The sequence below is a fragment of the Gavia stellata genome, chromosome 4, assembly GCF_030936135.1.
Source record: "Gavia stellata isolate bGavSte3 chromosome 4, bGavSte3.hap2, whole genome shotgun sequence".
Lineage (NCBI taxonomy): Eukaryota > Metazoa > Chordata > Aves > Gaviiformes > Gaviidae > Gavia > Gavia stellata.
This window is the reverse complement of record NC_082597.1, coordinates 47,437,915-47,510,003: the sequence shown is the minus strand read 5'-3', so window position 1 is coordinate 47,510,003 and position 72,089 is coordinate 47,437,915.

The following is a 72,089-nucleotide window of genomic DNA, read 5'->3' as shown; positions in this document are numbered from 1 at the left end:
AAACTCCTAATGAAGGTTGCATATTTTGGCTTCCAGTTATAAGTTTTCACTTTCCCACTTATGGCTCCCTTTTTGTAATTATGCTTATAAAAATATGGGATTTTTTAAATCATAATTGCAGAAACTGCAACCCTGTGGAACTATACACACTTATTCCATTTTGTTTTCTCCAAAATTAAAATTTCTTAAAAAAAAGAGAAGTTAAACTAGAAAATACTTTAAAAATATCTTCTGGAAAAGTTCATTATTTGCTATTTACTTTCTCACACCAAAGCAAGCTGCAGCTTTCATACTTGGCCTTTGGAATTTTCCATTCTTTTATTCCTCAAATCCTCTTTGCTTTTTTGACCTGATTCCATAAGCAGGTCTGTACAGTGAGCATACTTGTGAATTTATCATAGAAAGGATCCTGTCAGAGAAGACTCATTCCATCATTGACACTCTTCCACCTCTTCCACTTCCTTCCCTGTGTTTGAGTAGTATCATAGTAAAATGGAGATGATGGTCCTCTCTAAAAGGCCCCATGTTTTACAGCTCGAAACAATAATATGAAGTACTATTAAAAATATTATTCACCTCAGTGGTCCTATACAGAGACAGAATTTTTACCTCAAGTGTTTGATTAGCAAAACTGATGTATCTTCTACAACCGTAGGTATGTTGTACATTTGTGTCTTACTGTCTAAAGGTATTTGTTAAAAAAAAAAATTCACTTGCCTACTGGGGCATGCCATGACGGACTCTCCAGTTCAGACTTTGTTCTGAATGGTAGTTGTTTTCTTTTGGATTAAATAATAGTGGAGGTGGACTGATATATGTTTTTGGAAGCAGTTAATCCGTTTCTGAGGGAACAATTATTAGTGATAATATAAGGATCGTTGTGCTCTCAACAGCACTGTGCTAACTCAGGGCTATAAGTTTTCCACTGGTGGTGTACCTATTGTTAAAAACGAGGTAGGTGTTCTGACATTATCTGTCTCGAAGCTGAAGTCTTTTTGTTAATCTGCTTCATTGTTCTCTCTGGATTAACCAAACTCCCTATCTATTCTCTTCCATTACCCAACAGGGTAGCAAAAGAAGGAAGATAGGTCATGGCAAATCTGTCAGCGAGGTGGCTTTTGAAATTTTCAGTCCATGGGATGCTGATATAGATAATTAATGTAATCATTAGATTATTACTCTTTGCCTTTTCATTATTCGTACTAGCTTCTTGCATTATGTCTCATCTATTAGCTCATAAACATGACACTAATTGTCTTAATTACTTGTGTATGAGGTAAAATGTTCAATGTATTCATCAGCTAACTAAAGACTCAGTCTTGATGAGGTCAGTTCTAAAGAACATTCCTCTGAGTAACTCCAGCTTACTCAACAAATTTCAAAGCTTTCTAAGACTGGAGTACATTTTAGGGGGAAATATTTTTGAGATTGATAATTTTGAGATTACTATTTTCAGATTAGATTTCTCAAATATTATATTCCATTTTTTTCTTTGTGTTTCACATAAAAGCAAGCTAATATTTTAAAATCTTTTATTGAGTATACTCTAGAATAACTAAATGTTGCCTTTTTAGTCTAGGTAGATAGCAGGGCTACTGTATAGAAATAAGGATTCAAGTGTCTTCTCTGATGCTGTAATAAGAAGGAAACACAAACACTGTCCTGGGTCTGAAAAGCCCTAAGTCTGTTCACACTTTTAAAAAAATCTACTTCTGTGAATTGGGTTTAAAGGAAGTAAATTCATTTTCAACTAGTCTGAGCAGCCATTTTTACAGCTGTAGATTTGCGTTAGCTACAAGAAGGGAAGTCATTTATTTACTTGTGCAATACCACAGGTCTGATCCAGTCTTCAGAGACCTGAAACTAAACATCCATGAAAATACTCACAGCTCCTTTTGGACTGATATTAATAAAAATAAATAAATAAAAGCTGTAATGCAAATAACTTGCTTATAATTGAATACATTATTTTGACTGTGAGATCATTCTAAATAGTTTATCTGTTAGTAGGGTATATGATGAAATAGACAACCTGCTAAATAAATCTACTAGCCATGCCTTAGCTTGATTTTTTTTTTTTATTTTGCTTTCTAGCAAATTTAGTGGGACAGTTAATTAATATCCTTATCAATGATCTGGATGAGGGGATCGAGTGCACCCTCAGTAAGTTTGCAGGTGACACCAAGTTGGCCAGGTGTGTTAATCTGCTTAAGGGTAGGAAGGCTCTGCAGAGGGATCTGGACAGGCTGGATCATTGGGCCAAGGCCAGTTGCATGAGGTTCAACAAGGCCAAGTGCCGGGTCCTGCACTTTGGTCACAACAACCCCATGCAGCGCTACAGGCTTGGGGATGAGTGGCTGGAAAGCTGCCCCACAGAAAAGGACCTGGGGGTGTTGATCGACAGCCAGCTGAAGATGAGCCAGCAGTGTGCCCAGGTGGCCAAGAAGGCCAATGGCATCCTGGCCTGTATCAGAAATAGTGTGGCCAGCAGCAGTAGGGAGGTGATTGTCCCCCTGTGCTTGGTGCTGGTGAGGCCGCACCTCGAATACTGTGTGCTTTCGGCCCTGATCCGTTAACACTTTCCCAACTGAACAAACTGGGAGTTAGGACAAGTTAGTAATGTTTTGCAGGGTGAATGAATTGAAAAGTATGAGTGTGGGTCAAAGTATTCAAGGTGACCTCAGTGTCAGAGAACAATCCCAAAGGTATTTATTGTACTGAAAGACATGTAACCTGTACAGGGAACCATTCTTATTTTAACGACTGCATGAAGTATAAAAATATTTTGATGTCTAGTCCCAGCTTCAATGTTTCCAACATTATTGCATTTTGAGCTCAGATTCTGCACTCTATACTATGCTGTATACTTTTCTATTTAAAAGATGGCCTTGGGTGTAACATGCAATGTTTTACAAATGTATCAAAAAAAATCTTGGCAGTAACCAAGTTATTCTTAATTTTCCTCAAATGTTGACAAACTGCTACCTACATTTTGTTTTCATAGCTTCTACAGGCACTACAGAGCTGACTCAAGCAATCATTTTATGTAGGAAATCATTGTATAAATGGAATGCATAAATTTATTAAGCACTCTTTTAACTCACTCCCATAATTTGAAAGAACTACTCTAATACCCCCTCTTTTCCTCACCTCACACCACCCTACCAACACATGGAAGATGGGAGACTGTGATGATTTTCTTCTACAATAGCTACTAGGTCCAATCATACCTGGCAACTGGGCATTTCAGTAAGGTTTCACCTTACTAAAATTTGTAACGGCTTTGGCACACCAGTGTGGTCTTGGTGAAGCATGCATGACTCCTTCATTAGCTCCAGCATGTGGTATTTAGCTATTTAGCTATTTAGCATTAATCTGATAATATGACTGGTAGTGAATCTCTTTGAGGTTAACTTTTATCTGATCATCTAAACCATTTATTAATGATGACTTTTCCAGCTGATGTTAACTTCAGGTTTTGGTTGCCATGATAACAGTGAACGTACTTACTAAAATTTTATTCGAAAGGCCCAATTTTTATTATTAGTACTGATTCCTCCTCTCCCCTTCCAATCTGAAAAGTCTTTTCAGCGTATTTCCAAGTCAACTGAATATTATGCTAACAACATTTGTCTACACTTTTTTTCTAGCATGTCAACATGTCAGGGAATATAAGAAAAAGAAATATTAGATAGAAGGGACTAGTCAGCATAGATTTAGCTGGGAAAAATAAGTTGAAAGAGAAGGTGAAGCTTCATAAACATTGAGAGAAAAAAAAGTGTTAGTGTTTTTGAAAGTATTGTTCAAAAACATCTTATTTGAATGAAAATACCATCACTGTTACTCTGCCAGAAGCTTTTACCCTGAGTAAGTGTATATCACTTAGTCTAATACTGCAGGATTCTGTGGGGTGAGAGAGCTTCCATCTGTGAATTTATTGTTTTATCCAAATTTTAAAAACAGCGTAAAGGCAACAGCTACTATTCACCCATTTGAATCTTTGGTGTCTTTATTTTTAGTGTCCCTGTGGTCAAGAAGCCATATATTCCATTATGCCTATTTGAAGTTTCACCACATGTGATGTTCAAATATTTCATAAGGAAAACTGTTGATCTAAGTCAGAGACCATCAATACAGTTAAATGATGAGATACGGACTTTTTAAAGACATTTACTATAGAAAGATTTCTACAATTTGCTTTTACTTGAGCAAATATCTGGTTATTATAGACTTAAGTTAGGTTAATCTCACACTGAGAAAATAAGTGCCTTTAAAAAAAATTATTTCCTGATCAAAATTACAATGGTTTCTTTAGACAAGAAACGTATTACACTATTAAATAAAAAAGACAGTAATTCTTATCCAGAATAATTATTGAAATATGCAATATAACATAGTCTAATTGTAAGAGGTACTCAAGATCATATAATGCCGAGCCATTTTCCTTAAAAATATTCCTTCACAGACAACTAACATCCAGGAAACACTGACACATTGTATTGAATATATATACACCAGTGTTATAAACCAAACATTTTACATGTATCTTAGTTTTCTTGACATACCTTTAAAAGATTGACTTTGTTTCTGTGATTATCACCTTGCCACCTAATGAAGATTGGTTTCATTCAAGACTTTTGAGGCTGCTCTTATAACACTTCACAGAATTAAGATGTGTTAATCTAAAATAGATTATTATTATATGGAAGTTATTAAAGTTATTATATATAATAACTTGTAACTCTCTTACCTCATGAAACACTAAGCACACATTGAATCAGCAATCCCAAAACAAAGACCTTGTTTCAAATAAAACAAAGCACAATAAGTATAACTGACTTTTTTTTAATACAGAAGATAGTTTTGATTTAGACACAAGTTTTGTAACATGTTTTAATGTTAAAATTCTTAGACTATCAAAATAATAGAAATTAATATCTTATTAGAACATTACTATTCAACTAGGATCTAAACCTGTTTTATTTAAATTAATAGTAAGCTCTAGTTTACTTTAGTAAAAGCAAGATAAAGAACTTACTTACATCATGAGGTCAATGCTGATTTTACAAATAGTATGTCTTATGTGTGAGTGTGTGTTCTCGTCACATATGATCTAAAAGAAACTTAAGAAACCCACAGAAACTATTTCATATCTTGTTCCTTTTTAAGATGACTGTTTTGCCATAAAGTGGGAAAAAAATTAAAAAATTGCACATTGCAAATTTTTTGTTTTCAAACAAGTTACATAGGATTTAAAATATTGTGAAGTTTTATTAATGAAATACTTGTAGGGCAATTAAAGCTGTCTCATTCATTAGGAGTATTTAACATAACACTGAACATTAAGCTCATCTGTGTGGCAGGTGACTTGATGCTGGGAGCAGTTATATGTTTACCTCATGTACACAAGCTTATAGTAAGCCTCAGTCAACCAAAAGTTTCTCTTCTGAGAAGCAGGATAATGATCTCCAAATTTATTACATGCTGTCAGCTTTTCTGGACTGCTTCAGACAAGCAGCTATGAGAACTTTTTGAAGATAGGCACATGAGTGCATCCTTTCCTTTTTGTACCCGGTAATATGTATTAGATCTTTCCTCATGTCTCGTTCTCTGAGGTCATTGGTGATGCATATATTTTGGGGAACATGTTTTGACTCCAGCAAGTGCTTTAGCAATATTCTGCAGGCATGAAACGGCAGGTTTCCCTGGTCAATCTCTAAGTGTAATGAATGACGATGAGATACTGTTTGTCATCAGAGGCTTTATGGGTCTGTTTGTGGAGTACATTTTTAAAATTAGATTATGTTTTGTATTTTTAAGCTCTCTTTGGAACAGACAAAGGAGGAGAAAAGAGTTGTCAACAAACGTGAGGTTGAAATAGGCAAACAGAAACAGCAGATTCCTGGAAATAGGAAGCTTGCTTCATTTATAAGGTTGAATGAGGTAAATACTGGAGTTTCCTCAATAGATTCTTTTATATAGCTTTGGATCACATGGCTTTCATGCAAACAAGGAAAGAATGTGGAGCAGTACTGAGGTGAACTGGTATGGAGGTAAACCAGACTGAGCCACTTGGCCTTTAGGCTAAGGAACATTCTTCTTTTCTTTTTTAAAAACACTTTATTTAATATATAGACTTAGGAAATAGATAAGTCAGGCTTCTCTTTGACTGAAACTAGTTGCAGAGTGAGACTAGCAGGTGAAAAGCTATTTGGATGTTAATTTTATCATATTGACGAGATGCTGTAAGAATAGCCTTTGTCAGAAACATTATTAATGTGAAGACAGCTATCAGAAGTATCTACTGGAGATACTTGAAACCTGCTTGATACCTACCCGCACTTTTCCAGGGTCCAGTTCTTCACATGTAGAAAATCAGAAATCATAGAGGCAATGCACAGGGTAGTTTTGTGGCATTAGGAACATGGCTACCAGCAGAAGTAACTCTTGAGCAAATGTCTGACAAGCCTAAATATTCAGCAGAATATTTGAAAAACATGGGACAAAAATATTCCAAGACACACACAAGGATTATCTCAATCATTGATGGTCTTAGTGAATATTAATTGGGCAAGTAAAATAACAGAGAACCTTGAAGGAAAATGTCAGTAGTTATTTACTACCAGATTATTATTGTTGGCATTATATTGTCACACATATTCTGCATACTTTACAAAAATCATAAAGGTAAATGAGTGAATATTTCCCATTGAGAAATGATTCATTATCAAGTCAAAGAATTTAATGTTATCTGTAGTAACAGTAAAGATATGCAGAAAACCTAAAAAAAAATATAAATCTATTCCCCTACCTATTTTCAGACACTGACGGCAAAATCTGAATCAAACTGAATTCTTTGTGGTACATGGAAGCTAGGGGCTGAAATATGTCACTATTTCATGAATATAATGCTTTTCTGAAGTTGAAAATCTGGGGTTTTTTTGAAAGTCCGATTTTTTTTACACAATGTTTATTAACACACTGGAGCAGTAATTTTTCTATGACAGCTTCCAAATTCAGATGAAAATCTGTCTTCTCAACTTGATATAAAAATATCAAAAAGAACCCTGTTTCAAATAGAACCTGCACAAAAAGAATTTTCCTGCTTTCCATTTAATGAAGATATTTGTTCAGTATTGGGGAAAAAATATTAAGAATGCTCCTGAGAAACCTTGAGCTGTCAGATATGTGTTTATCTACTTTCTTTGGACTAAACAATATATAAGCAACTATTTTTGTCAACCTAGGAGTACTTTGAATATTTTATCTGAATGTTCATTTGGCTTTAAAAAAAACTCATGAGTTTTGAGCTCTTCTTTGCTACTTACTAATGGGCTAGATAATCTTTCCTCTTGATGGTAGCATGAAGTTGCGTATGCATTTCAGATTTAGTGTTTGTGAAACTTGGATTTGGAATGTGATTTACCTGTGGGCAGTGGTTGAACTACACTGCAATCTGACTGATCTTTGTTGGCATAGTTCAGTTTAAACCTTTGCTATTAGTATAGGCCAGTTGGGATTACAGCAATTTTGGAACCCTTATTGATGACTCCTCTCCATTACCTGGAAAGCTCCATCCCATTGCAGAAGAAACTGACTGTTTCCACAATCCCTAGTGGAGAAGATGATGCATGCTCTGTGCTACTCCTTTCCTTACCTCTTTCCTGTAGATTCAGTTCTTCTGAGCTATCTTGGGTAAAAGTTAAATGAGAAGTGTTGAATTCATGCTAGTGGAATGCTTCACGGTCACCCATTTACCATGAGTGCTAGACAGACGATGTGTTTCTCTGCATAACCGTGTTTGTTTGGAGAGGAGTGAGATTTTTGAAGGGAATGTCAGAGTTGTCCCCACTCACTGATGTGATTTGCATCGTGGAGCATTCCCAGATTAACCTGACTTGATTGCTTGTGCATGAAACTCAACAGAAAAATGCACTCCAGCCCTTCACAGACATTCAGTACCTATAACGAGATTAAACTCCCAGATAACACTATGGCATCAGGTCCTCAGCAACAAATGTTATGCTTCACAAATCACTCATATGATAACTGTACCACATGCTAATGCAAATACAGTCAATGACAGTTCAGAGTGCAAAATAGCAACACTTTGTATGATTGGCTCAAAAAATTCTGATTATAAAGAATTAATTATATTAATTAAAAGCTCAGAGTTCCATTTAAATCTGAGAGTAACATCTGTTTATTCCTTTATTCTCATATTTTAAAAGCTACATGTCACGGACATGTATTTACAGATGCACACACACTTTACTAAATATGAATGTTGTGTTTTTTCAGCTGACACAGCTAATGCTTGATGAAACATTTAGGGGACAAAGTTAAGCAACATATTCAAAAAAACCCAACCCTTTGTGAATTACAGAAGTGATTGCTTTCATCAGATATACAGTAACCATTTCTTATCAATGATTTGTGACTGACACCAAAGCTGTTAAATTAGATGGGAAACTTTTCCAGTGGTTAGCTTGCAATCAGACTTGATCTACAAGTCAGGCCATAATGGTAATTGTATCTTGTTTGTAATTGTATCTGAACTCCAAACTCTCTTAGCGATAACATGCCTATCCCTTATTTACCTCAGCAGGCACAGAGGAAACCAGAAAAGGGGGGTTGTATAAGTATTCTGAAAATTTTGTTGCCAGATCTCATGATGAGTTTGACAACAATGCAGGTTTCAAAAGTGATTAATTGACTCTTTTGTCCTAATTTGCGGTGATTGGTGGCAGGGATCCTTAAACCAATATAAAGCCATCCAGGAACGAAAATACCTCTGGGACAGGGAACTGGCAATCAATATATCACAAATTCTTATTATATACAAGTCCACATCATGGAGCAAGTGACAAAAACAAGGGAGGATATGATCTGATTTGCTGGTTTGCGCTGGGCTTTTGCTTTGAAAGATTTGCAATAATCACATAATCCATACAACCTAGATCTTATTTTGGTTTTGGCTTTAGGTGCTTTGGATATTAAAGTATACTTTTGGCCCTGCAAACAATCATTTTCTAATGTGATTGTTGTTAAGTAGCTTTAAAATCTTATTGAAATCACTCAGTGGTATATCTCAATGAACCATATAATCATCTTTCTTCCCATAATAATTCTAAATAACATCGAGTATGATTACAGTGTCTTTTACTAAACTAAAAGCCAATATCATTCTGAACTTCTCATGGCAAACTGTTTTACTCAATTACAAGGCTCTGAGTTTTTATAGCTTTTCCAAGGTGTTTCATTTTATCGCCTTCACTCTTTTCTAAACTGCAGATAGATAGGAATGGTTCGTGCTAAGTTTACTTTCAGTTATCATTGTAGTTACAAAACCAAAATTTTTAGACTATGTCTATATTCACTTTGCTATAAAGTATAGATAAAACAAACAAAATCAGCTGTAGTCGCTCTTCAGTGACTGTCTTGGGCAGAACCAAAGGTAAGCAGATCATGATGATACATTTACTTATAAACACAGTATTGGGAAAATAAACTCAATGTGAGCTTTAAGAGAAAAAGAAAGGTCATCTGATTTGAAGCAGTGTAAAAGGGAGAGCCAAGTGAGTAAGATAATGTTTGCATGATGTACTAGAGGCACATCTGTAACATTCTTGGAGGTTGAACAAAAGGTTGGATTAGATATGAGGTTCCCTTAAATTAATAAATTCTTCTGTAAAGAAACTCTCTGCTGAAATGGGTATTGGATTGGGGATTAAGCAAGTTGCTACTTGACCTAAGGTGAGCTATATCATTTGTAAAAGACTTGACTAAAACCACATAGTTTCTAGGGTTATTTTTAAGTCATATTTCATCTTACTTGAGAATTATTAGTCTTATAAGAAGTGAATACTGTCAATGAAAGTTGAAAAGTCTAAGTATGTAGGAATGAAACTGTTTTTTATTTGGAGATGAAGTTTCAAACCAAGGGCACATTTAGAAAAACAAAAAGCCATTAGAGGGGTCACAACTGACAAAGGTGGAGCCAGTAGATGGTTTTTGAAAATGATGAGATTATAGCCTCTTTCTATCTCTTCATTCTGACTGAGACAATCAAATCAGAAAATTTTTATTTCACTGATGGTGCATTTGACTTAAATTGTGTTTTCTTATGGGTAATTGAGTATATTTTTGAATCACTGTAGCACCTTTAAAGTCCAGTCAGAAAATTGCCTTCTTCCCTTCTCTGAGTGTTCTAATTCACTTGTTCTAATTCAGCTTCAGATATTTATTACACTTTTGCACGTATACTGCCTGCAAGAATTTGTACCCAGGAAAGTTCTGTATGGCAAATTATGTACAATTATAAGATACAAACTTAATTTAGGGATAAATGTCTAAAAGGATTAAGGAACATTATCTGGATGTTATAAATAAAAGGTTATTTCAATATGCTCTTCCACTGTTGATCTTGCCCATCTGCTTCATTTCAGAAAGGTAACAGATTAAAGTTTTAAACCTTGTTGTTTGCTTTATATCCTCAAGGCGTTTCTGTTTTAAAGTGTTTTCTTCATAAAAAGACAAACACATGCAAAGTTAACAATGACACCTTTGTGCCTGGCATTGCATTTTCCTAAGAAAAATTTACTGCTTCAAAAATAACACCCTGCTCTTCTTCTTATTTTGCTTCAAAATATTATGCCATTGAAAACCATAACTGTAAAACAGAAAAAAAAATCACCTTTTGGAATCATGGAACCTTTTAAGTGTTTACCACATAATTTATTCTGAACTGTTGCGATTTTAAGTGACAGAGTAGCTAAAATAAACCAAGTAAAATAGCATACATGTTCTTAAATTCATATGAAATTAGTGTTAGGTTCATAATATAAGTTTTGTTTGTTTTCTTGTTTGCTTGTTTGTTTAAATCAATGACCGCTTAACAAGCATTTCAGATGAGGAACAGTGAAATTTAGCGAAATGGACCATTCTGTGTGGTCACTGAACAGTAAATCCATATTCATTTAAGTTTGGTAATTAGCTAATAATAGAAATATATTCTCTACATTTAAACACTACTCAATGTTTTCTTGATATTCACTTTTCAATTTTAAATTCTGTTAAATTCTGTTCCTTCCAAAGTTAGACATGTCTTTGATCCAGTACTGAAATACTTGCTATCTGCAGTACCCAACAATGAAACCAGTCATGTGCCAGTAGGACCTGTAATCAAATCTGCTTGAAGATAAGATGCTTTTTTATGGCTAATCAGTATTTTCAGCTACACTTCCATGTGGAAATTTTGCTTGACTGCATGAAGTTTATAAGATGCCAGGGAATTTAAAATGGGAAATCTTGATATCAAGATGACTTCAGATGCTTGTTTTCACAGCAAGAAGATACACAGAGATTACTGAAATTCTTGAAAATAAAAAAGTCCAACTTACTACTAGAAAACAAGATTTTTCCCTGCCTATTGTGTCCCTGTGGATGGATTTATGTTTCTTGAAAGCTATATCCTGTGTGGATAAAAAATTGCTAGCCTGCTTCTGAAATGTAAATGCTTTAGGGATACTGTGAACCAACTCCCAGATTTTACTGTTGTCATTGAACTAAATTTATGTTCAGAAAAAAATGTTTGGAGCAATATAACTTATATCTGAGATGTTGCGATAAAGATTTCTGTTGAGAGAGAACTGTTTCTGATTATTTTAGTGACCACAAATAAGTGTAAACTTTTTTTTCTAAAATGGCTCCATCGTTACCATTCTCTGTAGCTCCATAGTAGGATGCTGGTTCCAAAGTACTCTAGGGTGAACAGCACGTCATTCCAGACTAAAACAAATGCCCCAGTTTTCAGGGGCTATATGTACAGTCAAAAAACCTGTTAAAGTAAGAATTGCATACATAGCAAGTGAACAGTACTTACTCAAGTCTAGAGATAGGACAAGTAATATAGGCACTGAGAAATAAAGGGTGGAATTAAGGTCATCTGGTTTACCTATTCAAAAGTTAAATGTCTCTGTGTAGTCTGCCTTATGGTCAAAGGGAAAAAGAGGCTGCAATCTGATTCAGATACACTCTAGAAGTGCTCATTTTTGTCACTTAACAAGAAAGGGAGCATGGTATTACATGTTTACACATAGGTCTCTGACTGTTCCTGATACTTAAACTGTATTTCTGTTTAGATATTTGAATGAATCCCATTCAGGAAGACTACATTAGCAGCCATATGCCAGGAAAAGTGGCAGAGCTGAAGCTAGGACCCAGGTCTCACAATTGCCGACTCAGTGCACTGTTCACTAGCCCATGCTTATACTCTTCTTGGGTTGCTACTGGCTTTGATTAAAGAATAAAAACCATCTTCATATACATGTCTTCTGCTCTACCATATACACTGCTGGAGTTTATCATGAATAAGACTGACACCTATTGAAAGATCAACGTCATGGTCATTCTTCTTGACTACAACCTGCCAAGACAGGATGGAAAACTAGCTTATCTGATGAGAACAGGAGGCATGATGGCCAAAAAGGACTTTGCCATTTTTAACGTTAAAAATAAAGTATTTTGCATTTTTTAGTGAACAAGAACATTATGTTCTTTTTAAATGTACTTCAGATTTGCTTCCTGTCCTCAGGAGGACATTTCAATTGGACAAGAAATGTGAAGTAGGGGCAGCTGGAGTTATATGACTGGATTTGTTGTGGAAGGATTTTATTTGCTTAAATATGGGTTGACTGATGGCTTGTTAACATATTGCATGAATACATTTCAGCTGAATTTTGATTTAAACCCAGAAGTACAGAAAGTCTGAGAATCTGTTGGGAGTTTTTAATAGTAGCAGGCTATAAAATACTCCTAAAGGATATTTAGTGCATTTAATGTTCTTTTATTTGTACTTTTGCTGATGAAAGGCTTCTTCATGGAAGGCTGCAAAAATAATTTAAACAGTCATTGTAGTACAAACAGAAGCAGACCTAGAAAGAAAAACCCAAGCAAGGTGCATGAAATTTATTACATATTCTCCAAAACAGTATGGAATGAAAAAGCAGTTTTGCTTTGTCCTTTCAAATTAAGTTTCTGTTCTGTACTAACTTATGAAACCTAAGAAGATGATCAGAAAGGTAGCATTAGGTAACCAAAAGGTATCAGCAAGGTAACAATAGTAACATACTGGTTATCTATTAATAACAAGTGCCTTGACAGTTAACATTAAGCGGGAAAAACTTTTTTTTGCCTGTATTTAACAGCTAGGAAATAACATGTTGACAAGTCAGTAGTCTCATTCTTAAAACTCAATAACCCTGGCACAAGCTCGTGGATGACTGTTTTCTTCCAGGTGCAATTTTTCTTTTTCTTTCTCTTCTGCAGAGAAGTTACTTTTTATCTTTCCTCGTGTGTTCCTCTAATGGAAATAATTGCAGGCCTACAGAATTCATGAAATGGAATGTAGCCAAAGAGGGAGACTAACGTGCACAAGCCTGTAAGCCTTGTGCGCAGTCACTTCATGCCTTAGAAAACCCCAGGACACAGATGTTAGGAAATAAAAAGTCATGACTTCAGGTTGCATTACTCAAACAAAGCTCATGAGCTTCATCTATAATCTGACAAAATAGTTGTCTATAATGAAAGGCTACATAATATTAGAGCTTGCAGCCCTGTCACACTTCAACGCTTGGTGTGCTTCTGGTGCTTACAGCTTTTTCTGTCATCTAAAGCAGATTTTAAATAATTTTACAAATATCAGATTAAAAAAAAAAAAAAAATCATGCTCCTGGCAACCATTTCCTATCCCCACTCAGTTTTAAAGGGGCCTCAGTAACATGCAGGTCGTTCTTGGTGTGGCTGAGATAAGGCCCTTTGATTTCTTAGAGCAACTAATTCTTCTAGTGTCATTTCCCAAAGTAGTGGCATGTCCCACTGGTAAGGACAAATCATAGTGTCTAAAGAGAAATGCTGATATAACAAAGTCACAGTTTTAAAATAAACACATTTTTTTAGCTTGCTATGAAGTGATACATACGTTTCGTACTCTGTGTCTGAGAAAAGGAAAATCAGTCGATTTTCATATCAATAACTCAAAGTTAAGATACTTACTTTCTAGCACAGCATCTTTCTCAGAAGTTTGCCTTATAACAAACAGCTGTGTGAGTTATTTGCAGCTTTGCACATCTTTTTAGGTACCAAGCATCCATGTTTTTCAGCAGCTTGCTAGTTAGAAGAGATCATTTGATTAAAGTGTATCTTTATGCTTTTGAATGATGACAGTGACTTACATTTTTGCATGAAACTAGTTACATTCTTTCAGAAGTGCATTATAATTACTCCTCACTACAAATGTAATTCTTCCTTTTTCTGAGGTATTTATTGAGTAATCACCACCAGTCTTTGGATGTGGAGCTGGTACCCAAAAATCTGTCACTGGGTTACTTGCACATTATTACATTTGAGTACTTCCCAAAGATTTAGGGAATAAGATGAGAAATGAGATGATGATACCAGTATAATCGGAGTTCATGGAATCTTTTCTTAAGATTGTCCAAAAGTTGAGCTCCAAAAGAAGTATCTCATATAGGGAAGGGTGCAGTGTAGCACAGGAGAGGATAGAAAAAAACACAATTGTGGGTTATTTGGGGAATGAAAGTGAGTTGTTTTGTTTAATAAAGGCATTAATTTGCCTTTGTATATGAATTCTGTTATCTGCTGAGATCATTATTTCCTCTTACCTAATGTTTCTGTGAAATTTCAGTTCTATAGTAAGGGTGTGAAATAAGAGCTTGCTGTGCCTGCACAGCTCCAATGTTTTCTGGAAGAAGAAAAAGATGGGAAATCTAACAGCTTAAGAAAAGATTGTAAACTGGAAGCTATACATGGTGTATGTTCACTGATTTTTAAATATGATAGACATGATGATTTCCAAAGCTTTAAATTTAAGGAGGTTATAGTATGCATGGCATTCCTCTGATTTTTCTCCTTCTATTTTTAATCAGCTGATAGCATTTATCATCTATTTAAAAGTCACTCCTGATTAAATTTGATAAACCTAATGAGATATATGACCTTTCCCAAAGGTCTGTTACTAGAGATCTCAAAGGACTGAAAAAGGGAGAGGCGTTTCCTAACAGGTGCTTCCTTTCTGAGAACATGCAGTACCCTTTACTAGAGGCAGAAAGGTGGGATGTGACCACTTGAACTTGCAGTGGACAGGGCTGGCAATTTCACTGACATGTTCGTTCAAATGCAAATAGTGACACACTAAATTGTGACACTCACTGCAGACTATTTGTTTTCATAGTGGTGAAAGAAATTATAAGCCCCCATTGTGGATGATTTGAAATGATAATATTAAGAGAACTCATTTAAAACACAGGAAAAAATAAATTAAGATAGTACTATGTGCAGGTAAAAGGATGCTTGCCATTCTGAGAAGTGTCATCTTTGCCTAAAGAAGTTGTGGAGACTGCAGATATGTTGCAATACACTTGAAGAAGTGAACACTGAGGATGCTCAGTTCCAGATCACTGTAATCCCTCAGTGGAAATAATCAATCCTTGACTAAGCCCCCTTAGAATGACCAGCAGAAAGTTCAGAAAATGCCTACATATTCCTGCAGTCAGTAAGATGAACTTGCTTCAGTCCTTCAGTACTGGGATGCTATTAGATTAGTCATGTGTCCATAGTGTCATGGAGTCAAGTTAGTACACGCTATTGGGTAATACCAGAGAACTTTCAGCAATAGAATTTTTGAAGACAGCATTTGTTGTCCTTCTAATGAAAGACAGAATAAAAAAGTAGCAAGATTTAACAATACAATCTTGCCAGACTATGCCAGGTCTGTGAAGAGTATGTGTATGGATAAGTCTGAGCTGCAAAATACACCTTTTTGTCATTTTATGGGTTCAGGAAGGCCAAATGGTTAACTGGAAACTTCGTGAAGTTAATGGGCTCAGGTTGTGAGGATAGTTTCTAGGTTGGACAGGCCAGACAATAGAAGAGTTTTATGCCTGAAATTTGTGAAAGCCAGCCTGACCAACCTACTCTGGTGCTATAGTTTTACAGGAAAACACAAGGAAAAGGAAGTTCACCTACTTCCTATAGCAAGTGCAGGAGGCTGGAGGCATGAACAGCTGACCCCACAAAGGATAACTGCACGAGCTAATGAAGCACTTGGCACACAGTGCATGTTGACATTAATGTACTTGGAGTTTTATGCTTGTGAGGAAATGGGAAAATGTAGGTTTCTATAGTCCAGACTTGCACCGTTTCAAAAGTCTGAAAAAGTAAACTTTTACCATCTTTACTTTCCCTCAAAAATTGAGGGAAATTCCAATGAAAATTATTACAAGCTGGTAAGATGATCATCTGAAATTTATGGCTGTGTTCCTCCCTTTTTTCTCTTCCAATGTAAAGTACTTATAATTCACCACAGACAGTAGAAATTGTGGTATATCAAAGCTAATTAAAGAATTAATAATTATCTGTCAGGACTACTCACATGCTTAAGGTTTAAGTACATGCTTAACTTGACTAACCTGGACTTATAATATAGCATCATCTTTTCTGTACTGACATCTTTTTAAAAAATCACATGTTTAAGGAAGTTCAGACTGTCCAAAATTAGGCTTTCAGAAATTCTGTCTGTAAAAAATATTTAAAAATTCCTTGCTAAAACCTCAAGGTTAATCCAAACATTTTTGGTTGTCTAAAAAATCAATTAAGTAATTCTTGGTTTAGCTACAGCCAGAGTTAGATTGTACAGTGGAATGACTGTAGTAGTTTTTATGGTTATAATCACAACCTTCAGCAACTGAAAATACCAGTTTTGTAATGTAGAATTTCATTTTTATTTAATACTGAGGCAACTGAGACAGTTATGTGGGCTTGTAATCAGATATCACTGGGCCATCTTAGTTATTATAATAATCAATTGGTTTATTTCCACATCTTTTTTTGATTAGCTTCTGCAACTCACTTTTAAACAAGATTAATAAACATTTATTTTCTAAGATCCAAATGCTAGTATTTAAAAGCTCCATATGAAATGTATGTGCTTATATAATGATGAAAGAGATTTCCACAAATGAAATACTGGAAAGAGAAGCTATAATTTTTAAGCTGTAAATTCATCTTATGAAAATGCACAGGAATTTAATTTGTGTAAACCATTGCTCATAACTTCACTTACAATAAGAGAAGTTATGAGCAAGAGATGGTATTAATTAGGCTTTCATCTCTCTTTAATATTTGATTTATGAGTCTGTCTCTAAGTTCATATTAAATTACAGTTTTTAGTACTGAACAAAACGTGTATAATGTATTAGAATTATCTTAAAATCCAGATAAGACCATGATGTTTATTAAAAATGCTCTAGAATAATAGGGGTCAGCCACTATCTTCCCAGAACTTGAAAGCTTATTTTCTAATTTGTATAAGTGTAAATTGAAGATAAGCCCCAAGTATGAGATGTATAGCCTTTTTACAAAAAACCACTCCTCAAATTTATCCATCCTGATTTTTGTGGCTGTATTTTTCAAAAATTCTGCTTGAGAGAAAAATATCATATCAATTTAAATTTAGACAAATTACAGTATGTTTCACAACACAGAAGAAATCCTTATTAAAAATTCTACTCAAAGGCTTATGACCCTCCCCATATCTTTCATCCTTAACTGATTTCTCAAGTCTTGTTTTCACTTGTGTTTTGGCAGCTCTTTCTGCCTCTTTCTTGATAAACTAATCTGCTAGTTTCACTTTGTCCTCTACGTCTCTGACTGTATGTGTTTGTTGGTGCTTTCTCCTGAACTTCTTATATCCCAAGTCTTTCAGAGTTTCTAGCTACTGAACTACCTTTTTAATTCAATAAATGTCAAAAAAAATCCAGTGTGTGTGTGTCTGTGTCTGTGTGTGTGTGCTGAAGCATCTGCAGTTTGGAAAAGCATTCCTTCAGCTCCCCAACTTAAAAGTTGGGTCCAGGGCTTCTGTAAATCTATGCAAAGGCTCGCTAGCTTCAGTGTGAGATAAACTAGATTCCACCTCCTCTTTCTGCTTCCTAAGTCCAACCTTTTGGCTACAAATCTCTATTTTTTCATAAAATAAGTTGACTCCATAAAGAGGTTTTGCAGTTCTAGAAGGAAACTATGAACAAGAGCAGAAAATTTTTCCAAAAAAAAGCTCAGCAGGCTATACAAAAAATAAAAATCATACTGTAATTTATGGCTTGTACATACCATCTCCAAGAAGCTAAACATTCACACAAAGGGATTTTGTTAGGAGCTGCCAAGAACATTTATGTAAGAGCCTAGCAGTCATGTTCACAGTTTGGAAGTCAATCTGATAACGCAGAAAAGAATTTAAAATTTTAAAGCATCAGCAAACAACTCATGGAAAAGTGGATAAAGTTAGGGGATACTCAATGTATACATTGAGACCAATCTCACGCTGTATGAACACACCTCAGGCTCAATAGTGTAGCATGTCATTACATGGATGACTGAAATCATAGTAATAATAATAATACCACTTATATTTAAACTAAATTTAGAAAGTCTACCCCTATCACCATAAAACTCTGCAGAACTAATTAACTCTACCTGTGGCAGTGTAAAATATGTGCAGATTGCCTCTCTGTAGACCCTGAGCATCTCACTGAAAAGACTGCATTCATTCTCTGTCTGAAAACCAGTCAGTACACTGTGGAAGTAACAAGTTTAATATTGTTGATAACTAGTAGTTCAGGTAATCATACATTCAAGATAGATTTAATAATATGGAAAGCACTAAATTAGTGTGGAAGATCATGATAACCAAAGTAAATCATCAGGAAATGTGAAAGCCCCCATAATTTTCCCTTTCCTGAATTTTGTCTCATACTTGTCCTTGAACCTAATTTGAAATAGTTATTTTAGGTACTGAAACATTGAAGATAAAAATTACTATTATCTAGAACTCTATTATGGTATCAGTGAGGAACTTTTCACTGACCTAAGTAGTGCCATCTTTTTGATCCTTCAATCCATTAATTGCTGTTTGTCTGCGTCTTCTGACATAGTGGCTATAGACTTATTCAAATACCTGTGGTTTTATAGGGAGACCTGAAGACTAACAGGAAGTTATAAGCTTATTGCAGAAACAGCAGCAAAAAGCTACTTGAAGTCTAAAGGACTCCCAGAAGTAAGTCATCTAATGCAACTGAATGGATAAACCACATCAAAAAAACTGTAATATGAGAGCTGGACAGTAGAACAGAGTTGAGTGGCTACATTTTTTATCTTCTTGTAATATTTAAAGATCAAGGGCAACAGAGTGTGCTATGATAAAGAAAGCCACTTCTCTTCAGATGGAAGGAACAGGAACTCATAGGTTAGTCAGTTATGTCAGATACACCTTTTGAAAAAGGTCTTGAGAGTGGCAGTCTTTTGGGAGTATCTCTGGAATAGTTTTTGTAGTTGGCTTTTCACTCTTCCTGTATGTGTGAGCAATTAGAATGTTACACATCATTAACAATGATGAGAGGATATGAGAAGTCTGATAAATGTGAATAGTCTAATATGCTTGTTCTCTAATGGTGTAGTTAGATTTAAATTGTTCATTGTAAGTTTGTTTATTTAAGAATTACATTGTCCAGATGAAGGAGTGGAGTTTGAAACATCACAGAACTTCTACAAACCTGCAACAAATGTAATGCAGAACACAAATGAGAACTGTGAGCAGGACATTTGTTGTGAGTGATAGTCTTCCTGTCCAAGAAATTATCAAATCAGATTATTCTACTTCTCCAGAGCCCTCTCAAATGGGTTTGTTACCTGAGGTTAATAAATCTTGATTAGTTTTTCTACCACATAAAATAGCTTCATCACTTCCAATTAACTCAATGATCAACCAGTGCCTGTTCGGGATGCCCCTTAAATCTATTTTATCTCCAATTTGAACATTGTGGAAATCATCTCTGCAAGATGGTGAAGTTAAATCTTTCTCTCACTCTATTGCACATCACCTTGCAAGAGTCTGAGACATGACTTGAAATAGAACACTATTACATGTACTGTACGGTTTTAGATAGTCTGCCTGGATGCTTTGCTGATTTGAATGCTCACCTAATCAAGCTTCAGTGCTGATCAATGAGCCTTTGTACACTCTTAAGTATTCTCCAAATTTGAGGATTAAGCCAATCATTTTGTCTTATGATTAAAAGCAGATTAATATTAATTTATATTAATTTTGTTCATTATTTTACTTCAGCTAGCCACAGCTGGTAAGAATTTGAAGAGGGAAAAGTTGATAATTTAAATGGGGGAAACCTTAAATCTAAATTTTTAAATGTTTTGATTCAGCTATAGGAGGTTTAATTTCAACATGTTTATTGGAAAAAAACTGTTGCCATTGTATACTATTATAGAAAGCTTGTTAAATCATTCCAGCTTAGTATCCTTGGCTATGTAATCGGATTGGAAGAGTTTCAGGAACAGATCCCTCCAACTCTCTATTCCTAATTTATTGAAGTCCCATGGAATGACCTGATTCTTCTCCTCTCATTACAAGACAAGACAGTTGAGGAACTGCAATCTAAAGTCTTCTTTGTGGGCAAAAGGCAGCTGTTTAGCTACTTGTAGAGACACATTTTCTCAATGTACCTCAACTCCTAAGAAGAGCTGGTTAAACTGAAGGTACGTGAGATGTATACTCAGATTACCTCCTGAGGTGCAAATGAGTTTTGTATTTCTACCTGATATGGAAACCACATATTGATCTCTCAAGGATTTCATTTCAGCTTTTAAGAGGAAAACAAGAGGCACAGTAAGGTCTCTCAAATTTGATATTTAACAAATAATCCCGATGTGAATCAGTTTGCAATGAAGACATACGAATGTAAATGTTCGCATGTATATTGACACACCTAAGCTTCTATTAAAGGAAATCTACCGAACGAAACTTACAGAACAATTTAATTCCCCTTCAAGTGAATATGCAGGGATTAGTTAGCTAAACAGTTTTGAGACTATACTGGCTATATTGTTTAGGATGTTGACTGTGTAGCCTGCACACAGGATTCCATAGCACCATCTCACATGCCCTAGGATGTGAGTTGTCTTGATGAGGCCAGCATCGGCAAGTCACAGGACCTAAAGGGTGATGTCCTTCAGGTGGCAGTTGGGACTGCAAACTCTAGTGCACCTGAGACGGCATTGAATGCCTATGCCTAGGCAACTGCATCAAGCCCTAATGGTCTATTAGCTTTAAGGGAAATTAGGCACCTAATTTTAGGTAACTTAAGCTGTAACAGAATTCCCAGCCATGTCTTTCACATGAAGCATTTGCCTGATAGACTCTGATCCAATGCAAATGAAAAACTTTTAACAATCTATGGAGAAGTGTCTAAAGCAATACTTTAAAAGCTGAAATGGTCACACTAACCATGAATTTTCTAGAACAGTATGTTATTTCCTCCTGAATGTAAAGGAATATGTGAGGCAAGGGTATGTATGAGAAGCAGAAAGTAAATGTAAAAAAAGAAAGTAAATTTATTGCTCATAAACTACATGTATATTATTTTTAAGCTTAGTTTTACTTTTTTCAAGCCTCAAGTAAGACAGAAAGGAAGGGACAAGAGTCATGTGAGGCAAATAAAAGCAAAAATAACACTGAAGGCATTTGATTTTTTTACCCCAACAAAAATTTTCTGAAAAGATAATGTAAAAAAAGAAAAGGAAGTAAGATTAAACGATTAAATGATTGACATATAACCTCTGAAATCATACTGCAATATTGTTTCATGAGAACATTCTCATTCTGAGGCTTAAAATGTATATGTGCCACTTGCCCATCTACTCTCTCTCCAGCATCTGTAAGCAGGTGTAATGACCAAGACAAGAACATGAATTTTGATTCTGATATAAATGGGAAACCATTAATTCCATGATGGACCTGGATCTTCAAGCCAATTGCCCACTTATGTTATTGGAGCGGTTAAGCACAGAAGAGATTTTCTTGATAATATTTTCTTTATATTACTTCTGAAGCCTGTATATCTGGAAAATCTCAAGAGTTTCCTGTAATGATCCGTTCTGGACTTAGCAGGAAATAAGCTTTCTCTTAGCATCTTTAGCTTCAGGGTGCTGTTTACATTGCAAAACTGAGTTGACAAGAAAGGTTGGAAAATGTACAAGAAGAAATGTCTGGACAAGTTAAAATCTCAAGCAAGTTTCCTTGGGATACCAGCTCTAAATCTGAATGAAGATTTGTGAAAAATCAACAAATAGTTTTACAGTTGTAATTTACACATCTTTAAAAGTGGCAGTTTTGAGAAGACATAATAAGCCTCAGACAAATCTGATTTTTACCTAATGGGAAAGTCAAAACGAAGAATGTCAAATGAAAACCACCATAACTGCACAAGAACTTGCATACTTCTATTTCAATCTATCTGATTCTGCTAAATTGCAAAAATTGCCTCACAAAACTCTTATTATAATTCCCCATTTGTTTCTGAAAAGGGGTCTTTCAGTTAAATCCCAATCTTTGCATGTTTTTTTAGAAGAATTTTGTGGTGTATTTCTTCAAGCAATTGACAGCTCAATTAAGCAGAATGATTATAAATACTCAGGAATGAAGCACGTCACTCAGTCTGTCTATAAAGTATAAGTGAACCTGCAACAAACCCCAAAAGCAGTGAGTAAATAATTCACCTTAATTATTTTAACACATAATTTAATGAGTAATTACTTGCACGCATGGCTTAGAAAAAGATATTTCATCGATTCCAATTTGCAGAAATAATTTTCTGCCTCTCCTGTTCCATAGAAACCAACTGCTTGGGAAACAAATTCATATTATCTAGCCAGAAAATTATAACAAATATCCCTCAGATCACTATGACTCTGTTTTCACTCCACTGTTGTAATCTATACCAAATGGTACATAGGAAAATATAGCATTAAATGCGCGAGCAGTGTAATTCTTTTTTACCTAAGCAGTCCTCAAAACCAGACACATTTGATGCAGGCAGTAAGATAGTCTCTTTCAAGTCATTATTGATGGGGCTTGTATTTCGTTTGATCAGAACACTTTTTGTATCCACTAAAATGTTTTTCCTCTCATTGTGTCAGCTTCCTTATTAATCAGACCTCAACATATTTTGCCACAGACACAACTTATGCAATAGCTCCTTTTACAAAGAGATGTGAATATGAAGGATTTTTTTTCCCCTTTGCATTAGTTACCCTTCTGTTGAAAGTGATACCCTTCAGCTTGCCAGGAAACGTGCATTTTGATTTCTCGCTATTGTGTAATAAGCTCGTCAATACAAGGAGCAGCCTGTGCAGCTGTGTTCAGGTGCCACTGCAGAGTGACCTGTACTTCCCTTGCCAATCAGAACAATGAGGAGAGAAAACAGATAACAGGCAGAATGCTGCAGATAACTGAGGTAAAGAAATGCAGAGGGAATTGTTTTTGGCAAAGATAATCTTTTCCCTTGATTTAACAGCCAAAATATGGCTAAAATTTTCCATCACCTTGTCACAAGTTCCATGGAAAGTGACGTCTGAACTCTTGGTACAGAGCATAGTGTGAGCCTTTCCAGATTTCTCTGAAACTAACAGAGGGTGTTTCACTTACACGTATATTGCAGTCATCTCAGTGAAACACTATTTATAGAATAAAGTTAAACAATGTTCAAAACTACTGTATGAACTCGCTACCAAAAAAAGAAAAAAAAATAGTTGCAACTTCTTCAAAGCATTTTGTGAAGTGAAACCATTCTTTACAATCGAATAGATATGTTTTCAAAAACACTCATGTCTTTCTATTGCTCAGCATCAGTATCTAAGACATAGGGTAATGATATATGATAGTAAATTTGAGTAGGTAATGCTTATAGTGGACATGGAATTTCCTCATATTTGCAATATAAACTGGCTCCATAGAAAGAAGAATACCAGAAGTAAGTTTGAAGACACGCTTCAGAAAAGCAAGTATAATCCTGCACTAATACACATCACCATAAGCTCAATTTTAAGACTCGTAACATATATTGCTTGTTTGACGAAACATTCATCATATGCAAGAAGTTGCTTGTGTAAGATGTCTGAGAAAGGGCTAATCCTGTATTACTTGTCTGCTGGCTAAAGACTTGTGGACACACAAAGTAGATCATAGACATGGAGGCAAAAAAATATGTTAAGAAGTTTTCACTGGTGATAGTTCTTCATAAATTATGAGATCACAGAAAATATTTAATCTCATGGGGAAAGCAAAGCAAAAATGGACAAGATCAATTAAGGTAAACATGGGTTTTATTCAGTTAGTTATAAAATTTCAATTTGTAGAAATCAAACTGAGAAAAGCATAACTAGTTGAACCTCAACATGTCAGTGCCTCTAAAAGAATGAATTAAGACTTGTAGGGTGTACTTGTGTTTAGAAAAACTATTATGTTGCTATGTGCTACAGGGACAACCCTGATTAGCCTTGATTAACATCAATGTAGAAAAGTCAAGGTGGGGTTTAGTTCACTGTTTCTGGCATAAGATTTTCCATAATTATGGGAGTGAGAAAAAACTCTTATAGAAGTAATGAGAGACAAAGAAAGCTACCATTCCGCAACATTTTTTTTATGGAATTGTAAAGGAGAACTAATGTCCTCTAAACGAAATGTTCATTTACTTTTTTTTTTTTTCAAATTTTATTCGATATAAGAAGTTTGAGAAGTCCATAAGCATGCTGTTTGGTTGGGTACTGATTGCTCAAGTAAAATCCTATATGAAGCTTTAGTAGATTCAGCTTATATATTGTTGCATATTTTAGTGGTGCCCTAGTTATATACCTATGATGAAATTGGGATGTGATGAATACAATTGTGTTTAGCTGAATTCCTGTACAGAAATGATTTCTAAATTAATACTTAAAGATTCAGTTATTAGCAAGAAAGCATATGATGCAGGAGAAATGTACAATGTCTGGTCCTACATCTAGAGTATGGAATGCCAGCATAGTAAAAAAAAAGGAGAGATTTTACTAACATAGTAGGTGAAAGAAGATAATAAAATACATGGACCTGTGTTGAATAATGGAATGAAAACGATATTTCTCTTCAAGACTTGCACTGGGATACTACTGTGATGTGTTCCCATGTGAAGTCTGAATTCTCATTTAATTCCCCTTAGGGCTTCATTCATTTTTTTCAAATTCAAGTGGCATCTCCAGGACAGATACTGAAGTTCATCTGGTTTTTTGAACAGTCCTTTTTATTTTCAGTCTTTTCTGGTTTTGTGCTGCTGAATCATACCATATTCTACCTGAGAAGAGCTGTGACCTCTTCACTTCATCTTCCTCAGCCAAATATTGCACATGGTTTATTCATAAAACACATTATACTTTTTCTGCCAAAGAAACAAAAAACACCCGGAAGATGGTTAGAAGATGACTGAGAAGATACGGAATCATAGAAAATATGTCTGAAAGAGAGCTCAAGAGCTTATTTGATTCATTCCCTGACTCATTCCAGGATCAGCTATCATCTTTCATAAACATTTGTCTAACCTACTGTAACAGAAATCTCTCCTGATAGTGATTTGAAACCTCCCTGAACTCTATTAAAAGTTTCTTTTTGTCATTTACCCCAAATCTCTAACTTGGGGCTTGTGCCACAGATGTTAAGGTTGAATCCATAGCTGATGCTGAGAACATTAGATTAATTTATTTTGTGAAGCTGTCTTTTACATACTGTAAGACTGTTTTCATATTAAAATGTCAGAGAATATACTAGGGAAGGGTGAGTTTATCTTATTCTACGTCATATAGTCTTTCCTAAGCAGTTCTTACCAGCTAGTGTTAGATACAGAATGGTAAGTTAGGTAGACCTTTGGACCCAGTACAGATCATTTTAGCATTATCCCTTTCAGTCCTCTCTAGACTTTTTCTTGTCCTTTCCCTAGATAAGACAGTTTTCAAATTTCCCACAGTCGGTTATTTTTTTCTTGACATCTCATCATTCTCATTCTCCATTTTATTTACTATTTTGAAGGGTGGACAGTGTTTCTGAATTGTTCAAGTTTTGTCCTCTGATCTGCTTGCATCACTTTCTGTACTGACGCTGTTGAAAATCTGTTTGTCAAAATTTGTTAATAACAATAATGGTAATGGTCCAAGACAAATCTCTGCAGTCATCATCAAGTAACTGACTCCAATTTCATAATGAGCTGTAAATAAATATTATCTTACTATGTATCAAAATATTCTTTTTCAAACCACTTTTCCATCCAGCTTAATGTTTTCTTATCTACAGGATGTCTCTCTACCTTGTTTATGAAATTATCATGTAAGAGAAACCCAAAAGTTTATGAACATATATACTACATATACTTCTTCCACTTTTCATCAAAGATTCTTTTTCTGCCACAGAGAAAATGAAATTGTTTTGACCTGGTTTGTTCTTATCGTAAGCCAAAATTATATGACTTTTTTCATTGCCCCTGGCCACTAGAACTTCTGCATACCTATCTGAGGAGAGGCTTTTGTTCAGATCTCTACAAAGTTTCAGTAATTACTCCAACTAAATTTTCATTAATGGAGTTTTTTTGTTGTTTAAATACTTGAGTTCAACAGTTAGAGCAGTAGTTGTTTTTCAGACACTACTCATGTTGCTGTTGCTGCCTTGATGTGAGACCTTGGCAACCTACTGGTCCCCTCTGAGTCCCATTTCATGTGTACTACAGGCCTATTTTTTAACATGAAAATTCCACTTGACCTTAAGAAAATAACAGATATAAAATCTTTTATTTATGACCATGCCTTTGTGCATTGGTTTAATGTTAAGGTGAAAGACAAAAAGTTCTCATTTTGAACAGGTACAGTGCAAATCTCATTTCCATTGCCAGAATAGGCCAAATTTGGAAATGGAGATTGTTTAGTCTTCCTACTATTATACAAAACAAGAAATTCACATTTTTGAGACAACAAAATATATGTGCAAATATTGCACCCAAAGGCTGTGTCATCTTTACTGAAGAGGGTTGTTTCTACAGTAAAGCAGCTGACAAATTCTCTAGCTTCTTTGTGTAGTTATGTGCTTAGTTATGTTAAGAGGTAAAACTAATTGCCTTGGTACCACAAAGATATGACCCTTTGAAAAATTAATTCATGTAAGTTACCAATCAGAAACAACATGGCATTTTTAAGCAGGAAAGCCAAAATGTTATACCTGATTTCTTACTAGCTCAATAGTGGACTTGATTTGGTAAAAAAGATTGATTGATAATAATTCCAAACATGCCAAAGTGTAATTGACTAGAACAAATACTTAAGCGTAAATTAATCCTTTCACAGTTCTTTCTTAGAATATCAGTAAATCTTACCAGAATAAGTACATCTGCTACATATGATTGACTGGAAGCAGATTTCTGCATGCAGACAAGAATATCACAGAGATTTTAAACAGAGAAAGTCAGAAGAGTTTATTTACTACAGATAGAGGAAATAAATTGATATTTTCCCTAATTTTCCTCTATATGTATCTTTCCTACCTGCAATCTGTCTTTTTTAGCTTCTTGTTTCTGAACACTGAGGGGATGTAGATATGAGCCAGACTCAGCCAAAAGGCTCTCATACAAAAGCCCTAATCTGGCAAAAACATACCAAAACCCTTATCTTCCTATGTTTCAGATCAGGTTCAATCCTTCCACCTTGAGCCCACTTCTAATAGAAATGTCCTACTACGTGCCATTTTTCTTTTCCTTTTCTGATGCAATAGCTCTGCATAAGGCATTAAAATATGAATGTTTTGTTTGTCAGTGAAGGGAAAGAAAAGCAGTGAAAGAAGCACATTGGACTGCACAACAATATTCTTACAGCTTAAAGACAGATGAAACCAGTTCAGGTAAGTGTCAGCTCCTCATAAAACTAAATCCGAGCAAAGTTTGACTGAGATTCCAAAATATCCTTTTAGTTTCTGTCATTTCACAGTGGTTTTACTTTCCAAATTCATCCTGAAATCAGAAGTGTGGATGCTTTAATGATAGAAAATGACTTCTAAAAACATTTAACTGCTTGAACAAACTCTTGTAGGTAATTGTATGTCGAAATTACCTCCAGGTATTTTGAAGAATTGGGTGTACTGAGGGTCAAGATGTAACATCTTAACCATGTGGTTTTTAGCAACTTTGACCTTAAGATGTTCTACTTGACTCCTAAGGAAGGACATAACATAAATTATTTTTTTATTTATTAGAAAAATACTAAACACAGTGAATGAAATCTAATGTTCACAGATGGGCTTCCAGTTTGCAAGTTCAGGTGTTTTTGTGGTTGGTTTTTTGGGGGCTTTTTTTGGGAGGGGGTGTGGTGTGTCAGATTTCAGTTTGAAGTACTCTTTATTCCCTTCGGCTGCCTTTTTATTTTCCAGAAGCAAGATATAAACCTCAGGTTTCTCATCATCATTCATTCATTTTACTTTTTTCTTGGCTTCTGGTTTCCTTCTTCTTGTTCTCAGTAACACTGAAGTTTTGACTCAAGGTTTAGTCTCAATATTCAATCTAAATGGATTATAGTTTGAGTATAAATTGATTTTAAATGTATTTTTCTTATTCTGTTCTTATTCTATTTTACAGTTCCCACTGTCTCCCTAAAGTTTAATTGCACACTATTAGGACTTCTATAATTCCTTATGTTATTCTAATATATTTAAACAGAAGATAAAAGGTAGTTCATCGCTCAGTCACACTTACTACTTCAACCAGCTTTTATATTTGAGTTAGGACTGTTAGAACAGTTTATTCAAGTATCTTACTTATTCAAGTGAAAATGAACAAGTTCAAGATTGAATAATTTGTGTTAAACATCAACTTTTCTTAAGTTTTTTAATCTTCAAAAAATTCAGTATCAAAATATTCCAAATGGAAAATTATGAGTTGCTTATACCAGTGTGAACATTTATTTCTACCATCTGGGAAGAAAGATCTGTGCTCAGTGTCTTGTGTATTTCCTGTGTTGTTGACTCATTTGCCTATTGGTGCATGTTGGTATAATTAGTGCTACATATATTTCTTCATTATTCAGCACAGTGGTATATTCATCTTTTTTCCCAGAAGTTCTGGAATTTGTACCTATTTCGTCAATACTTGTGTCATTGCTTCTTTTTGCTTTTTGTTTCTTTCTTTCACTTCAGCCCACTAACAACTGAGCTGACCATTCCTAAGGGAAACAAACAAACAAGAAAAAAATTACCTCACACTTCAATGTTCTTTTGATAGTTGCTCTCTATTTGTATTATCTATTGGTTCTCCCCGAACTTCTTATGCAGCAACAGTGGAATTACACAAGTTACTCAATTAAAGCCAGTTCCAGCTGTATAAATACAGACAGTGAAAAATTTTACCTGCAAACCAGTTGTTATTGATTACAATAGAAAGACAGGTTTGACAATCAATATTTCAGAGTAGCAGTGATATCTGTCTGTTGAATCTGACTTCACTCCTTCAATTTTCAGCTATGTTTCAGGTTATGAAGTGCCTTGCTCTGAAATGGAGTTGTATCCAGAGGCACCTGTATCTTTGTGTCTCCAAGAAACTCAACAGTGTAGTTTTCATCAGAAGAAACCCACCTTGCACAGCATAGGTTTGTTACTTTCATTATAACTGACCAGCAGAAGAAAGATGCCTGCTCCTGTTTAGGCTGTTTTACCAGGCTTTTAAGCACTCTTGTGCATACATACTTGCTTCCACTTCAACACAGTTATGGTTTTAGCCAGTGATTTCAGGGTTTGTTTAAAGATTATGGTCCAGTAACATTGCCAAGTAATAAGAGTTTCTTCCTGAACATTTTGTGCAAATAAGCTCTTTACAGCCAGGTTAATAGCGCTAAATACACCTGCTGATATTTACATTGCTTTTATCCAGCCTGGAAATGACTGTTTTCTTAGCATTTTACACAGAACAATAATAAGCGCTGACTGCTGCAGTATAAAGAAGGAGGGTGGGTGCTGTTTATATCTCATCTTACTTTTAAAATGCCATTTTGTTATGTTCATATTACTAAAGTGATGAGTTTACAATGATATGAATTGTAAGGGTTGCAATGTACTATTTAATCATCAAACATATTAACTGGTGATCCTGTATGCACACCAGTGCTATATAAAATAATGAGTAAGCCATAAACAAGAAAAAAAACCTTAGCTGGTTTGAAGAGTTCTTTATTCACTGGCTGGTGGTAATGTAAAAGAATTCTGCCTGCTGCTGCCAACTAAGAAGTACCATTTCCAAGCAGCAATATGCAATGCAAGTTCTTCTCTAGCTAAATTGCTAAAGACTGAAATAAATGTTTCAAAGCCCTTTGCTCTTTGTCTCCCTTAATTTATATTGAGTCAAAACATATCGTTTAATCACACAGCTTAGTTACATTTTAAAATTTAATGCAATTAATTCAGCAACTTTATGCTCATTTTCTCCAAACTGAAGACTCTTAAAAGGTGAACTGAACTATTCAATAAACTTGAATAAGGCTGGTGAGACTAGGGAAAGTATCAGAACAACAGTGAGAGAGCTAAATGTCCTCACCTCACCGAGTGCAAGAATAAAACAATCTTGTACAAGTTTTACATTCCACAGACTTTACTGCTTAGAAAAAATGAAGAGTAAAATAATATTTTGTAACCACTTTTTTGATGTAAATCAGGTCACAAGAGTGAAAGAATAGAGGCAAGCCATATTTCACACATTTTGTCATTTGGCACAAACTGGGATTGACAGAACAAAAGAGAAAACAAATTGGGTATTCTAAGCCAATCTAAGTAAAACAATAATGTAATTACATTTATGTACCTGTTTAAAAATGAGAGATAGTAACACAAAGGATTGCCTTTATATCCTTGCTGGGTTCAGATCAAGAAGGTAAAATTCATCACTCCTCGGTTTAGCAACCTAAAACGTAAGCACCAACCTATCTATCCAGTCACCCAGGTTTTCTCAATGGAGAGGAACAAACATGATTCATGATGCGTGACTATTTTAGATGTGAACCTTACAGTGAAGCGCATCACTTTCCAGAGGTACCACTGACTGTAGCGAGAGCCCAGAAAATAAGAGAGTATCTGCCTTTTAAATAGCTGAAGCTACAGGACTGGAAAGCCTTGTTTAACTTGGGGTTCCATTTATTCTAACAGTATAACTAGTATCTACTTTACCACAATCATTGATACACCTGAACAGTACAAAAATCAACAGCCTCCTTTTTACATTGTGGAGTTATAAAGTATCTGACTCAAAATGGCTTTGACTTATAATTACAAATAAATAATTAATGGCATAGCTTCACAGAGCTGAATATTTAAAGACCTTATTTTATTATATTTAAAATATTCATAATTGGAATTACCTTCAAATGCAGAGCTATCATCTTGAAGTATTATATATACTTCAGACATCTATAAATATTGTACAAACAGAAAACACAGTCATTGCCTCAAAAAAATTATAATTGAATGTAAGGCAAGGCAAGAGGCACCAGATAAATGCAGACTGGCAGGGAAGCACAAGGAAGAAGTGACATAGTATTGGTCAGCATGATAGGCAATGGTCTCAGCAGCCTGACTTAAAAGCTTCATGTTGAAGAGATCAAACAAAAGTTGTATGTGATTATTCAGCACCAGGTGGATCTTTGTACTAGAAAGTTCAACAGCCTGTGGCTTGAGAACATCAATCTGTGGTAAAGATCTTAAAAAAACCAAAGAAGGCAAAAAGAAATGCTCCTTAAAATGAAAATGATCTTTTATCTACGTTCAGTTCCTTTTGATTTCTCAACTCTTTGTTTTCCCTTCCCAGTGGACTTCAACTTGAATAAGGATGGAAAAAAAGTATATCCGAATGATCCCAAGGTAACTAACAATGTGACAAAAGAGTCAAAGAAGAGTTAGTAAGTTTTAAAATATTATACAATCAATTGTAAGAATCACAATATTATTGGACTCAGATGAGTGTAGCTTAAAGAAAGAATGTTATCCAAAGTGCACTGCCTATATGATGCAATTAATTTAATCAACATGTTGTTGATCCAGGACAGTTTAGGAACTTGTGTGGTGGGAGCAATACACCAACTATTTGAGCTTTGTTCTAGGGACAGGAACCCAGATACTCAAAGGCGCCTAAACATTTATTTCGTCCAAGACTCTGCTTTGTCTGGTAACTTCAGTGCTTGAAGAACGTCCTCTTCTTGTACAACAATGTCTTTAAACCTCTAATAAAACAGTCCCTAAAAATAGATTAATGAAGACTTGATGACTCATCCAAACAGTTTCATTTTGATGCCTTGCTTGTATATTTGTCACAAAAGAGAGCTTGACCTGCCATTTCCAAACATGAATGACCTCAAAATAAAGCACTTAGGTACATAGGTTTCAGGGTAGAAGTGAAGGCAGTGGCAGTGGCAAGCACTCTGCACAACTGAGAACTGAAACATATTTTTTGCAGAGGGAAGAGACATTCAAAAACAGTTAAGGAATTTAGGAACACACATTTTGATTTTTTGATTGTTTTCTTGTTTCTTGTTTACCAGAGGTAGTAATAAAGGTCATCATGTCTATGTCTCCTGGATCGTATGAACTAACATTCAAAGCTGTTCCAGCTAACTTGGAGTTGATTTAGGAAGTGAATTTTCATAAATAGTTTTTAAGGATTGAGTGGCCTAACCTGCTATGAAGCTTATCTCTGGCTACTTCGTGTCATTCTAAAAATTCAAATATCTTCAGCTAAATCCTTTACATATTCAGCAGTGATGATCAGCACTCATTTCACCTAATTTCAGACATCTCCTGAAATATTTCTATGATGTTGCATGTCATAATTATTTCAGAAAATTATGGCATTGAGGGGACTTAACTTGGGGTTAAGTATCAGTAATGCTGTTCACACTGCTAGGCAAATTTATTCTCAATGCCATGTGCCTGGTGCGTTTTTCTTGTCTGAGTGCACATTGTGTCTACTTAAATGCAATGGGTAAGTATTACTGTTACCTAAATCAGAAGGGTCATAAGTGCAAAAACCTGGCTTATGAGTTTTTGATCTACTGAAGAGCATTTCACGTGTTTCTAAGGTTTGTTCTCTAAAGAAAGATGTTTCTGCAGTTAACTACTGGAAACAAGGAACCCTGCTACTTAATAGCAATAGACTTTTATTTTAGATATAGGGGGCATTCAAGGCAAGTTACAGTACAAGATTTAGGTACTAAGACAAAATAAGTTTGGGCTGCTGAGGGAAAATTTTGATTGCAAAGTCCTGACTCACCTTCTGAGCTGGAGACACCTAATCTCTATAAGCTCTTCAACATTTGATGTTAAATGTCTTCAGGTACCTATTAAGTCACTGCACGTGCCCAGAACTGTCCTATACTTGGCAGGCTTAAGCAGCTCAGCACTTAGATCATGTCTGAGCTCAGTTTAGATTGAGAAACTAGGAGGAGTGAAGTCTGAATCACCCCAAAAATTCAATCCAGTAAACACTCCCAGAGGCCATAGAACATGGCAGGACCACTCTCTTCACACACTGCAAATCTAAGGAAGATCAGTTTTAGACCGCAGACAGAGAAGAGAAGCCTTTCCCTTCTTTCCCATGCAGTGTGTTGCTTACTGGCATATCACTTAGTGCACCCACTGAGCAGGTTGGACTCCCAGATTCAGTCCCATCCTTTTCCTGAAAACTCTGGTCTGCATCTTCCACCTTCAAAGCTCATGTCCTAATCACCAGACAATAGTGTCCTGAAGTGGGGGAAAACAACTGCATGTCTCTTTTGAAGATGTCCCCAGGCACATAAGAGTGCAGGTTATACTGGACCAGAGAGGAAGGGTGAATTTGACTTTGCAGTCCGGTGGGTAGACTACCTTGGAAGACCCTGAATCTGGCTCATGCTTCCAGGACTATTTTTGTATTTAATATGAAATGTTATTTACATTAAATCTTACATTACTTTTCTGATGTTACCTAGGACTTCTAATACTTCAAGATCATGTGGTAAACTCCTCCTTTTTGTCCCTCTACTGCAGTCAGTGATGTTATATCAGGAAATAGTTTTGCAGTTGCTCATAACCCATGACAAATAAAACAGAACTTAGCTAACATTACAAAAGTCCTAGGCATCTGACCCAGCACATTATCTGGTGCCAAAGGATGTTCATTTACTACATGTTCATTTTGGTCAACTGAGAATCTGGCCCTTCAGATTGACAACTGTAATTTGATTAAAATACAGTTAAATTAAATAGTCAACAAAGAGGTTCTTCAGTTTCTCAGTCTCACTACATGAATATCTATAAATGATATGGGTGCAACTGCAGACAAAACGTATAAATAAGCAGGTAAAAATATATAAATTAACACTCTTAGCACTCTTAGCTATAGACCAACTGATCTATAATTCACTGGAGCTTAATTACAGCATACAGTAATTATGTACTTAGCTCTAAAGCCTTTAATAAAGAAAAGCATTTCTTTAAATGTATCTAATTAGGTAAATTATCTGCTCTGGTTTAGCCACATTTGGCACCAAAATGAAAAATACAGAGAAAAATAGCTTTCTCTTCATGTGTCCCTGAACTAGGTAGCCCATTGTCCTCTTGAGTTTCCAATACAAATGAAAGCAGTATTATAACTAGATCAAGTTGCACTCACAAGTTAAGGGCCTTGGAAACCTATATGCATATAAATATGTCTATATCTGACAATAGCCACAGAGCTTTGACTACCTCTTTGTATGCCCTGTCCTGACAACTGTTCTGAAGCCACAGAAATAAATTCCTTAGGACTGATATATTGATCTTTTTTTTTTTTCTCAAGGAAGGAAAAGGTATTGACTCCTTCCAAAGAGTAAGTACAATCATCTGCCCTTCTGGAAAGGCTCCATTGCTTTCAGACAGTCATAAAGAGAAGTCTGAAGTGTCCTAGAAATGGAAACGACCTATTAAGTCAATTCAAACATACTCCTGACAAAAAGGGTTTAATCCCCACTGCAGACAAGTGCTGCATTGTCTCTTTTAGATACTTTTTTTTTTTTTTAAGGTGAGACCTATACAGACCATTGCAAACCCAGCTATATATGTATTAGAGATTTCATGTTTTCACCTGTAAGCAACTCAGAATGAGAACTGTCACCTTCATAAGGTGGCTTACGTGCTGGTCCTTTTGGATTTATTTGAACATCTTTGCTGCTCTTTCATATCCAGATGAACCCTGCTCATTCTACTACATCAGGGGAAATTACTTGTTTAGGCAAAACAGTGACATCAACAGCCACAAGCAACAAAGCTGTGAATGATACATCTTGATTTTCCTTTCCTTCCTTTGTCTTTAATGGGTTTTCCACCTAGCTCTTCACAGTGAGTTTTGATCTTTGCCTGTTTTCTCAACTCAGACTCCAAAACTACTGCCATAAGTGGATCTTGTTGATAACTTGCTCAACACCTTAAAACATTTGTTTTCAAGTTATCAGAAACACATGTGATTAACTTACTTCTAATTGCAAGAACAAGAATGTATCTAACAACTATAAATGCTATTAGGTTTATAGGAGACAGAAGGGAAATCATGAAAAGATGGGGGGAAATCACAGCAAGATGGTGTTCAGTATTACTGTGATTATTTCCTTTGCCTCTATCATTTCTATCCACCACTTTGCCTTATCTTTCAATTTGCCTAATAGAAAGCATCTGGAATAGTTTTACGGGAGTACTTATTTCCACTCCATTTCAACAGGACAGAGAAGAGAAGGGAGGGTATATAGTATATTCACAGGTAAGGAATGACTTCCATCTAAGTAGAGATTAAATAGGTTAAGACTACCAAAATATGTAATGGAGACGGTTATGGCAGAAGTCTATGAAATCACTAATTCTATGGAGAAGATGACTTGAAAAGGATAATCTGTTTCAAAACAGCAAGCTGATCATTTAATCAGGTGTTCCTATAGCTTTATTACAAGAAGTAGTAATCTGAAAGGAGTTATTTATAAAACAAATAATCTTATGGAGTATTGCCACAGGTTATAATAGATTAAAAAAAAAAAAGGATTCAAAATAGGTCTGGAGAAGTTAGTGGAGCATAGGTGGATTTAACTTCTGACTCTGTAAGTGCCTGAATTGCTGATTACAAAGAGGTGGGGGTAAGAATCACTCTGTACATGCTTATTTTTCTGTATTTTCCCTAAGGGTTGACCATAGGTCACTGTTCAGGACAAAACAGTGGTCAAGAGAAGTTGATTTATTCCCACAGTTTCTTACAGTATAGCTTCTCCTTGGTGAAAATTTTTTATTGGTTTAAAGTGACTTTATTTTGGAAAGTTGCTTCTGTAATGGACAGCTTTAGATTATAAGGTTTTTAGGAGAGTCTTTTGTTATTGTGCTCTCAGCAGAGGTACAGTACATTATTGTGTTCCCAAACACAACTGGTATGCACAAACAGTTAATCATAAAATTTTTAGATAGAGAACTGATCCCAATGAAGTTACAGGGAAAGTTTCTTTCTTTTTAATTAAGTCCGGGCTTTCTCTTTAATATGTTATTACCCAAATTTTAGGTATAAATTAATATGAGTAAAATATGCAGCATGACAGCTGTCTGATCATGGAGTCCAAAAAGGGAAACAAAAAAAAATTCACAGTATTTTGAAAGTTATGTTCTATGGCTCTGTTACTTAGCAAATTACACCAGTAAGTGCAGCCTTATGACAAGTACCCCATTTGTTTTTCCCACACCATATGTCAACAGCGGAAGTAACTGAGAAAAATATCATCCCCTTGTTTGATTGACATGCATTTTAAATTCCTTGTCAAAACTGCAGAATTACTTAAGTAGCATAAATGTGCCACTTTCCAGATTTAAAAGTAATTGAGAGCCTAACAAGTTGTAGTGGTTTTCTACTTGATGGGAAGAGAATTTATAAAAAAAATCAGAAAATAAAATTAGGGTAAGGGAAAAGCTTGCTGACCTGCCCATACTTTGCCTTTACATTACTGTAGGTGATACTGGGAAGGACACTAAAAGAATAAGTTGCCAAATATTTTCAATTTCAAGGCTCTATTTTTGTTTTCTAAAGATTTGCTAAATTTTAATCATCAGGCCTTGTATTTTTGCAAGAATTTTCAGCAGCAGCAGTTAGCTGCTTCTCAGAAAAAAATGAGGAAAAAATAAAATGTTTTTATGATGATGTTCAAAAAATAGCTATGTACCTGAGAAGTGTTTCATGGTTTATGATTCTGTATTTTTGTGGTCATGCTGGAAGCTGATTGACCTGCGTTATGAATGAGGTGTGGTCAAACTTTTACACAAATATGAAGGTCCTTTGAAAAATTTCTAATATATGTTCAGCAGGCATATCTTAGTTTAATAACCAAAAGTCTGTTATTTGGAAAAGCAATATTGTACCGTTATCATTATAGTCTTTGCTGTAACCTCAGTGAGCAAGGGAATATGACTAAGCTGCACAAATGACTTTAATGTTATCTTTTCTTAAAGACTGAGGATTTGACCTTAAACCATTAACATTTTCTATTTTTATATGTAATTTTAAAGCTTTTAGTTTTCTTTCCCGGTAGTTTTTAAATAATGATAACACTTGGAATTCAAGGTTAGGATACCGTGAAGTTACCTTTTGGTTATAAAAAAATATTAATAACGGTGCTCTTTTTAGGTGATAATTTGTGCAAAAATGTAGCATTTCAACAGCTACCCCAATGCGTTTGTTTGGAGAATCTTACCATACCCAACAAGACCACAAAAGGGAAAAACTATAAATTGTAGGTGTATACAAAATTTCACAAGTGTCCCAGTTAAAATTGCTTTATAAAACATGTTGTTCTGAAAGAACAAGGCTCCTGTCTGTACAGTGATGAACTGAAATGTTTATAGATAGTATGGGGATTAGTAGGTACACAGGCGAGGGGTTCTTCATAGCTTTCAGAATCTAGGGATGTAATTTTATAAATATTTTGTCCAGTAGCAAAATTGGTTTATATGCCTGCTTCTGGCTAGTCATTGTGAACTGCAGTGCAGCATGTATCTATGTAACTGTTCTATGGGGTAATAATACTACAAACCAGATCACATAAATGAGTCAGAAGAGTAAATACTTCTTAAAAATACTCTTTTAGTCTGAGATAAATTATTTCATCTGGTGAGGTAGCATAAATAACTTCAGGGTGCCTGAATTTTGGACAGTTCAAGTTATATAAGATGTAAATCTTAATGTTAAACTTTTGATTAAGGCACTAAATTTAGATTTTTGCTTTATGGTGTTTCTCAACTGCAGAGTGACTTCAGCTGCAGTGCTCTCTCTTGCCTGAAACAGACCTTCATTTATTCTCTGTTCTGATTATTTATGACTAGTAATTTCCATTTATCATTGCTTCAGAGTTATCAGATCTGAACAATTTTCTACATCATTATTTCTACCAAATATTTCCTACACATGGATTGAAGAGCAATTTAAATTGCTAGTTTGACGATTGTTTTGTACTTACAGAGATAAGGAATCCAATAATGATATCTTCTAAACCTTTTTTAATTCTATAGTTTCCAATCTATGTGTCAATGTATACCAGACTTGAAAGCTTTCAAGTAGCTCATGTAGAAATCTGCAGTCTATGACCTGTTTACTAGTAATTTTTTTTATCATTTTTGTGACATGGTTAGTTGTAAGGAATACAGAACCATCTTCTGCTCTAATTATGCCTCTAAATGAAATTTTAAAGAGCTAAGACTGAAAGGAAAATGATATGTTGATACATCATTCCCAAATCTGAAGAAAAAGCAGCTCTTAATGGTCTTTCGTGATAACAAAGCCACCTTGCAAACATAAATGCTGTCCTATCTACTGGTAGGACTGAGTAAGACTAAGAGCTAGTTAGAAACTTCTGAACAGCCATTTGTAGCTTTTAGGTTGCAGCTCAAGTGTTCTTCCTTCAGACTCTGCTTTGCAAAAATGCCTTTAATGGAGCAGGACACTCTCTCTCAGAAGCAAGCTGTGAGCAGGCGCTTAGTGCTGCACCCAGAAAGGACCCGAGGAGAAGGCACTCAGCAAGGAGACAGGTGACTAACCTTTCTTTCCTGTCATCCCAGTTTAAGGACTGTTCAATGTTTCTTTAGGAAGTTCATTTCGGAAAGAAGCCAATTCAGAGTCAAATGACTCCTGTATATTCAATCCGCCCATTCCTTTGCTAGTAGAGTCACTGAGAATACGTAAGGCAAAAGCATTCCAGTTTCTTCTCTTCAGCAGGATGACCTCCCTCCTCATTCCATGGTTAGATCTGAAGTATTTGAACAGTTTTTGAAGCTTATAAGGGTTTAGACTTAGGTGTTTGACATCAAATCACTGGAATTCAGCTATCTTGTTTACTTTATTCTCTGATCTGGTCAAGCTATAGATCTTGACATTGACTAAGGTTCTACTTAATTTGATTTCTGTGTTTCTTTAATACAAAGACATCTGAATGTTTCCAGGGGTCCCTATGATTGACTAACCACTTAGTAAAATATTAGAAAGCGTGCAGAAGTCACATACTAGTGACTAGGGTGCCACAGGGGCATCTGGATATTTTAGAGGGTTTTTTGATTTTTAAAATTTTTTTCCCATAAAGATTAAATATTATAGTTAATATTTTATTTTTATTTCCCTTCTAAAAGTGGGTATGAATAAGAACAATTTATCTGAAAAATTCAGTTCACCTCAATGAGGAAGTCAACTATTTTTCAATTGGAGAATGGAAAAATAATATTCCTTTTCTTATTTAATTTTTCTTTCTCTTTATTGTCCTTAAATGAACATTCTAAGTGAATCTACTTTTCATCAACACCTTTTTCTGTCACAAGATTTTTCTTTTTATGTTTGACTTTTCCATAGTCTGAAGGAATCTTTTCTTCAGACAATTGGATTGGGTCATAATTTGATCTGTACAATTTAATATGTAGTTTTTCTTAGCTGTCACTGAAAGTTATGCATTGTCTCTCCCCACTGTAAAGCTGTCTCCTTTTTAAATGATAGGACACTAACTTTTTGTCAGTGATTAAGGTATTCAAATTCCAAATGGTCTGATTTTTCAAGTCCTAATCCAGACTCTTGTGAACTTCAGCAAAAACTTTTGAGTGAGTTAAGCACTTCGAGATTTGGCATGACTTATAGACATTTGGCATGTCTACTCAGTATACTTATTTATTTACTCAATTGTAGACCTTTAGAAATGGGTAACTACAATTGGACAGACAACCTTACTTTGAGATCAATTACTCTATATAAAAAGTCCAGAAATTAATTTTCCTTTTTTCACATGATAAATAACTGACTGTAATAGGAAATAAACAACTTAAGTCTCCTTTAATATCAAATATAATTCAAGAAGTTAAGTGGTCAAAGGTATGCCCTTTCAAAAAGAGAGATAAGTATTATATTTAAAGAGAAGCAAAAAGGTCAAATGCTTTTATTGACTCTTTTAAGTATTCTCATTCAGATGTTTACTTGATAGGAAGAATGGTTCAGCGGAACAGTTAAAAGCAATTTCTAGCAGACACAGATAAAGAGAGAGCTTGTAAAGACCAAAGTCCAGAAAGAATCTTGAATGTAAATGTCTTTGGCTACTGACAGAAATGCTATGGTGGCCAAATATATACACCTAGATCACCCATAATGCACAGCAAGCAAGGAAAATATTAGTAAGACAAAAGGGGTGAATAAAAATAGAGTAATGTATTTGTATGAATAATTTGTTGCATGTATACATGGTGTTATGCAAAATAAGCCAGAATGCACTGCAGCACTCAGATCTGGCTTCATGACAGCAGATATTTCAGCAGCTGTAGTCCCTCACTGGCACTGTATGTCAAAGTGTCAATAGCCTCAGCTGCAATTCTGTTTTTCTGCTGGAATGTGTTCGTCTTAACCTTTGAGGATCATAGAAAACAATACAGTTTTTTAGTGGCATCAAGAATATCTAGCTATTCCCTTAAAAGATAATTATAACAAAGCCTCTGACAGGAGACAAAGCTTCCTGCTATGCCTTCTTTGATAGAAGTAGCTTCTCAAGGCAAATATTTTCCTCCCTTTTTATGTACTTCAGAATTTTTGCTTTATACAATCTCAGAATGCTCTGAAAAATTACTTACATTGATATCCAAGTGTGCCTTCCAAAAAAAAAAATCTCTGAAGTGACAGACAATGTAAACTGATGTATATTGCACTATTTTCTGAAAATTTTTGTCCTATTGTCCAAGCCACTGTATGAAAGTGCAGCAAAATATTGGAGATTTTATGGAGCAGGGATCATCTGTAGGTATCATTGAGTATTGAAGTCTTGCTCTATTATCTGCTAAACAAACACATTAGTAGCAAGATATCCAGGAGGAGGGGAGAAATTGATGCAATTAATGTTTTTGCTTAACCATCACAGAATAATTTTCCGTACACTTACTTCCACCTCAAAAGAAATAAAGGTACTTTATTAATGAACAAATTAACTGTTGTTTTTCCCCCAGAAATTTCTGAAGTCAAATTTACAGTTAAATGTGGCAGGACCCTGAACTACACTAAAATAAATAATTGATCTGGAAACAAAAGGATCATAAGCTGAATGTAGATCAATCTAACAGTTGTAAAACTGTTCACACAGACTGGAAATGAACTAAATTCAGGGTCTTCCACTCACTTTAGTGAAACTTCAGGTTCCCAACACCTTTGAAAAGTCAACTATTTATGCAATGCTTATCATCAACTATAGCAGGCTTTCATATGGTATCCTTCAGACAATTAACAGTAATTAAATAGTAACCTGAAAATGAAATTACATCTGCAGAATATTTCAGTTAAAATGATTAGCCTTTTCCTGTTCACGAATGGTTTGAACACCACGGATTTCTGCATGTTTGTCTAATTCAGGAACACTTGCCACACTGTTATGTCAACAAATTCCATCTTATGGATAGAAGGGCTAGACACAGCTGTCATGTGTGTTGTGCTAGCTTCCTAATAATCATGGTCTGGGGGAGGGGATAGGTGGATAGGGACAAAACCATAATAAGCTTCTTTCTGGTGAGAATTCACTGGATAATCATTTGTAGCAAAAATAATATTACTTTGCATTTACTAACATTTTCACAGATAAATAAATAAATAGAAGTCACCATCTGAAGCATATTTAGTCTGAAAACTCTAAATATCATTTATGTGTGTGGAAAGAGAACAGTAAATGCAAAGACATGACTAAAATCATTGGTGTGCAATGCAACATGTACAGAATACAAGGTTATTCATCTGTTGTTCCCTGCAGATGTAACAGCTGAGGCACTGTTTTCACTCAGCTCGGAAGAGAATAGTTTTCAAATCCTTCTGGGAATAAGAAACTCTGTACAAAGAAAGTCTGTTCTGTGTAAAACAATGAAGCCTATGTAACCTGAAAACTTGAGAATGATTCCATTAAATAGTACCTGTGGTTCCATCCCTTGCTACTCAACATTAACTATTCTAGAGACTCTGAGCTAATATATGTAGATTAATAGCATTGAGAATAAATGGGACCAATTTCATGTTTTGCTTGGATTCCTTATTTCACTTCAAACACTTTCCAAAACCCGTGTTGAGTAAATCTATGTGACTCAACCTCTTAGATATCTTTAAGTAGCAACTTTGATCCACATCAAGGAGTTATTTCTCCTTCAGACGGGCAAGCTGGTATTTAAATTAATCACCAAAGCTGCTGGAAACAATTCTTGGTGCTGCCTAAGAAAACCTGAACTTTCATTTATCAAGAGAATATCAGTAAGGACAGAGAGGATTTTAGACTCTCCAATTTAATCTATCCATTCTGCATATGCTATTTTTTCAGAACAGGTTCTGAAATGCAGTTTTTTCCCCATTGAGCACATCCCATTCACCCACCCATTCCCATGCTTCTTTCCTTCCTTCCACTTCTACCTCGTTACGTAAAACAAGGAAAGTAATATATAATGGAATGACTTTACAAATAATGTTTGAATATAAAAATCCTTATACAACTGATAGTTGATAGTTAAGGCACTATACAAAAGGGTGGAGCTGCGGGACTGGGTTCTTTAACTATGACAAGGGATATGAATCTATGGCCTCCTCACTTCTTCAGAGCTCTTTTAACACTGTTTTTCTCACTTAGAGGAGACAGCCTTGTTTACAACAGCAAATTTAGGCAACTGACTCCAAAACCTCTTCAGCTGATTATGGTTATGAATCCAAGTAGGAGTGAGGTACCCAGTTCTGTAGGCATTAATTCTTCACTAGGGGAAGAAACTCTCTGTTCAATAAGCTGGTTGGTGTGGAATCCACTCTTGGACCTCAAACTATTAATCACAGTATGGAGATCCTGTGTCCTTGTGTGAGGTTCTGTACACTGCTTAGTACAGTGATGCCATCTGCGTACTACAGTGGGCAGCCCCACAGTACCTACATCCTTGGTGTGAATGTAACTCCTAGTCCTGCTAGCTTAGTCTTGTTTCACCTAGGCTGTGCCTTTTCCTCTGAAAAGATGTCTTTTCTCTCAGTTCTCTCTCTCCACTAACTATAGAGGGAGCCAAAAGTGGCAAAACTTTTAAATGAGCTGCATCAGTTGGATACCAGAAGTTTGGTGGGATGAAACCTGGCCACTGTGGTTCATTTCCCAATGTGTACAAGGGGGATACCACAGCACTTTATAGGGGGTGGATATGAGGGCTTTATGTAGGCCTAGAACAGGGTTCATGTAAGTATGTGAGATAAAACTATCCTGTTATGTGCTTTGTGAAGTCAATATAATCCATGACAATAAGAGATTTGATCTCTAATTTAAATCAAACACAGATTCAGCTTTGGCTTTGATAAGGTTTTATAAAGAGAAAAAATAGTTAGTTGGAAATATTAGTGGAAACAAATCATCTTTAGAGCTGGCAGAAGACTAGCTCTACTTTACCGGGACATCACAAATCCAACAAATCCTGGATTGCTCACCTGGACTCTGAATCAGAACAACTTCTGTTGACCCAGGGCTTTCAAAATTTTTGTAGGAAAGACAAAGGACAGCCTACAGGCAACCACATTTTGAAACACTGTAAAAAAAAAAAAAAAAAAAAAAAAAAAACCAAACCATCTAGGTAGGCCTGTTTTGCCCTAGGAAGTGCTGGTCCATTATGATCCAAGAAAGGTACTTAGACTCTTTAAAGTATCATTTAAAAGGCTATTCATTAAAGTTAACACTGGAAGAAGAGAATAGCATGGATAATCTTATGTCCCCTTAGAAGCTGGGAGCCCTGAGCAGTGTAGCATCAAACAGGACTCTGACCCACGTGCAGCATACCATGCAGACCCTGTCCATAGCAGAGATTCTCCCCTTTCTGTCTTTCAAGCTATTATAGGATTTTCTTATGAGGCAACAACTCTATTCATCATTTTTACAGTCAAATTGAAATGATGTTCCCATCGAGTGTTCTCACTGCACTGTTAGATGAAGGTGAGGCCATGCAGGAGGCATAATCGCCAGTATTGAGCAGAAGCTGCCTGCAGGCTCGCCTGCTTCAATGAGCTGGTTGAGTTTGTCCTGTGGCACACCACAGCACACCGTACATACAGCACAGCACAGCTTTGCTGTGGATCACTCATTCCTCCAGGCACAGGGCGCTGCCAGTCAGGATCACTACGGTCTGTACTCTGAGGATCACAAACGAGGCAAATGAGGTGACCCCAGAGAGGTATTAAAATATGAATTTGAAAATGGAGGCGTACTTGTGTGTTGCAACACAGCTGTTGATTCAGTCCTGAAGTGTTGCACAGCTTAATGGCAAGCGAGTACTTGATGAGTCCTTATAAAAAAATGAACTGGGTACTAAAAATAGCACATAACTGAACTCTGGGGAATACTGTTTTCTCAATGACAATACTTTTCCAGTGATAATGCTGAAATACATTTGTTGGCAGTAGTTTTAAGACTGTGAATAAATATCTAGCTGTGTCTACTTTTTCAGCTACTCATTTGTATTAGAGGTCTTCTGCAGAGTTTGTTAATGCACAGTTCCTGAATTAATATTTAGACTGTTAATACATAGATCCTGAATTAACATTTAGTCTGTAATAGCAAAATTTTCCATGGATTTTTTAGAGTTATATTTCAGTAAATTAAAAAGAACTCATGGAAGATTTATATTGTATTGGTCTTTTAAGTGGGATGGCATTTATTTTGCTTATAAACTGTGCTGTTAGGTTCACTTCACTGAGAGCTATGCCTGTTTTTCTCACTTTAAAACTCAAGTCACTCAGAAAGAAATGTAGGGTAGATTTTTGGACTACGAAGAACAAAGTTAGCACCCTAACATAGGTATCTCCTTTCTGACCATGCCCCTTGTTACTTGTCTATATAGTATATTTAGCACTTCTCTTTGAATATTATTTCTTCCCCAGGTCTTCTATGCAATTTTGTGAATTAGCTCATATTTTCATTGTTCTGCATTTTTATATTATAATATATTTAATTACCTTGATTTGAAAACATGTAAGTATACAAAATTATCTTTGAAAAATAAAAAGAAAAACCACAACAGTTAAAATATAAGCCATAAGATCTAAAAGGCTAAACTCCTGGAGTAAATCCATGTGCCATGGATCATCAGAGAACATAAAGGTGCATAGAAAGAACAATTAGCATGTCTGCTTATTTTCTTTAATTAATGTTAAATTGTTCTCTTTTATCTAAACATTCTCTGTATATTGTGAGCATAGAGTTTATGCTTATGTAATGCTCACATAATGAGGTAAAGCTGTTCATTAATTAGAAGGCAATTACAGCGCAAACAAGTATAGCTATTTCTAGTTCTTTAGAGATGTAGGTGAGTGAAATAACAATTGCTAAGGGGTAAACAGTAGACTGGGACCTGTACACTGATATTTGAAACAAAGACTACTTTGACAGGCAGGTATTTTTATAGGTTTTTTGAACAATGGGATGCTCTTCAGTCATATTGTTTCTCTGAGCAGCTTTATCTGGGGAAATTAACAAGTTCAAATACAATGCTTTCTTAACAGAAAACATCAGTTCTTTCTAAGAAGCATTACAATTCCCTTCACCACTTATATGCAATATATTTTGCCTTTGATAATTTTCTCATTAATTACATTATAAAGTCAGCTGAAATGAGAAAGTTTGTTTCTCTTAAAATACCTGAAAGCAAATCAGGTGTTAAAATATTTTACCCATAACTAATCCTTAAGTACTCAGCAGTAAAGAAAATTGAATTTGGTCTTTGAAAATATATTCACTACAGATGTATGCTATATAAGTGATAGAACTATAACTAAGAGGGGAAGGAAAGATCCAGATTTTATAATGGTTTAGTTCTCATTGCATATATCTTTATACAGAATGATACTAATTATTTATAAATGCCTGAATGTACATTTAGAGTAATAATTGAAATGGAATTTATATGTTTCTAAGAAGAAAATGTTCTGAAGGAATGGCTATAAAGTATCTATGTCTACTCAGAGAGCAGTAACATAATGGAATTATGCATTTTTCATCTTTTTCATTGACTCAGATTAGTAGGCAGAAGTAACATTCAGCTTCTCTTAAGTTCGTATGTTTTCTTCCAACCACTTCTTCACTAGATCTGGAACCTTATCTGTTTCTCTGTTTCCACCAGCAAAAAAGGAAAATTCACACAGCCTGAAGATTAGGAGGTGAGGTCAGGTTCAGGATTTTAGAGAGCTGGAGAAGTTGGTGCAAAGGCACAGAATTATCTTTTCAAAGAATTAATCTCTAATAAATACAGTATTTTGGCACTTACAGGAAAAAGAAATAGATTATGGATCAGTTTCCTTCTCCCCAGGACTTCCTTGTGCTTCATTTGACAAGATGCTCTGGAGAAACATCAGATGTGGAAAACCTGGGAAAAGGGATATTTGTTATAAAACATGTGCCACTAACAGGCTAAAATGCTCTTTAAAGCTAATGCATAAAACATTATCTAACACTGTAATATGACCTCTGCTGTCTTACCCCAATGTTGTTTTTCTCAAAGCAACTAAGTCTCATTGTTTCTTATAGAGCTTGATTTACTCTAAAATGTCAAACGCCCAGACAAATTTCAAAAGCTTGCCCAGAATGACTAAGACTTGGTCAAATGGAATCTCACTTCAGTACCTACTTTTGTAATAAAACTATCTCCACTCAAAATTTTTGGCTCTGACCTGGCATTGGAAGCAAATTTACATCAAAAGACTATTCATCATCTGATATACTGGAGAAAAACAGCTGCTACTTGAAAAGCAGAGTATGTACTAGGTTCTTAAGAGTCAAAATCTTGTTTGTCTAGTATGGCCTATTCTTACTCCCACTGAAGTCACAAGCTAATTCATACTGATCCTAACAAACAGGCATTAGATTAATAATTCTAAAAGAAATTTAACTATTAATAAAGCAAAGCAAACCAACAGATGAGGCCAGCTCACCCATTTGGTCAACAATGGGAATGAAAATAGCATGAAACCTATTTTCATATTTTCAGTGAATTTTCATATTTTCAGCAAAAGCTCATGGGAATGAAAATATCGATAGCTTGAATGGAATGATTGGAAATTGTATTTCTAAACTAGCCAAGGCCAACTTGATACTGATTCCAAGTATCTAGTTATTCAAGGTAGATAATTTTCAAGCTCACATTGTTATTTTTCTGCAATGCTGTTAAAGTTAAATTGCTTTGAGCCAGGCACTATGTTAAATGTCAGAATAGTTATATTTCCCAATGAGGAAATGGTGAGGAGAGGCAGAAGAGAAATACTGTGAATTTCTCCGTGGTGTGCCAAACTCACCCTTTTCAATGTTTGTTTTATTGTCCCCGTGAAAAGTCAATTAACTTTTGTGCCTTTCCCCAAATTCCGAAAACATTCAGTCGCAGTGGAGAGACGATGGTGCTGAAGCATATTGATAAAAATCTAACTGCAATGTTCCACTTGGATGGCTGAAAACTCCCTTACATACTATACCAAACATTTCCAAGCAACAGACACAACGTATGCTCCCGTATCTATTAGTATTGCCTATATGCACACTATGCACATTATTTATGCACACTTCTACAGCAGGAAAAAAAAAAGTCTCTGCAATAGCTTACTTCTTTTTTTCCTTTTCCCAAGTTTTTCTTCCTTTTAGTTTATGTATCTTCATATTGTCTCAGATCTTTGCAAGAGCACTTTAGAAAGTAAGAGATAGTGGTGAAATAATTTTCATTACAGTGACAGAAATTAAGAGATGACTACTTAGCTGCTGTAGAATTCAGAAGAAGCTCAGTATTGAACTCTTCACTGTTCAATACCTATTCTGTAACTTGCTACAGCCATTAGGTTTACAGTATGTTAATATCATGCCTTTTGATGTCATCTTGTTTTCCATACTCCATTGGATCCAGTTCTCCACTGTATCAAAACCAAAATCTGGGCAATGAAACTGGAAATGCAAATTTTTCCTTTAATTGTTCTTACTTAAAAAGTGAATTTTAATATTTGGTAGGGAACTAAATGGTGCTAATTTTTCTTCACAACAGAATAGTCATCACACCAAGACTATCAGTGTAACTTTTTAGCTGATTTAAAGAATGAGGAAAAAAAGAATGTCATGAGAATGTGATAAAGCACAGTCTTGGAATGAAGATGTGGGTCAATCTGAGGAGCAAACAGGATCTGAAAATGTAATCCTGCTGAAAAGGACAGTGGAAGATAAGCAGCTTCTTTCTAATTTAGCTAAAATGTTTCCTATATTTATGATGGGGAATTCAGGGTCCACTTGGAAAATTCTGTGATTGTTTTCTTCGATGTTTCTTAGCACTGAGAAAACTCTGCCATGATGTTATGGATGTAGGGTTGTGTTATTGTCAACATTTTTACTCCATATTTAGGTGTTGCTGATATACTAATGACTATATTATTACCCATGAAATGTAGCAAACAGAGGAAGTAAATTTTAAGTGAGTATTTTAAAGAAAATTTGATGATGAATCTGACGTCATGGTGATAAATTAGATATTTTCATTTTCAAATTTCAGAAATAAGGGGGGAGGGGTGACTGGTGTGTAGGAGAGTTATAGAATGTTTTGCAAAACCTGTGAACTGAAAGAATGGTCTATAATATTCACTGGGTTTTTTTAAAATCATATTCAGTTTCAAGTAATTATTTTTTTTTTCTTGCCAAAAAGAAGCAAATTTGAGGCTTTTTACTTTGTTTCCAATTGTGCTTTGAAGAATGACTGTTGCAGCAACTTTGTGTAATTTCTTAGGAGTTCCCATAGAAACCAGGAGTGTAGATTTAGGAATCTTTGGAAAGTTTCAGAATAGGACAGGACCTGAACAGGTCCTTTGATCTTGAATACTGGAAGATGATCCAAAACCAAAACAAGACAAAGCCTGTGCTAGCCAGAAAGTTCTTTAGTTACCAAACAATAAGGATTACCAAACAGAAAATTCCTTTTGGGTAATGATTGGCTTTTCAGCTTTTGAATCCACATTAATTTTAACTTCACTGTCTTCAAATTTCCATAACATTTACAATGCTGCAAAAATAATGGGGGAAAAAAATCACTGACATAAAATGTTGCCTATGTTTATTATTAAATGAGGTACAGTGGTTGGCATACAGATTTTCATTATACAGATATCTGGAGGCCTTCAGCTTTAAACATCAACCCTGAGCATGTGTTTTGCTAATCTCACGATACGTGGAGCAGTTGGAATATTTTGTTTCTTTGGTTTTTATAAGAAGTTGTATACCTGCTATCTGAAAAATTACAGTTGACTCTTTTTCTTCTTTGCTGCTTTTTAAGTAAAAGGAAAAGCCATAAATAAAACAAGATATGAAACAGTACGTGACACAACCTGTCCTGCAAAAATTACATGGGTGTACTAGCAATATTCACGGCTGCATCTACAGGCTGGTTTTTTGCTAAGTATTTAGTCCATTAATTCATTTGCTGTTTAAGAATGAAAGCAGCAGATAGTTGAGAAGGAAGCTTTTTCACTGTTTGATTTGTTTATTCTGTTGGTAATTAATTCCATGCATCAGTGCCTACTGGTTGCCATCCTCTACCATCCTCTGAACCATTGGAGACTGACTACTGCTAGAGAAAAGATACTGGATTAGGCAAGCTGATGCTTTTGGTGGCATTGAGAAACCTCTCAGTTGCCTGGCTAGTGTGTCTTGGTCACACATTTTGATTCCTTCAGTCACTAGATTTTGAGTTACAATGTAATATTTTCTCCATATTAGATTAGCAGTGACTTTCTTTGTTCATCCAATTTGGAGATGATTGTTCTGCTTTTACTTTGCTGGTATGTAGCAGTGTCTACTTCTTGGATAGTGCGAGATCCTGTGTACTCTGCCAGTACAAGGACTTTGATCTTTCTTCTTCCCTTTCTATATCTTTGTGGTTTCTCTTGTTCAACAGTTACAGTTTTAAGTTTATAATACAGTGCTGATATTTTTTGAGGTGAATCATGAAGTGACAGATAAAGAACCTCCTCTTATAGCCATTAAAATTGCTGTCAAAACTAATTAACTTCAGTGTTCTGGGATCTGAACAAACATTCAGGATGTCTGTGAAGAATTTGAGTTAATACTTGAATTCCTGAGATCTTAATAGTCAGAGTTATCTTTTTTTAAATATGTTATGCAGGTTTTCTGAAAGTTTTGAGTTCTTATTATTAATGGAAGTAGTGATTCATTAATGGTAATTACTGTTAAAATCACATGAATTCTAGGCTCAAACCCGAACCTTGTCTTATCTGATTTTTTCTTTTTTTTGTGTGTTAAAGAACCGTCATAAAATACTTAATATTTCGAATAAAAGTCTGGTATAAACTGAACTGTTTTAAGAAACTAAATTTGATCTAGTAAATAGTATTAAAGTTAAATCAAATTATCCGTGCCTAAATATAACCACATTAGTACAACTGGATCTGTTCAGTAAGATAAATTAGAAGTGAAGCACTCTTGAGAGACATTGCATCTCTTGGAACATTTAGTAAAAACTAAAGTAGTTACAAAATAGGTAAATGCTATTCTCAAAGCCACAACATCATACTCTGATTCAAACTTTCCTAAAATCCAGTACTGTTAGGAATCATGATTTCATTTGGGACTACCTTAGGAAAATGCAGCATATGGAAGATTCATAGAAGAGTTTTTGAAATATTTTGCATGCAGTACGTTCCATTTTTGACATAAAGCCTCATGTTAAGATGCTTATGAAAAGACAATGTGTTCTAGTCAATTTGTGAAAGCTTTATTGCTTTGTGATATCTTACCCTAAGGACTAGCTGAAAACTTTTTACTTTGAGGTAAAAAAATGTTTACAAAACAATTTTTGTTTCTGAAGTCTGTATATTATCTGAAAGGAGAACTACCATGTTTCTTTGTATACGTAGCTCATGTTTTATGGAGTAAAACAAATGCTGAAAAAATTTATGATATCATGATGTCACATAGATAGGCCTGCAAGTGAACTCATAAAACTCATATTTTTCCCTACTATTCACTTAAACTCTTCTAGAAATTGTGCCTTCTTCGTAGTGACCAATGGTATAGCATCTAACAACAGAAAACTGAAGCCAGAAAGTTCAAACATAAACTAAGAAATTAATTTTTAACCCTAAGCATAGTTTAGCTTAAAAAAAAATTATTATGGTCCGTGATAGATTCCCCAATGTTATAAATATTTTACTGGAAATATTGTATTCTTCAGACGATGTGTTCTGATTCAAAACAAGAATTGATGAAAAAAGTCTGCACGAGTTCAGGAGGAGATGTAGGAGACCTGACTGGATTCTCACAACCTATACTTATAATCTGTGAACTTTAATTATCTTCAACACAAAATCTAATCAGAATTGAATTTGCATCAGCACCGACACCAGTATGTTATCAGCTAATGTTAAGGGAATAACATTAGTTCAATTCCCTCTCTTCCGTGTGTGATTCTTAAATCATGTACACTAGCAAATACAATGCCATGCCAAGTAACTATTGCCAGTCTGATTGCTATATTATCGCTGTTACTGCTGCCTGTATTACAGTTAACCACAGGTCAAGATTGCGATCCTATTGTACTATGTGCCTATCATCTGCTTGATCAGCAGAAAATTATTGAGTAAGTGAGCTTCTTGGACCATCTCACTTCATCCCAGTCCCTTCTTTCAAATTACTATGTTAGCTTTCTTTAGCATACAGTTTTTCTTTCACTCCTATTGCTAGCAAGGAGAGAGAAAGGTTAAATAGAAGATACAGCATGAGTGGTCTCAAATAAAAAATAATGCTGATCTGAAACAAGCTACTGAAAAATAAAATGCAGAAAAAAATTATAATATTGCAATAAAACCATCAATGTCAATAATAAGTCCATATATTGGACTTAGCAACCACAAAATTACTCCTAAATATTAAATTTAAGTGGGTTTTTTTGGTCAAGGTATATGTAAACCACTTTATTTCTGGTTTTGTTTCATTTTGAGAAGTCTTACTGAGGATGACAGTCTCAATATTTACCTATCATCTCCAATAAGCAGTAAAATTGAGCTAGGCTGCTAGTTAGAATATAAGTTTAGACTGTTGTACAGCTGCAGCTAACATCCTGCATGGGTCAAGTATTCCTTAATGTTCAAGATCCAGTAATTGACAAATACATTTATGCTGTCTTGTCTTTATATTTCAGTTGCATCAGAAGACTTGAACTGTGACAAAGGTAACAGAAATAGTAAGAGGCAGTCCCTGACGAGGGAGTCTTATCTACTAAACTTCAGTAATTATTTTTTTGTTTTAATAAAACATGTTACAAGTCTCAGGTGCATCTGGAAAATAAATTTTAAGCCCTATAAGCTTTACCCATACTCAAGTTTACTTCAATGGAACTTTCTTTATCACATTGCCATGAGATCCACTTATTTCCTTTTTGAAACTTCCCATTCAGCTTCTAGAGAAGATAGAGATTAAATAGGATTTATGGAGAATGCTCTAAAAATAATAATATTTTTTCTTTTCTTTGTTTCAAATATCTGAATAGTAGTTACGTATTTCACTAACACTATTAGAATTGACCAAGGGAAGAGGGGAGAAAAAAAACTTAGAAAAATGTCAGAATTAATAAGTATGCAAATGATTACTTGTCTTGCAGGAACTCAGGCTTGCACAAGTTATTTAAGGAGGGCATGATTACTTTCCTGATAATAGTCAAAGAATGAAATTATGTCAGATTTGTGGTTCTAATTGTGCTTCTTTCAAGTATTCAAGGATGGTAACAACTTTGTTCCAGAAGAGGGCAAGTCTCTTCAAATAAAACTTAAATCCGGACTGTAAGAAAATAGAGACTTATTAACATTACATCCTCCTACATCATTCTGTCTTCTCCAAATTTATTGCTACTTTAAGCAGCAGAAGAAATTTCATTCATTTCTCCTCTTCACTCAGGGAGCTGGTTACTGAATTCCCTCAGGCCTCTTACACAAGCTCATCCTCAGTACCAGCATGACCATCACAAATTGTTTTGCATATCAGTGTCAAGACCAACAGACACCTCAGGCAGTACGATCATGCCAGAATTCACATGCTACATTGGACTGGAATGATCACTATCTGCAAAAAGAGTCAAAGAACACAATCTCCTCTGCCCTGTTTAGTCAACAGCAGAAAAACGGCACCTACTCAGGATATTCACATAATTCTTCATGGATATAAACTGTACAGAGCAGAAGTCAGTGGAAACTGGGCTTACTGTGCTGTGAGAAGAAATTAGCTTCTACGTCTGAGCAGTGGGAGATCATGGTTTCCATCCAACTCGTTTCCTTTCACAAATCTCCAAAATGAACTTGGAAGGACTTTTTAAACAATCGGTAAGGAGATGCCTCTATGGGATTTTGTAACACACAGAGCCTCTTCTCTCCATCTTCTCAACATGGACCTCATTCCATTGCTTTCAGGCAGAGAGAGATATTAATTTTTTCTCACTACATGCCATTAAATGAACTAGAAAGAGGCATCACCTGTGACCATTCAGATTTTATTTCTAAGCAAGATCTCCCAGGTACTATGAGGATGATAACAGAAGGACAATGTGTTCAAAAATAAGTGCACTCGAAGTGAGAACAAGTGTGAGCTTGCCAAACACTGTGGGTGTGTATGGCTTGCATATTAGATTTTGAAGGTTTAAGGGTGGGATCTGACTCATCAGTGAGAATAAAGGATGCACTGATCATTTTGATTAGAGAAGGAGTGCCTGGTGAAGGTCAAGAAGGCCTATGATATAAAGTCACCATGGAATCACAGAAAGCAAATATAATTTTATGAATTGCCTGCAGACACTTATCTTATGGTTTCTGCCAAATGATACTTCAGCATTGTATGATAACAGGTCTAACACTGAGGATAACTTACTAGCTGAATGAAGGAGCAGATGCTTGAGCAGACTACCCAATGCTGACCAGGAAAACGTCAAAGAATTTGCTTTCTGAATTGAGTTTCCATATCTCTGTAACTGAAGTAGGAAAATATTGCACAAGTGAGTGTCACTAGTTATCCTGATAAATCAGCTTATACAAATTTATAATTGTTGATCTTATTTATCTAATTAATAATTTTTGCTTTTTAACCTGACTAACAACCTGTGGACTTCATTCAGGCAAGACCCTTATTACACTTTAAAAGTGTAAGGCTTCAAAACTGATGAATGTAATGAGAGTGACTGAGAAACTTTGGCTTAAATCATGCCATGATTATTTCTCATGCTAAACTGCAGGTCTGATAGACTTTTCTGAAAAGTGCTGTGATGTTAGTTGTGAATTTCAATCTAGTAGCAAAACTTAAAAAGAAAGTATTATAGTTCTTGTGGTATTCTTAGCATAAAATTAAACCATCTGATTGATTTTAAGAGGATACAGTGTCAGATGGGAAGTAGCAAATATACAACACACTTAGAGTGATTAGCCAAGTCTGTCTTAGGTGTAGAGTGAAGTAAAAAAAACACAGGGAGTTTTTCCTCACATATTCAAGTAAATTACTAGATATTAACAACTAGATTAATAGTAGTGGGAAAACTAGCACTTTTGGATGTGTAGGTACTGCAGTACTGCATGAAGTTATATATGGCCAAGTTTGTGCATCTGACATTTTGTACTAGTCTTAAAAGCCATTTGAAATGAAAGTGATATGCCTTTAAACTTCTCAGGCAGCTTTTGAAATAGCAGCATCAGGTGATTTCAAAGTCCCTTCAAAAATCCCTATTGTTTGCTTTCTGAAGATGAAGGAAGTTTATTTCCATGGCAGTTGGAAGCAACAACAGATCCAAAAGTGTATGCAGGAAAACTAATAAAGTCTGAAGAATAGTATTAAAATAATATTACCATAACATATTGAATTTAGTTTTAATGGATTCATTTATCTGAGTTCTATATGTGAAAATTAAAATAGAGGCTGTCTGGATAAAGCAGTGATTCTTCTGTGGAGGAGAACACTTATTGCAACAGTTATAAATGGCTCAGGACGTTGCTGAGAAGAAATACCTCTTTTAAGCCAGGGCTCTCAATGACCATTTCAGCATTAAGAGTTAATCTATCTGCCACTTGGTTTGAATTGAAGCATTTTTAACATTATTTTACTTCTGAGCTTTTAAAAAATGTTAAAATGAGGGGGTTTGCAAATCCAGTGTAAGGAATAGAAATCTGAATTTTATCTGTTACAAGCAGGAAACAGGTAAAAGCAGAATTCCAGAAGAGACAAGTTTGTAGACACATGCAAACCACATGGACTTGTGCAGAGTTCAACACAAGCACAGGGGTAGGCACAAACTGTAGTCTGTCCAAAGGCCAATGGTTCCAAAGAGACATATATTCTAATAATGTACACAGCGTTTGGGCTGTACCCAGAGCTCACTATAGGAGCAAAGCTTTAGCTTTAGGCAAGGATATACTTTACTTTCTTCTTTGTAATGCTTTAGGTTACATGTTGAAAATACTTGTTAGTGAACACATTCTGTGACCTCAGGGGAATCAATGACTATATTTTGTTCTGGTTTCTATAGCAAGCCCGTCACAGCTGTAAATTTGGGCTATAAACAGTGGTAAATGACATAGCAACAATGCTCTCATTTTTGAACTATCAACTGATAATACCTCTAAATTACAGATAATGGTAAATAACAGCTTTAAGAATACTCCTAATTACAACTCACATTTTTTTCTGCCATGCATTGTCTAGTACATTAGATAAAGTCAGTTAAACTGGAAAGCGTAGGAAGTTGAACAAAGACTGAATACATGTCTCTTCACCTTTAAAAAGAAAAGAGTTACTGAAGATAACATACCCCCAAAAAAAGTATCGTGTCCAAACATGACTTTGGATTTTAACTAAGAGAAACAAGATTACTTTTACTTTCTTCAGATTTGGAACAGTGGGTATTTCAAATGTAAGGTTAATTAGAATATTAGTGAAACACTTTCTTTAATAACATTCTTTTATTAATGATGACCTTACTGCTTCAATTCTGGTTTTATAGCTTTATTGAAATGTTAATATTCAGTTATATGTCAGACACATGTAGATATAGTTTAATTACAATGGAGAAAAAAAATTGTTACTTGGTCCCCAAAATGAAAATCTGATTTCAGTTCCCGGGCTCAGATCTCATATAGAATGAGATCTGAAGTGTGTAACAGAGTTTTTAGAGCTACCTAAAGATAAGTGCTTAACACAAAGGAGTATTAAAGCCATAAGAAATAGGAAAGCCACACTGAAATAAACAACCATCCTGCTAGCCAATGTATTTTGTCTTCAACTGTGAACAAAGGAGCTGTCTAAGAAAAGGTATCAGCACAGAACATGGGTAAGTGTTACTTCTGTCAGTGATTTGTGATCATTATCAGCTCAGAACTCCTGGTCATCTGCAGCTTTCTATGTATTCAGTAGTCCTCACTGAATTTTCCTTCCTTGAATTTATCCCGACCCCCTTTGAAGGTATTGGGGCTTTGAGGTATCTCTAACCTTTTGAAAGCCACAATCTCCTGGAATACCATCCCCTGGAAGTAAATTCCTTTTTTTCCTCTTCAAAATATTAAGCAAGATTTACTTTTTCTTGTAAATATCCCTTGATTAGTGCTGGCTGCATCTGCCTTTTTATGTAAAGGCTTGTGGTTATTACTCAACAGCATCACAGAAAGTGGATACTGTGTTCAGCTTCCTTGAAAGCTGTCCTAAACACAAAACGTGTTTCCAAGAGGAGCACAGTCACTCCATGTAATTGAATCAGCTAACGAATGATGGGTTTAACTAAGTAATTTAACGAAGTATCTACACAATCAATGTCTGAATTCATGTAAGTTTTTACAGCTCCTCTACAGAAAGAATAAAGTGCCATGCAATATGTAGCAGTTAAACACGCAATTGAACAATGAACATGAGATTTAATTTTTTTTTTATTCTCTACCTTTTCTCTCTTTTCCTTTGATTCATAGTCAGGATCTACTGCTTACATTTAAGAAAAAAAAAAAAGCATAAATATAGCATTGGCTATATTTTAGTTATAGTTATAAACTGTTGGATGTATATGAGAACTGAGATTATCATGGTGTCTCATTTGATAATACTGGGAAGAAGAAACTAATTCCTAGGGTTATTTTATGAAACTTCTTGGATTTAAGTGTCCTAATCTAGAAGCACTGCAGATTTCTTAGGTCTTCAGGAACAATGGAGCATTTGATAACTGAACTCAAGTCTCAGAAGGATCCTTGCCCTTGACAGATGCCATATGCTCTGTAAGTGGGTGTTGCAGGTAAGTAAATTTCAGACAGTGCAGAAAAAGGCAGAATAGATAGTGAAACTGATTCAGTTTTAGCATTGCTGTTTCATAATTTGTTTTCTGTAAGAAAAAATGTAAAACTCGTGCTCCACATTATCTCAGATCTCAAGGATGGATCTTTAAAAGAATAAAATTATTTGTGAATTACAACATTGGAGAGTTCATCAAAACACATCTGTAGAAGATTAGGTATCTGCTCTCAGGAGACAAACTATATTGACTTCATTGATCCCCTGTGACATTAAGGCTTTTTTGGACTCTGCCTACCGTATCTGTTCCTTTCTTTTTTCCCCAGTAAGATTTGACTAAGCAGTACCAGCAGAGGATTCAGCTGACAAGGACTTCCCTAGACCCAGCTGCCCCGAGGCTCCAGGTTGGGATGATCCACAGAAGGATAATACAGCTACAGAAAGGTCATTCTTATTCCACTCTACCTCCTTTCTGTTTACTTCCTTTTCATTAATTTCTGGAGTAGGACACTCTGTGTGAGAAAGAAAATATGATACAGAAAAGGATTCTGCATTTATGCTTTGAAGTTGCTACTGGCCACTAATCACATTTTCTAGAGTCCTGACCTGGAACAGATTTAGCCATATAAAGGCTTTCTGTTGATCAGATCTGACCTCCAGTTGGACTACTCTAATCTATGCTGCATCTCTCCAATTTCCTTATGGAGTTGTTTGAAAGAGACGGTGAGAAAAAATAATACATATCACACCTACAGAAAGATCTAGAAAGCTGACAGACACCAAAATTGAAATTTTAGGATATATAGGAAAAAAGTGATGCAGAAAACTCCATAGAGGAAGTAGACATGCAAAAACACCCTATAGAGGCTGTGGCTGGAAAGCTGCCCCGCAGAAAAGGACCTGGGGGTGTTGATTGACAGCCGGCTGAAGATGAGCCGGCAGTGTGCCCAGGTGGCCAAGAAGGCCAACAGCATCCTGGCCTGTATCAGAAATGGTGTGGGCAGCAGGAGTAGGGAGGTGATCGTGCCCCTGTACTCGGTGCTGGTGAGGCCGCACCTCGAATACTGTGTTCAGTTTTGGGCCCCTCACTACAAGAAGGACATTGAGGTGCTGGAGCGTGTCCAGAGAAGGGCGATGAAGCTGGTGAGGGGTCTGGAGCACAAGTCTTATGAGGAGTGGCTGAGGGAACAGGGATTGTTTAGCCTGGAGAAAAGGAGTTTGAGGGGAGTCCTTATCGCTCTCTACAACTACCTGAAAGGGGTTTGCAGAGAGGTGGGTGTTGGCCTCTTCTCCCAAGTGACAAGTGATAAGACAAGAGGAAATGGCCTCAAGTTGCACCAGGGGAGATTCAGACTAGATATTAGAAAAAGTTCTTTACTGAGAGAGTGGTGAAACACTGCAAAAGGCTGCCCAGGGAGGTAGTGGAGTCACCGTCCCTGGAGGTATTCAAGGAGCGTGTGGATATGGCATTGTGGGATGTGGCTTGATGGGCATGGTGCTGTGTGGTGTGGGTGGGTTGTTTTGGTGTGGGTTATGGTGTGTTTTGTGGTTTGACGGTGGTTTGTGTTTTTTGAGTTGTTGGGTGTTTTTTTTTTTGTGTGTGTGTGGTTTTTTTTTTTTAATGGTTGGACTTGATGATCTTACAGGTCTTTTCCAACCTTAGTGATTCTGTGAGGCACTTCATCCTCTCCTTATAAATGGTTTTTAGATCTACCTTTCCATCTAAATTTAAGATTTAGTAAATGCTAAGCAAATGTATCCTGGATTCTTTAAGTGAAGGCCCAAGTTCTGTCACAAGCCAAACAGATTTCTCAGCCCCATGAGAAAGATCTCTTAAAGCACATATCCTCAGAAGCTACCTCAGGCAAACAGCAATGAGTGTGACAAAACCACTGTCTAGAATCACATCTGTTAAAATCCCTGGCCAGAGGTGGTACTAATCATCTTTGATGCAATAATTTACTGCCTAACTCTCTCCCAGGAGGTCAGAGAGAAATCAGTCTTTATTTTGTCCTTCTCTTACATCTCACATTTTTAGAAACATACGATAAATTACATAGTTGTGCAACTCATTTTGTATCATCTATAGACAAGTTAACATCAGTGTAGTACTTTAGTGAGGAAAAACTATTAAAAAAAGGAATATGTTAGCTATTTGTCAAACTATTTTAACATACTATGCATTTGCATAAAGCATTTTTCTTTGTCATATTTTGTATTGTATTTGTAATTTTAAATTAATATATGTTTAATTCATTTTAATTTTAAAAGCATACTTGATGTTTATAGTCCAGTTGCCAGCTCTTCTGTTCATGAACCTATTTCAGTCTCTAGAAAGATATTGCTGATGAAGAAATCTGAATGAACAACTTTGAAGCAGTAAGTTAGTCTCACACCATTTACTTGGACTGTTATGCTCTTGGGTTTTGTCCCCCATACAATAATGAACAGTTACGTGCATTGCACTACAATACTTCTGTTCACTAGCTGTACAGCAGTATCTTTTCTAATAGGCTAACGACAAAAACTGACATTTCTGGTATGATTCTTTATACATATATTTCCTATGCAGAAATGTGAAACTTCCAAGGAAAAAAATACATGAACAGTGCCTAATTAATATTACTTCATTACTGTTACAGAAATTAAATTAATACTTTTGCTCAAAGTAATTTTGTTTTATACATCTAGATAACAGGATATTTCCTCCCCTTCCCCTCCAAAAATAAAAGCGATAAAGACAAAACCCAATACTTTCAAAGTTTAAGTAATGTTTCATACACATTATTTAAATTTGCCTAAGAAATTACTCTAAGACAATGATAAAGGGGGTTTTTTTGTTGTTGGTTTTTTTAAAGCAATGATAATTGTTTACTTACCTATTTCATGGTCCCCAAAGCAGGCTCGTAAGCAGCTGGAAATAGATTTACATCTAAACACATAATTTTCTGTTACTGTACTGTATGAAATGAGTGACACCATTTTTGTCCAGATGTCATTCAGACTGTAAGAATCAAGTTCTACAATTTTTTTTATTTAGAAAACAATTAAGTTACATTTTTACTAGCTGGGATGCTTGTCTTCTCAAAATATTAAAAACCATATCTTAACATTTCAAATGTTTGTAAGCCTCCTCCTGAAAAAGAAGAAAAGTGCAACTTTTGATATTGAATGTTTGACCAGACCACCACTCTTTAGCTGTGTATACAGTAAGCATAATTGAATGTGGATCTTTCAGAAAAAGTTTTGTTGTTGTTTGTTGTTTTGTGATGGGTTTTTGGTTTGGTTCAGGGTTGGGGTGGTTTGGGGGAGTTTGCGGGGGGATGTGGGGTGGGTGTCAGGGGTTTTTTTGTTGGGTTTTTTTTAAATCTAAAGCTTAAAGCTTAGTTCCTCTATAAGATAAATTTCTGTATCATTTGAAATCTGGAATTATTGCTCATCAGTTATGTTTAGAGAAGATTAAATCTTCTTCCTGAATTTCTATCCACATAAACATAAGAAAGATTATGCTGCCAACATATCAGTATAATCAACAAAACTACGTGAATGACCACACCAGTGACTTTCCAGGTGGAAAGAGCTAAGATAGGAGATGGACAGAGTATAGGAAATATGCATTAACCTCATGTTATTCAAGGAGAATCCTGAAGCTGGAACATCCACTTCACCATCAGCATACTTCCAACTGACTGGTCTTCCTTCCATTCTCGCACCCTCCCATTCATTTCTAGAAACATCAGCGGTGCCCAGCCTTTAGATGAGGTGAATGAGCCACATGTTTCCTATAAGGCAGAAAATTTTAGGAAAATATGTTTAACTCCTCCCTCTGAAATTTAACAGTGTAGAGACAATCATGAATTAGAAGTGGAATAATAGAAAATCCTGGCCTGATTTCTGACATTGCTCACTTGTGCATTCAATATAAAATTAGAAAGAAAACAGAAGTCTTGAGTTCAAAGTTGGAAGCCGTTTTTCCAGGATAAGCGCACGGGATCACAGGCTATAGGGGAACCTACAGCTTCCAATTAGATATTAGCGTAAAATCAATATATGGCAGGCAGAGTGATAGACACTTTTAACCAGAACTCCAGTATCAGCTTAACACACTGGGCATGCTTGGTTCTCAGGTGCCTATCAGCCTAGTAGTGCGAAGACAAACAATACCACAGCAAGATGGGCATTTCTTTCTTAGATCTAATAAGGGAAGAAATGGGCATTTTTGTTAGAATCCCTCAAGAATTAACTCCCATTTAAATCTGACAGCTTTCTCTTCAGTAAAGAACAAAAGGATGACCAAGAACTCTATATTCTTTTGGATGGATAAGATCCAGTCTAAATTTTAAAAAGGACAGCAAACTCTTCCCAAGTATTTTAAAATATTACTATTCTCACTTTGTGGCTTCAGTGAATTCTTGTCCAGTAGAGCAACATGAACATCCTCTATGTCAAACAAAAACAAGTACTCACAGCAGCAGGACTGTCTTCATCAGCACAGACTCCTAGCTGAACTTCAACACTGAACAAAATTCAAAACAATAAAATATCAGCCTCACCTAAACAAATGCATAGATGATTTTACTATTACTTTTTCCTTCAATTCCCTCAAGCTCCCTGAAATACTCCTGCCTTGTTTATATCCCAAGTAGTGGTAATTGCTCTCACCTGCCAAGGTCAAGCTCTATGTTTTAGCATCTCCATTTTGGATGAACCAGCAGATAAATGCTGTTTTCTCTATCCAAGAGCTTCGTGCTTGTGACCCTTTCCCACTTATGTGAGGAAAAATACTTTGCTTCAACAGATGTTTGTGTGGTAGAAATTTGAGCTATTCATCAGCCAGTGCTTTGCAGAAAAAGAGATTTTGGGGTTTATTTTTTATTACTACTTTCCCATAGACAAGTTAAGCTGGAGCCTGACTAAAACAAATAGACAAAGAAACATTTTATACTTTTATTACAAAATATTGTATGTAGGCTTAATAGCTTTTGGGAAATTTCTGTCTCTATAAAATAGTTTTAAATTGTAACAGATAGGGCAGAACAATTTTACGTGTATGTACAAATTCAATTAAATTACTGTAATTATTGAAGATAATTTAATCTCTGTGCAAACCCATTTGGCATACCTACAAGGGACAGGAAACAAATAGCATATGCACTTGCATATCCTTCCTTTCTAAACTCTTTGAAGCACCTCCACAAAGTATCTTTCTAACTTACTCCTTAAATGTAATACATGCATGCTGTCAGCCAGCTCTGGAAAAAGCTTAAGAGAGTATTTTGGAAAATGCAGAAACTAAAGTGTTGACATTTTCATGGAAGTGGACTGGTTTCAACATATGTCCTCTGTTTCCATTAACAGCTGTGTATTTTCCTGCTAGCTGTGTATACAGACTTACAGAGACTATGATTCATGAGAAGGGTGAACCCTGCACCCCCAAGACTTCTAGGCTTTCTATGCTAAAGTAAAAAGCATAGAAAACCCCAAATTCCATGTATCTGGTCTGTTATTTTTAAATAACAGTCTGGTATGGTATTTTTAAAAATTGTATCTGGTCAGGAATGTTTAAAAACTATTGTATTTATATAAAAGAGCACAGAAACCATGAATTTCATAGTACATTCGGTGGTGTTTCTGAACTAAGAAATAACTAAAGATAGATCTCCTAACTGTACTTGAAAAAGATCAAAAAGAAAGGGGACTCTAGCTATTATAGAAGGAGAGTCTTTAGCATATAACAAAGTGTAATCAAACCAAAAAAGTCAGCTTTTCACAGAGCCAACAGCAAAGGTAGAATTCTGGGGAGTTTAATAGTTGCTTGCTCAAAGTACTTCACATATCTCATCACTATTAACTTATTTAATTCATCAAAATATATAAAAGAAAGTGTAACATTTTTAAAATCACTGGTATGGTAAAGGAAAGCTAAAGAAATGACACAGTTGTTCTTGTTTCTGAGAATGGGAACGAGCTTTTTGAAAGCCCTAGCAGACACTGTCTTCCAGAAACCAGGTATCATATAAATAAATACCTCAGTAAATACACCCATGGACTTTTACACAAACCCACTGAAACAGAGATAGATATCTGTCTGCTGCATGTGGTTTAGGATTTTATAAAGCTCTTTCAAGTTCCATGAAGGTCACAGGCCACTTAAGGGTTTGTTTTAATTTTGTAACATATTCATAACAAATAAAAAAGACAATATGCTTTCCTGAAACAGAGATACTTTCTAGTATCAAGATTCTTAAAGAAAGGACTAAAATTTAGAATAAGATTACCTATTTCTCCTATCTTTTTCTACTGGTCAGAGTAATTAATTGCTACTCTGAGTAACCTTTGGGAGGCATAGTGGTTCCTACTCTCTACCTTCTAAAGCATACAATATTTTAAATTTGTTGTTCTCCTGTCTTCCAAATGTTTTAAATACTCAGATAATGAAATACTCAAAAACGAGGGTAATTGCTTCCTCTTTTGCTAGCTGATTCCTCAACTAGTAATTTGGTAACTCAGACAGATGAAGTTACAATTTTAACAACTACCTTCCCTTGTAGAACTTGTCAAACAAAAAGGTTTACAGAAAAGTACGTGTTTCTGTAAGCTTAATGAACCAGTGCAAGTTTATATGTTACATGATCATGATAGATAGAGGAAGCAGAAACATGGGGAAGCCTACTTGACAAAAAGCTCCTATTGGAATTTACAGTTCAATTCAGAAACAAAAAATATGGTAAAGTTTCTTTGAGAAAATAATTATGCAAATAATATACATGGTTGAGTAGCAGGATAATGTCATTATTTTCCATCTTTGGATGGTAATTTTCATAAATAATGAACTGCAAGGAATAATTGATTGCGCTTTCAAGTTGGTTTTCATCTGCCATGCTACTTTACATTATTGTATATCTCAGAGGTTTTTAGCAAATGACTGAATTTATTTTATGTACTTCAACCAGAACTGACCTTAAAGGGTGTAAGGAAGAGTAGAATTCTGTTCCAGAAAAGGGATTAGAATCTATGAGCACAAAAATTGCTTTGTTCTTTTTCTTTCTCATTTCCTGTTGCCATTGTCATACAAATTTTCAGTAATAAAATTGTAAAAAAAAAAACACAGAAAAGGTCCTTTGGAAGAAAAAGTGACTTAGTGTTCCCTATTTATCAAAGAACTTGGAAGTCTGATTGTGAGGATAAACTGAGTGCCCTTCCAAAACTGAGGAACTGCACTGTTTTGCTTTAGCGATCTCCTTGTTCACAGCCATCACTGCATTTCTCTCCAGCAAGTAAGAGCGATATTGATCACATTCGAATTAAGACTTCTGCAGTGTGGATGTTTACACATAAGTGAGTCATTATAGAGACTCTTACAGATACTAAAAAGAGACAGATATTTTCAGGGACTCTTCACCTGACCAGTTTTAGGTATCTGCCAAATAGGGTGAAATGTGCATGTACGGTGGAAAGGGTTTGCCTGAGCAACATAGAAATGAAGAACTAAGACAGAAGAGGCCAGGAAAGGGAAGACAGCTAGCTGTGGAGAGCCATGCCATCCTCTCATGTGATCTGAGTGGAGGCTTTAGGGCAGAGTCAATCACAGTAGCAAATATCTAAAAAGAAGTTAAATGCTCTCCAGCAACAAATGTTACAGACATTCCCAACAACATTTAGATGGTTTTTGACCTGAAATTTAGGTTGCGTGTGACTCAAGGAAGGCATTTATGAGCATTTAAAGGTGCCTAAATTTAGATACCAGAAGCTTTCAAGCCAAATAATAGTAAAGAGCTGGATACCTCTCTAGGTAGGCAACAAAATTCAGTGTTTAATTTAGGGGCAACTTAGACTGCAAGCTATCCTATCATGTCTACCTTTGAAAGGTAGACAGTGAATAGCTATGGAATTAGAAATCTAAATCCAGTTTCTAGAACAATATAAGAACAAATAATAAACATGCTCTGGGCAAATATCTAGAATGTAATGATGTGATAAGAAATGGTCAAAATGGATTTTAAAGAGCAAATCATATCAAACCAATCTGATTTCCTTCTTTGACAAGGTAATAGGCCTTGAGGATTGTTGTAAATATCCAGACTCCTTGTCATGGTTTAACCCCAGCTGCCAACTAAGCAACACAGACACTCGCTCACTGCCCCCATGGCAGGATGGAGGAGAGAATCGAAAGAGTAAAAGTGAGAAAACTCGTGGGTTACTTTGGAAAACGAACACCATTAACTCTGAATGTCCCTCCCCTTCCCTCTTCTTCCCCCAGCTTTATATGCTGAGCATGACATCATATGGTATAGAATATCCCTTTGGTCAGTTGGGCTCAGCTGTCCCAGCTGTGTCCACTCCCAAATTCTTGCATACCCCCAACCTACTCGCTGGTGTGGTGGTGTGAAGAGCAGAAAAGGCCTTGACTCTGTCTAAGCACTGCTCAGCAGTAATTAAAACATCCCTGCTTTATCAACACTGTTTCCAGCACATATCCAAAACACAGCCCCATACTAGCTACTATGAAGAAAATTAACTCTACCCCAGCCAAAACCATCACATTCCTGTAAAGATTTATGCCCTATGTGATATATTCAGAAGCTATTATGAAAATATGAACTTACTACAAGGAGTCTGAAAAAATGGGAAATCACTGGAAAAGTACTGTTCAAAACCTAGTTACTGAGTTCTCTTGTTAAACTTCAGGGCTGTGTCCCTGGTAGAGAGGGTGTTACACAAGAACTGTTCTGAACTTGCATATATCATACTGCGGTGGAAAGGCAAATGTTACAGTGGGTTGCTTAAACTGGATTGGTATCAGCATAATCTTTTTCTTGCAGTTAGCAGTGGAAAGGCCTCACTGGAGCAGTACAGAAAGTTTTGGCACTTGAGAAATTTATGGTTCAATAAACAAGGCTGTGTTCATGCAAGAGGCCAGGGAATAACAGAGTGATCAGAGAATGATTTAAAGTCAAGAAAACATGATGAGGAAAATTTGAAAGAATTGGGTTCTTGAATGGGTTCTTGTAGTTACTCACTAAGCAGCTGAGGGGATATGTCTTTACACTTGTGAAGGGGTAGAAAGGATAGATACACTACGTTCCATGTTTATACATAGATGTGGTACTGCAAAAAAGAAGGACCTGTTGTCCATAACCAGGAGGACAAATCAAAAAGTTATGTATAATATTGCTACAAAGACAATAAGGTTAGACTTCCTAAACATTTCATACTGTCTACAAATTTTCCTTTTTGTGATGAACATAGGTCACATGACTGTTCTCACACTCAGTGCAGACATCTCTTGCATGACATCCATCTACCTAGGAGAGCTGCCAAAATTTGGCACAGTCATCCCATCCTCTCTTTACTTTTTCCAGTCTTCTGGCCTTCGACACATTTTCTGTAAGTTCTTTGAAATAACTAATGGCAGCTCTGAGACTTGTTTCAGCCACTCCCCTAACTAGCCTAAAATGAACTCATCTCGATCAGTATTTGAAAACACGTTAGTTACTGAAGTCCCTAACCTGCTCTTTTCCTGCTCTACCATGGATTTACATAAATTTAAGGATACAGTAAAAGACTGGCCAGCTTCAATCAGAAATAATTTATTTCAATCATTTCAATCAGCTTTAATCATCTATTTTTCTATTTGTAAAGCCAGTTTTGTGTGTGGAAAATAAGCAATATCCTCAAATCTAGGACAAAAAGACAACACATTGCTGCTCACTTTGTACTGGCATAGCTCTAAAAATAAAATAAATTAATAATCTGGAAAACAAAGCAAAAAAACATTTCTTTTAACCCAATTTTTCCTAGCACTGTAACAGTGGATATCTGAGAGTTCTCTCTGGCTTTGGTTCATTTATAGATCTAGAAAACCACAGATATTCAGAAAGATAATTATAATGCAGTTCTTGGACAAAATGGAAGACAATTATTTGGGATCTACTTTGTAAATTAATTCTTTTTTATGAAGTGGATCATATCTCACACTAAAATGTAAAAGACACTGAAGAAAAGATTTTTAAAAAAGAACAAAGAGGGTATGAATAATCTAGAAATAATTATGGTGACATTTTTAAAACCTGCATTTTAGGAGTGAAGTGAGGAAAGAAAAGTGAAAATCCTGTTTCATTTAAATTGGTAAGGAAAGTACAAAACGAAAAAAAAAGTTTCAGTGCACCACTGGGAATTCTTTCATCCAGCTTCAGCATGCATTGTTAAGAGATCTATAGGAAATAAGTGGTATAATCACTGCAGGAGAGGAAATTCATAGAAATGTGCGAAGGGAAAAAAGATCACCTATTTTAAAATAGTGCTAATTATTTTCATGCTGTTTTCTTCTTTGCTACATTCAATATATGTTGTACTTCTCTATCGCAATTAAAATTAATACCAGTTACATTACTTCATTCAGTGTTCCCATTTTGTATTCTACTTGCACATAAGTCTTTACACTACACATGTGTAAATCTGTATTGATTACACGAAAACCCCAGCAAATACTCAGAACAGACTTTAGCTCCAAGACTGATTTATGGTACTTGTAAGAGAAGTTTTGGAAAGAAGCACCCACTCACGTAATTTTTTAATTTGAACCAAAAAAATTGCACCAATACTCTTAGATTCTTATCTGGTGCCAGTCACTGGGATAACTATGCTGATCTCTGCAACCAATTTAATCTCTGGGTATAAATCTAATGGAACTAAATAAATGGGAACTTTGAGTGAATTGCTCTGTATTTTATTCATCACTTACTATTTAAATGGTTAATGAAAAGTCACTTCCTCAAGGAGAAACTCAGTTTCATGCATGACTTCATTATACTTTAATTTTTTTCACATACCAGAAATAAGACCGCTCTGCAAGTAGTCTGTTAATCACCTAAAACTAAACATTAATCCTGTTAACCTACTTCCAGTGTTTGAAGCTTGTTATGTTAATGTCATAGCAATAAAAAAACAGAAACCTTTTTGCACTCTCACAAGTGTTTTATTCCTCAGAGAGCTATTCATTGCTCTCAGAAAATACAGTGTATTTGCAAAACAGAAGACTGCTTTCATTTGTGTGTTTCCAGTACAGCTAAACTTTCCCTACCCCACTTTCTTTCTCTTTCTCCTTTCAATTTTCAATAGGCTATCTTCCAAGAATCTGCTAACAAGTACTAACCAAAATCAAGATCACTCCTGAAACTGAAGCACATAGAACAGTCCCTAAAATCAATCTGTATTGTAACTTCAACTCATCTTTAGCAACCCAGACTAATGCAAATAAATGTAATCAGTTTATATATGCAGAACTGTATCAATAACATGCATTTTCCTTTCAGTACAACTGTCAGGAATGTGAACAGTTTTTAGTGTTGCTTTAAGTTTACAAAGTTGTTTAATAATTTCTATTCATGAGCATTCAAATAGGACAGGGCATATGAGACACAGAACTTGGGTGACAGTTATTTGTGAAATTTAAATTCGTTCTTCAGCTTTTTAAAATTCCCTTTCCCTGCATATTATTCATGAACTTCAGCATTTACTTAGAATTTGTCCTTATTTTTCCAGATAACTTGGCTAGACATAATTCATTTGGAAACAAGATGGAGAGCCTTTCTCTGTGTCTCCTACTAGTATATGCCAGAGGAGACAATAACATATTCTAGAAATAACTTTATGATCTCCATAGCAATGAAGGCTTGGAGTGTTCAGAACAGACTCCATCAAACTCTGTGGAGTTTTTTCTTTCATAAATATTTTAGCATATTTTGTTTTTCTCTGAAACATAGGAAATTAAAAACCTTAATCATTCGCTAGAACATTACATTATGAATGGCATCACTGTAAATTTTACAATCCACTGCCTTGATGCTTTTTCAAAAACTTAGAGCATATATATATAGCTGTTATATATTGATTAGGCAGGGCACTAATGTCTGCTGTTGTTGCTGTTATTATTTTTATTACTATTACTATTCACTTTCTTCTGTTCATAGAAGTCAGAATGGCATAAAAGTGATATTAAAGACAAATTATGTAGTTTCTTAGTATAATAAATAGAAGAAGGCCAAATCCATTGTTAGTCTATTATTTGACAACAATGTCCAGCTGAAATCTATGCTCTTCAGATAAATAAGTTTTGTTTGGTTTTGTTTTGTTATGTCTTCAGAAGATTACATACTGTGCAAATATACCAGGATGGATTAAACGGACTTTTGAGGTGCATTCACCAAGCCCACTAACTGACCTTCACCTCTCATCTTTCCCACAGCAGAACTCTCTTTAAGGCACTGGTTTAATCATCTAATAATCCTGTTTCATGGACCAAGAGCTATCACATGCCTATGATGGATTGCCATCGTAACTAAATAAACAACTTAGGTACTTAGAATAATAGAATCATACAATCGTTTGAGTTGGAATGGACCTTAAAAGATCATCTAGTCCATCCCTGTCATCCCTGCCATCCCTGCCATCAGCAGGGACATCTTTCACTAGATCAGGTTGCTCAAAGCCCAGTCCAACATGATCTTGAACACTTCCAATGATGGGGCATCCACAACTTCTCTGGGCAACCTGTTCCATTCTCTCACCACCCTCATCATAAAGAATTTCTTCCTTATATCAAGTCTAAATCTATGCTCTTTCAGTTTAAAACTGTTGCCCCTTGTCCTGTCACTACCGGCCCTGGTAAAAAGTCTCCCTCCGTCTTTCTTATAAGCCCCCTTTATATATTGAAAGGCTGCAATAAGGTGTCCCCAGAACCTTCTCTTCTCCAGGCTAAACAACCCCAACTCTCTCAGCCTTTCATCATAGGAGAGGTGTTCCAGCCCTCTGACCATTTTTGTGGCCCTCCTCTGGACCCACTCCAACAGGTCGATGTCTTTCTTGTACTGGGGACTTCAGACCTGGATGCGGTACTCCAGGTGAGGTCTCACAAGAGCAGGGAAGAGGAGATGAATCACCTCCCTTGAATCACCTCCCTTGACCTGCTGGCCATGCTTCTTTTTATGCAGCCCAGCATATGGTTGCCTTTCCAGGCTGCAAGTGCATATTCCTGGCTCATGTCCAATTTTTCATCCACCAGTAACCCAAGGTCCTTCTCAAGTACTTCATTTTACCTACCTGCAGTAACCACAAAGATGGACAATGAAATACAGAGTCACTTAATAAAAGGTTTTCCAATGCAAAATGGATTAATGAGATGCAGAATTTGTGCCTATTTGAAAATAGTAAGGTATGGGGAAGATGCACAGGAGACATATTTAGAAGTTTCAGAAAGGAAAAAACATTCTTCATGAAAATCAGGACATTTCACTACATGGTGCACCTTAGTGTTTGACAGTCTAGCCACACACTGGTAACTTTGGAAATCTGTTTTTGGCCAGAATGTAAAGAAATGAGCTACAGATTTCCTTATCTTTTCTGTTTGTTTTGAAAGACTGTGGCACTCTTAGTGCTAGCCAAGAGTGGTCTTGCTATTCAGTGGATTCAAAGAGTGGTAGTGTCGCACTGGAGAAAGACATCTGGTACAGCTTGTGGAAAGCCTTCTTTGGAAACTCAAAAAAAAAAAAAAACCACGTTTGTGTAATCCATGGGAAAGCTAATCTAACTGTGCATAATTACTGTTTGTTTCTTAGCCAGCTTTCCTATTACTGTTCTTATGCTTCTGACAAGATCTTGTAAAACTCAAACATCCTATGGAAAATTTTGCATGAGTCTCACTAAAAGTCATTCCTTCCAAGGGTCCATAAATCCACAGAACTTGTTTTGAACCTTAATATAAAGAATCCTTCTTAATTATTTTTAATTAACAAACTTTAGTAACCTCTTGTAAAAAAAGTTCCATCCACAAATACTCACAGTTTTTGGTTCTAATAGGAACTACCTTTAGATGATGTGTTCCCACATAATTTTATCTTTTGAAAACCAAATGCCTATAATTGTGTGCATGGAGAATTTGTTAGATATTGAGTTATTAGCTTCCAAGGAACAGTAGCTGCAGGGTAGAAGCACATTGCTGATGGGATCAAAATATGAACTACAATGAAAACTCTAGTTGTTTTAACCTTGTTCAATATTCCTTGCTGAAATATCTGTGATGAGCAGAGAAATGATAAAAAAGTAGCACTAAGTAGTGCTACTGCATCATTTGTAACAAGGCAACTAGATGTTAACTAATTTCATTTTATTTAAAGGCTACCAAAGCTTCTTCAGACCCGAAGTTCTCAATAGTACTTTGATAAAAATTTCCACTGTGGAAAAAGTTCTCACTGTATTAAAAAAATCATCCTATATAAATTAATTTGAAATTACTCTGGACTCTTTTTCATAATAATTTAAATAATTATATT